This window comes from Acomys russatus, chromosome 22 (genome assembly GCF_903995435.1).
Source record: "Acomys russatus chromosome 22, mAcoRus1.1, whole genome shotgun sequence".
NCBI lineage: Eukaryota > Metazoa > Chordata > Mammalia > Rodentia > Muridae > Acomys > Acomys russatus.
The window spans coordinates 7263159-7325646 of NC_067158.1; the positions used below are offsets into that span (position 1 = coordinate 7263159).

The 62488-nt window shown below is 46.4% G+C and overlaps 2 protein-coding genes and 1 pseudogene across 3 annotated transcripts; 1 reads left to right on the forward strand and 2 right to left on the reverse strand.

Moving 5' to 3' along the window:
• Positions 1 to 15412: 15412 nt before the first annotated feature.
• On the forward strand, positions 15413 to 16036 carry LOC127205708 (proteolipid protein 2-like; annotated as a pseudogene).
• A 5392-nt stretch (positions 16037 to 21428) lies between these two features.
• Fam161a (FAM161 centrosomal protein A) lies at positions 21429 to 39528 on the reverse strand. 2 transcript variants are annotated; one of them, XM_051164975.1, is made up of 7 exons: positions 39298 to 39528; positions 33405 to 33634; positions 30587 to 31720; positions 30108 to 30275; positions 27697 to 27796; positions 22128 to 22282; positions 21429 to 21761 (listed from the first exon to the last, which is right to left on the reverse strand). In XM_051164975.1, exons 1-7 carry the CDS (start codon positions 39484 to 39486, stop codon positions 21638 to 21640), a joined length of 2100 nt encoding a protein of 699 aa, XP_051020932.1. In that variant the 5' UTR covers positions 39487 to 39528; the 3' UTR covers positions 21429 to 21637. The 2 variants fall into 2 exon arrangements, with proteins under 2 accessions (XP_051020932.1, XP_051020933.1); XM_051164976.1 differs by lacking the exon at positions 30108 to 30275.
• A 5903-nt stretch (positions 39529 to 45431) lies between these two features.
• On the reverse strand, positions 45432 to 60561 carry Cct4 (chaperonin containing TCP1 subunit 4). The gene is made up of 14 exons (XM_051164977.1): positions 60291 to 60561; positions 58353 to 58405; positions 57110 to 57199; positions 55075 to 55183; positions 53780 to 53922; positions 52075 to 52196; positions 51525 to 51657; positions 49776 to 49915; positions 48135 to 48231; positions 47674 to 47784; positions 47432 to 47562; positions 46376 to 46610; positions 45782 to 45895; positions 45432 to 45621 (listed from the first exon to the last, which is right to left on the reverse strand). Exons 1-14 carry the CDS (start codon positions 60415 to 60417, stop codon positions 45607 to 45609), a joined length of 1620 nt encoding a protein of 539 aa, XP_051020934.1. The 5' UTR covers positions 60418 to 60561; the 3' UTR covers positions 45432 to 45606.
• Positions 60562 to 62488: the final 1927 nt, after the last annotated feature.

Consider the following 62488-nt stretch of genomic DNA (forward strand, 5'->3'; position numbering starts at 1 on the left):
ATCTGTATTCTTCTAAAGCAGAGGCCATTCTGCAGTTTCCCTTAGCTCAATGTATTAATTTAATAGAATTGGAGATTTACAGGGACTTTAATTTGCCTTTTGATGAAAGCAAAATTAAATTTTAATCATTTAGGTAAATTTATTCAGTCAAAAAAGATTAAGGACTTAGTCTGTTGGGGTGTGGAAAGGAAATACAGAGATGTATGCTCAAATGGGGGGGGGGTAGGGAAGGAGGGAGGGGAGGGAAATCAAGGGGTTGGGGGTTTGAACAAGGCTTGGAAGGTCTTGGCCTCCTGAGAGCAGGCTGCTCAGCAAAGGCTCAGAGGCAGGAAAGCTGAAGTCACGCTTGCAGAATGCTCAGTTCAGGGCTGTGGCGCAGTGAATACTGCATCCACTTGGATGCTTTCTCAACCGCAGCAGTGTTCCATCAGGGCTCTCAGCAGCTGAGTGGTAAGAATGTAAGCAAGGCACTAGACCACTGTTTTGAGAAACACGGTCCTGAAAGCAGAAAGAGCAGAGATGTAGCTTGAAAGATCAGTAGCCTGGAAAAAATGGTTTGAAGCCAGGCGGTGGGGGCGCACGCCTTTAATCCCAGCACTTGGAAGGCAGAAGCAGGCAGATCTCTGTGAGTTTGAGGCCAGCCTCGTCTACAAAGAGAGTCCAGGACAGCGAAGGCTACACAGAGAAACCCTGTCTCCAAAACAAAACAAAAACAAACAAAACAAAACAAAACAAAAAGAAAGAAAAAAAGAAAAAATGGTTTGAGAGATGCAGTAGTTTTAAAATATGTCCACACAAATTTAAGGTTCTTTTTTATTTTATTTTTAAATTTTTTATTCTATGTGCATTGGTTTGAAGATATCAGAATCTCTGGAACTGAAGTTACCCACAGTTGTGAGCTGCCACGTGGTTGCTTAGAATTGAATCCGGCCCCTTTGGAAGAGCAGCCAGTGCTCCTAACCACTGAGCCATCTCTCCAGCCCCGTAAGGTTCTTTTTTAAAAAAGAGATATAAATTAATTGTACTCCTCTCAGTGTGGGTGTCGTCAATTCCTTCTAGAAAATAGAACGAGGCCATGGTGATGGTGAGACCCTCTGAGAGAGGGTCTTAAGAGCGTAGGCTTCCTTCCTGTTTGTGTTCTCAGTGCTCTTCCTCTGGGGACCATCAGCTGCCATCTTGTAAGCACATTCAACTGTGGACACTGGTTCTCCGGCCCTGTTAGACTTCCTGGTCACTACAGTGCTGGTTGTATCGCCACTGCGATCTCTCCAGAGTAGTGAAGTCAGCACCTTCTCCGTCTAAACCATCTCACGCCAGACTGTGAGGAACCCTGAGGCAACGGTGTTTCACACTAACCAGCCTTGTGATGTTTGCTATACAGAGAGATACATACGGAAGACTCTGATCTGGAGAGTCTCTCCCGGAAGCAACCGAATTGCAGGGTGGCATTTCTCAGGGCCTCTCCTTTTTTTGCTTTAAAACAGAGTTAGGTTGGATCTCTCACACAGACGAGGTCAAATAAGAAGGTGCAGGATCCTCCGGGAAAGGGACGGTGGCAAGCAGAGTGTTTCAGAGGAGCGTAGAAATGGAAGTGATCAGATGGCCTCACTTCCTTCTGCGATGGAGGAAAACAGGTAACGGTGACAGTGTACTCCAAAGCTGGTCATGAAGGCTCCACTGAGACCAAAGACTCCAGAAAAGTAGGAAAAGTGGAAGAGCTACTGCGAGCTATTTGTCTGGCAAAGTCAAGTCAGGAAATCGCACCTGTCTCCCCACTTCTTAGCACCTGAGAAGCTGAGAAAGCATCCCCAGAACTTGCCAACCACTAGTAGGAGCTTTCCTATAGGATTCTGAGATGCTAGCGTGGGCGTGGCTGTGGGCGTGGCCGCCCCACCTTCGCCCTAGGGCATGTGACTGGCTGGGAAGAAGGAACAGGGAGGTAGGTGTAGGGGAGATGAACATGTTTTTGCTTTGATCCCAACTGTGGGATGGGGGAGAGAGCAGGATGTTTACCACTGAGATGTGAGAGAGCGGGATGTTTTCTGCTTAGAAGTCGAACTACTTCATGGGGGAGCTTGGTGAAAAACAACCGTGAACAGACTGAGAGTATATATATACAGAAGGCTTGGTATCTTTTGTTGGGACTCTGGCTCTGGCTGAGGCTCCTGGTTCCCGTTGCTCCAGGGTCCAGCAGCAGCTTTGGTGAGATTGCTGGTCTGCTGAAATCCTGCTGACTATGGCCAGGAGAATTGTTCCTAGGAACTGACACCCCACATGTCCACATGCATGTAACACGCACATACGCTCATGCACACGCACGCACAAAATAATAAATAAGGTATTCATCATTTATTTTGAAACATGGAAGACGATGCATGAATGTCTCTTCAATACCTTCACACACACACACACACACATATATAGAAAGCTAGGAGTATTAAGCAAACCTGCATTTTCCATGTATGTGTGGGGAAGAAAATGTTGTAATCAGTTTTAGGAATCAGCTAAACTACAGATGGTGCTATAGACAAAAAACAGAAATCAGTCCAGGTGCAGTGGCTAATGCCTATAGCTTTAGCTACTCAGATTTAGGCAGGATTGCTTGAGCCAGAGGTTCAAGGTCAGCTCAGATAACATAGTAACAATCACTCTAAAACAAAACCAGCACAGTGAAAGTTACGTATGTCTTAACTCTTGGACTAAACCCAATGATACTTAGGTGCTTTAAAGACGTCCCTGAAGAAGATGGACGGAGCTTTTCTTTGTCCACTTGCTACTAAAGGCTGTTTATTTCATCCTGTACAGTTTTCATCTCAAGTGAGATTGCAGTGTACATGGCACCCTAAACCTATTTGTCGTTGGGGCTCAAGCAAATGCCAGTGTCACATGAAGGGTAGACTTTGCTCAAGCACACATAAGCCAAGGGTCCATAAGAGAAGGCCCAGGAGACATGCTGGCTTTGGTGGACACATCGTAAGCGAGCAGAAGATTATCCCTCCAGTGTTTATTAGAAAACAGCACCTCGGACCAAGCCAAAACATCCTTGTCCACCGTGTCCACACACATCACTGTGTCAGGTTGTCTATGCTTAGGTGCCACTTGACTGAGGTGACTTAAGAAAGCAGGCTGCCTGCTTGCATGCCACAGCCTCTCCTGCTGGGAGCGGGAAACCACCTCTGCCATGACAAGCTGCATTAGGGAGCAATAGAAAGCCCTCCAGTGAATCTTGTCCTGGCACCCTAGGGATGTCTGCTGGGATCCTTTGAAGACTATTTGGTCTGCCTCACCATTGGTCAGAATCAATGGCCTCAACTTCCAATAGAGAAACATTATATTAAACACTGTTAAGTTATGGATTTTATTTTTAAAATTAGGATATCTGCTTCTGTTATAATTGTTTGCAGTTTGGGGAGCCTTTTTAGGCATTTCATTTTATGATGATTTAGACAAAACATAAATACTTTTAAAGGTTGGCATTTAATTAAAATTGTTTAATACTCTTTCCCTCTGAAGCCTCTGGTGGTGTCATGTGATCTCCCTGATAATTTTGGTACTTACTTACCGCCACCTGCTGGAGATAAAAGCAAGTGCAGATGAAGAGTCGGGTAGGGAGTCAAACCTGTTCTGCCAGGATGGAAACGCGCACTTTTAGGGGTAAGGCGACCCCTACTCCCTAAGCCTGGTGCGTGATGTGGACTGGAGAGAAGTGGGTTTTTCTGACTCTTAGGTGGCTGTGCTGTATGCTGCAGTCTGCCTTGCAGTTTGTCCTGCAGTCTGCACCTATTATTAACACAGGAAGGTAGGGGAGCCCTGGTGAGAGGGCGTAGGCCAGACCTTTGACAAAGTTATATATACTGTGTGGATGGCTTAGGCTTACGCCTTTAGTTGAGGCGATGTAAGCAAGCAATGTGAAAACTCGTTCTCCCCAGACCACTGCCATGGCTCCAGGGAAGTGCCCATCTGTATTTGGAGAACATTAATGGCGGGATTGATTACCTTGTCAGATTCTGCGCCCCTAAACTCTAGTTCAGGTGAGCGTGCACCAGCACCTCTCTCCTCACCTCAAGGGCCTCCACCGCCAGGTTTGCTAACTTCCTCTCCATTCTAGTGAGTTCACAGCAACAGTGACCTTGCTCAGAAATCCTTCAGTTGCCCTTGTTCTGTTCTGTTTGTTTGTTTTTGTTTGGTTTTTTGAGACAGGGTTTCTCTGTGTAGCCTTGGCTGTCCTGGACTCGCTTTGTAGACCAGGCTGACCTCGAACTCACAGAGATCTGCCTGCCCCTGCCTCCTGAGTGCTGGGATTAAAGGCGTGTGCCACCATGCCTGGCTCCTTCAGTTTTCTTTGAACTCCAAATGTTCACGGAGCTACTCGGAGTTGGCCCAGCATTTTCTTTTAATCTATCTTGGTGGGTGTCATTATAAGGCATCCATCTGTCTCCCTTCTGGGTGGAGACACACACACACACACACACACACACACACACACACACAGTCTTTTTGTTGGAGTTCCTGGCAGACTTTTGGTCATTTTTCAGGCTTCCATCTTACTTCAGAGCAGGCCCCTAGCTTGCCTCAGGCTGCCGAAGCTCTGTTCCTCCTTCATCACAGCCCTGCCAGTGCCACCCTGGGTCCATTTCCCTATCTACAAGGACACGGTGTGTGTTGGTGGGCGGGGCGCGTTGCACTGCAGGCTCCCTGAGGGGAGGACCAGGGTCTTGTTTCTTTCATCACCCCCTGTGACTGGCATATGCTTCGTCTTCAGAGTGAATGTGCCAGGCAGAGTGGCACATGTCTCTCAGCAAAGGTCTAACTTTTCTGTTGCTGCTGTGGATTTGGGACAGGGTCTCCTGTAGCTGTTACAGGCAGGGAGAGCTTCTGATCCCCCTGCTGGGATGACAACTCAGTGTTTAGGACTTGCTGGGCAATCAAATCCAGGTTCTGTAGTGGTACTAAGCTGGGACAAACCCACAGAACTGATCTCAGTGCTAGAGGCAGGACAGGGCTCAGGCTAGCCTGGCCACAGAGCAAGACAATCCCAACACAAAGTTGCAAAAATGAATAAAATACTAGGTTCAAAGTTTTGTTTGTTTGTTTTTGTTTTTCAAGACAGGATTTCTCTGTGTAGCCTTGGCTGTCCTAGACTTGCTTTGTAGACCAGGCTGGCCTGGAACTCACAGCAATCTGCCTACCTCTGCCTCCCAAGTGCTGTGATTAAAGGTGTGCGCCACCACGCCCGGCTTTGTAGGAGTGTTTTAATGGAAGTTAATCAAACATACTTATAAGTCACAAATACCAAAACACTTTGGAATAATAGTCTCTGTGTAGCTTAGGCTGGCCTTAATTCAAGATCCTTCTCCTGAGGCTGGAGGGACGGCTCAGAGGTTAAGAGCACTAACTGCTCTTCCAGAGGTCCTGAGTTCAATTCCCAGCAACCACATGGTGGTTCACAACCATCTACCAATTTGATCTGATGCCCTCTTCTGGCCTGCAGGTGTACATGCAGCTAGAGCACTGTACACATAATAAATAAATCTTTGTTTGTTTGTTTGTTTTTCGAGACAGGGTTTCTCTGTGTAGCCTTGGCTGTCTTGGAGTCACTTTGTAGACCAGGCTGGCCTCGAACTCACAGTGATCTGCCTGTCTCTGCCTCCCGAGTGCTGGGATTAAAGGCGTGCTTAAATAAATCTTTAAAAAAAAAAAAAAAAAAAATCCTTCTCTCCTCGGCCTTGCAAGTTCTGGACTTATAAGCATATGTAATGCTCTTCTTTTTACTGGTGATAAGAATTGAACACAGGGCCGTGTGTGAGCAGATGAGGTGCTCGCTGACAGTCTTCATCCCCAGTCATAGAAAATACAGTTCTTGGGTTGGAGGTATGGCTCCATCAGTTGCTAGCTTGTGTGGTATGCATGGAGCCCTGGGTCTGATTCCCAGCCCTGCATGAGGCACGGGCGGTGCTGCACACCTACAATCCCAGAACGTGACGAGGTGGAGGTATTGGGGTTCAGGAATAGCCGCACGTTAACCCCTCAGACACCAGACTCAGATAGATGGAAGTTTATTGAAGGCTGAGCAAAGTCTGACCAGTCAGGGACACGGTCTGGATTCGGGAGCCAAGGCTGTGACCCTGAGCCGAGCAGGAAGAGTCATTCTATTCCAGGTGCACTGTGCCTAGGAGGTCAGGCGGTGCATTGTGAGCTGGTTGGCTGGGATATAGGGTAAGGGAGCTTGGGGGCTTCCCAGTTCCCTACCTTTTCTGTGAGAAAGGAACATAGCAGGTTATTGTGGTTTAACTCCACAGAATGTACACTTATCTTTAGCTCAAACAGAACATCCAATAAATATTGAATTTTAAGTAAAAGGCTATTCTTTATTCTTACGTTCAGCAGGCAGAGCCTGAGAAGAACTCAGTTTCATTTTATGATCAAAATCGAGGCACAAAGACAAAATGGCTTCAGTTACGCTAAAGACAAAAGCAGGTGTCAACAGAGGCATTATAGCTATGCAAAAAGTTAAAGCAGGCCTCAAAAGAGGCAGGAGTATCCGAAGTTCAAGGCCATCTTTGCCTTGTAGTGAGTTTAAGGACAGCCTGAGATACACGAGTCTCTGTCCCAAAGGAAAAGAAAGAGAGAAGGGAGGAGGGAGGGAACAGTTTTTATTCCATATGAAAATAGTCATTGCCTGCAACACACGAAAGGTTTGTATCACCCACTCCTCCATGTCCTGTGTGGAATTCTATAGCCTCAGATGATGGGACCTGATGGAAGACTCTCAAATTCAGCTCAGAACACACCCAGACACCAAATCCTCAGTTCAAAGGAGATTTCTTTCCCTGGCGGGGTAGTAAAGGGGTATGGGGGGAGGGGGCTGTAAAGATAGACAGCAGGCAGCAAGTGTTTCTGCAGAAGTGGGTTTTTAAGGAGAAAAGGGGGCATGGCTGTGTCAGAGTTGGTAAATCCTGATTAGGCAGGTTAGCCACTGTAACCAAATTTGATTGCTGGACCTGGGTGTTTTGTCTCAGGACTGAGTCAGTGGCCAAATAAGGGAACAGACCTTTAAGGAACATAAGCTAAGGGTTTAGTGAGGGAAAAGGCAAAACCTGTCTGCAGGGCTTGGGCCTGCTAGAGAGCCCTTCAGCTTTGGGACTTTGAGAAGTCACTAGGGTAAATCTATTACAAAGAGGCCCAAGGAGCTTTTAACATTCATGCAAACCTAGCAACCCGAGTTCAGTCCCTGGAACCCACATAAAGGAGGAAGGAGAGTGCTGACTATCCAGGAGCACCACAGCACACACGCGCGTGCGCATATACACACACACTATGCACACACACGTGCGCATATACACACACACTATGCACACATACCATGTACACATGCACCATGCACACACATGTACATACACACGATGCATGCGCACACAACACACATGCATCATGCACCAACACACCATGCACACACATACACACTGTACACACACACCAGGCACACACACACGCACCATGTACACACACACCATGCGCACACACATCATGTATACACACACCCACCATGTACACACACACAAACACCATGCACACAAACACACCATGCACACACACACCATGCGCACACACATCATGTATACACACACCCACCATGTACACACACACAAACACCATGCACACAAACACACCATGCACACACACATACATGCACACATTATGCACCCACACACCATACACACACACACCATGCACACACACACCACACACACACACACACACACACACACCATGCACACAGAGAAACAAGTAGACTACATTCTACGGAACCTCAGTAGTGTTAATAGGAAAGTTAGGAGAGGGACAGGGAAAGGACTCCAGGAATAAAAGACATCTTTATGTTTTAGACTTATTTGTACTTTATTTATATGTGTATGTGTTTCCTGCATGTGTGTACATGCACCACCTATGTGCCTGGTGCCCACAGAGGCCAGGTGAGGACGGCATTGGGTTCCCTGGGACCGGAATGACAGTGAGCCACCACGCGGGTGCTGGGACTCAAACCCAGGTCCTCTGCAAGAGCAGCCGAAGATCTGAACCTCTCCAGGCCCATCTTTACAGTTTAAAACAAGATAACAAACTCATGCCTTTCTCACAATTTTTCATTTTGAAATAAACTAATCCAAAACACATAAAACCTTTCCAGGCATCTGTCTGGCCCCATACGGCCTCTGCCCCAGGGCTGTCGGTCTCCACCACTCTCCCGTTCATCAGAGACAGGTGAGCGCTAGGGTGAGGAAGTGAAGGCTCTAAGTAAACACTAGTGTTGGAAATACTTCTCAACTGTCCCACATCCCAGCATGCTCATCTGCATGTGCTTTCATATTTTGCAGAGTATATTCAGAAGATGGCATCATGTCAAAAGACATAGCAGTGGGGGGAGGGGGCTGGAGAGATGGCTCAGAGGTGAAGAGCACGGGCTGCTCTTCGAAAGGTCCTGAGTTCAATTCCCAGCAACCACATGGTGGCTCACAACCATCTTTAGTGAGATCTGGTGCCCTCTTCTGGCGGGCAGGCACACATACAAGCAGAAAGAACATTGTATACTTAAATAAATAAATCTTTAAAAAAAAAAAAAAAAAAAGGACATAGCAGTGAAGGAGTTCAGGGCCAGCCTGGACTGTGGAGTGAGTTCCAGGTCAGCCTGCTCTTGAGTGAGACCCAGCCAGAGAGAGGGAAGGATGAGAGAAGAGAGGAAAAAACAAACAAACAAACAAACAAAAACAAAAAACAAAAAACAAAAAAAAAAAAAACCCGGAAAGAGCAAGTTTGAAGGATTCGGAACGTTTCTGGTGAACTTTTGGGTTATTGCCATATTTGCAAATTATGGGGACTTTTAAAAAATTAGTTTCAAAAGTAAGGCTCAGCTGAGTGGCAGACACTCTGAATTAGTTGCATTATGAATGCACACGTTTATTGATTGCACGTCATCAGTGAGCCGTGTAGCGGTGCGTGCCTGTGGTGTTGAAGCTACCAGGGATATTGCTGCATCCGTGAAGACTTTGGATGCTTATTGACTCGCCGTGGAAGCAGTTTCTGAGAAGAGCCAGGCCTCCGTCTCACTGTCTTATCACCTGGCTTCATTTCCAAGCCAACACCACTAGTTTCCTTACATTATTATTCACTGTCGCGTCCCTTCCGACCAGCGGAAAATAAGGACACAACCCGAGCGTTCTTCCCCAGGCAGTTTATTCAGGAACCTTTTCAGCAAGCTTCTTTTTCTCCCGCTTGCTCGCTTCTCCTCCCCTAACACCTCCGCGCCCCTTTATATCCTCTGCCTCAACCAATCAGCAGCCCTTACGTCGGCAGCTCCAATTGGTTCCCGACAAGGCGGGATGCATACGTCAGAGCAAAGCACGGCCCACAACCCAAATAAGGGCTTGTTTACCAGGAGCAGAATTGCAAGTCATCCTGCCTGGCAGGTTGCCAGGCGCCATCTTAGCGAGGGCAATAGCTTCAGCTTCCCACAATTCACTAGTCTCATTATCAAACCAGGTTACTCACCAGGGATGGCGATAGCGACGCATGCCTGCAACCTGAGCACCCGGGAGGCAGAAGCAGGGGAATCGAGAACTCACGGCCGGCCTGAGCTTCACCCAAAGCAGACTCAAACGAGGAGAGCAGTGGTGCTCAGGGGACATGGAAGAGATGCATTAGACTGTTTGCAGAGATGGTCTGAGCAGTCTCCCCTTCCTGCATGCCTGCTCCTTGGCAAGGAGATGCTGGCCTTCCCTCTGCTGAGTGGTGTCACCCTTTGGATCTGGTGTGGCACCTGTGGCTTGCTCTGATGAAAAGTGGTTCTGTGGAACTTGTGACTCTAGGCCTCGCCAAACTTCGGAGCTGCTTCTGCTTTGTTAGGAGCCATAGGACCCTGCCTGACCTGACCCAGCTGGCTGAGAGGCCCTGCTGGCTGAAAGCCACAGCTGTCTGCATACTTGAGATAAACATTCTGCCTGGTAACCACAGAAGATCCAGCCTGACCTTGAGAGAGAGAACATTTGGTGTATTGCGACTTCTGAGTAATCGCTCCTTCCCCATCTGCTGCCCTTGGGGCCTGGCCCAAAGGATTCCACTTTCCACTGCATTCCTTCCTGCCCCCGCCCTCCCTGAAGCTTACTTTAAATTTGAATACCCCCTTACAATAAACGGCTCTTGACAAGCAATGTTTCCTTAAGCCCTGTCGTCTCTCTCGCCCGTTCTTTATCCACAGGCCGCGACCCTCCTCACTCGCCCTCCGAATAACTGGACCCACGGGTCGGTAAACTGTTTTTGTCCCCTTGGATTGCCACCCTGATGTACACGCAGAATCCCAGTCTAGGCTACTGGAAGAGGAAGAGGTTGTGGGAGTGGATGAGCCATCCCATCTGAAGTCTCCTAAAGCAGCCTACTGAGATCACATTCTGCATCGGTTATCAGGAGGCACCTTAAACCATCCACCCACAACCTAGTGTCCAGGTTCTTAGAGCCACTGAGTTGGCCCAGGCAAGACTACAGAAAAACCATCCAATTGAGTCCAGCCTAAATTCCTTACCTACTGTGGTGCTTTGGATGAGAATGACCCTAATGGACCATATGTTTGAATACCTGGTCCCCAATTGATGGAACTGTTTGGGAAGGATTAGGAGGTGTGGCTTTGTTGGAGGTGTGTCACTGGGGGTGGATTCCCAGTTAGCTCTCTCTACTTGGAGCCTGTGGATGAAGATGTGAGCTCTCAGCTTCTGCTTTAGTGCCATGCCTGCCTTCTGCCTCCTGCCTGCCTGCTGCCTGTTTGCCTTCCTTCCTTCTGCCTGTCTGCTGCTATGCTGCCTGTCTGCTGCCATCCTGCCTGCTGCCATGCTGCCTGCTGCCTGCCTGCTCCCATGCTGCCTGTTGCCTTCCTGCTGCCATGCTGCCTGCCTTCCTGCTGCCTGCTGCCTACTGGCTGCCTTCCTGCCTTCCTATTGCCTGCTGCTTGTCTGCCTGCCTGCCTGCTGCCTTCCTACCTGCCGCCTTCCTGTTGCTTGCTTGTCTTCCTGCTGCCTGCCTGCTGCCATGCTGCCTGCCTGCTGCCATGCTGCCTGCCTGCTGCTATGCTGCCTGCCTGCCTGCTGCCGTGCTCCTTCCCATGGTGGTTGTGGACTCATCCTCTGGAACCACAGGCCTCCAATACTCTTTTTTTCTACACATTGTCTTGGTCATGGTATATTATCACATCACTAAGATTCAAGAATAACAATGTTTAAGATGCTAAATTTGGGGGTAGTTTGTTATGCAACAAAAGCTGGTTTGGTAACCAGGCTCAGTGACTCAGAGTCACTGACTTAAGTCCTAGCACCTAAGGGGCTGAGGTGGAAAGAATGAGTTCACAGTCAGCTTGAGTTGCTTTGTAAGTTCTAGGACAGCCTGGGCTGTAGAGTCAATCTTAGTCTCAAAAAACAAAACAAGGGGTTGGAGAGCTTCAGTAGAGGTTAAGAGCGTGTGCTGGTCTTCCAGAGGACGCAAGTTCAGTTCTCAGCACTCAGGTCAGGCAGCTCAGGGTTAGGGAACGTGACTACTGCTTCCAGCATCAATGAGCAGTTGCACTCATGTCCACAAACACACTCATACACACACACACACACACCATTTAAAATAAGGCTTCAAACAAACAAACAAAGTACCTCAGCACTTAGGAAGTAGAGACAGGAGGAGGCTCAAAAGTCAAGGCCAGTTCAGTTACATAGCAAGTTTAAGGCTAGTCTAGGTCACAAGAGACCCTGTCCAGTAAATAAATAAATACAAAACAAAGCACCCCCCGCCAGCCTGACTCCTCGGGGAGGCTGGCATGTTTTTCACGCACAGGTGAAGACATAAGGAAATAAAGCGCAAAGGGAGAAAACAGGTCACCCTCTGAGGAATCTTGCAGAAAGCTTCTCAAAATCGCCCCTAAAAGCATTGGCCGCTCACCCCAGTAGCTCCTGCACAATATCTCACATGGGTGGAGGGCTCCCTAGGGGACCTAGATCCCTGTCCAACCCTGCTGAATGAGTCTGTGGCCTACAGAGAAATCCCAGGCAGAGGCTTTAGAGGAAGCAAGCAGGCTTGGCCGTGGTGCCATGGGCGTGTGGGACTGTTCACGTTGGCAGCAAGTCAGCTCAGGAGTAGGCCAAGGCCAGCTTCAGCCTCTGTTGTTCATTCCCCCAGACCCATTGCTTTCCAAATCTTCCCCAGCTTCCAGTTTGTTTACACCACAACGTCTCCTAGGATGCATTCTCAGTCTACGTTTAAAGCCTTTAGTGTTACCTTTGAAATGTACCTAGAATCCAGACATGTCTTGCTCTTTCCCCACTGCAACTCCCAAACCACCATCGCCTCTTACCTGCATAATAATATCTGCCTCTTCCATGGTCTCCTAGGCAACAGCCAGAGTGACCACTAAAATTCCTTCCATCTCTTCAGTTTTCACCTGTGAGGATGCCTGTCCTACTCAGTCACTGAGAATGGCATAGAACAAGTTGAGGGCATGGTTTTACCGGGTAAGCATTTGCTACACAACTCTAGCGGTCTTGAGTTCAAGACTCAAACTCATGGGGAAAAGTCAGATGTGCTGTGTGTCTGTAATCCCAGCTTCAGCACCACCACATGGAGATGGAAACCGAGGCAGGAGAATGGTCCGGAAGCTGGTGTATGCAGCTCAGGCAGAAGTAACAAGAGAAACCGTGCCTCAAAAGCAAGGTTGAAGTGGCAGGTGTGGAGTGCATGCCTTTGGTATCAGCACTGAGGAAGCCGAGGTAAGTGGGTATCGTTGAGTTCAAGGCCAGCCTGCTCTACATAGTGAGTTCTAGGCTAACCTGGGCTACAAAGCGAGATTCTGTCTCTAAATAAATAAGACAAATGATAATAGAAAAATAATATTGGAAATGCTCAAATCCTAATGGGCGGTGGTGGTGTACACCTTTAATCCCAGCACTAGGGAGGCAGAGGCAGGCAGATCACTGTGAGGTCTAGGCCAGCCTGGTCTACAAAGTGAGTCCAGGACAGCCAAGGCTACACAGAGAAACCCTGTCTCGAAACAAAAACAAAACAAAAATCAGATACCGCTGCTCTGAGAAAGGTGACAATGACTACCCTGGGGTGGAGCTGTGGAAAGGGGAAGCAGAAGCCGGTCTTGGATGTATTGTCTAGGGGTTTACAGGAGGACTTGCTGGGACTTGGGTCCAGGAGGGGAGAGAGAAGCAGGAACCAAATCAAGCACTCACAGGCATCCGCCTTGAGCAGCTTGGGAGACAGCGGCACCACTTAGGAGGAGGCAGGAGGCGTGGAGGTTGGTTTGAATGTGTTGCAAGTGAGATGTGTTTGTGCTTAAACAGTGAAGACCTGAGGAAGTCTGAGACTGAGCGCCTCTGAAGAATCGCATCTCCTACAGAGAGAAGAGCAGGGCTAACACTAAGGAATCGGGAGCCACTGGCAAAGGCAGAAAGCCAAGAAGATACCCAAGAAGAGAGAAAACACTGTGGCAAGGTTACTCTGGCTGTATAAAGATCCACCAAAAATGGCAATAAATCCACAAGGATTAGGTACAAGTGGGAAACAGCAGCAGCAACCAAAACCAGTAGCAGCGGTCGCAGGGTTTAAAATGAGAGGTTTGCGGGCAGCAAGATGACTCAGTGAGTAAAGGTGTTTGCGGCCAAGTCTGACGATCCTAGCTTCACCCTCCTGGAAGGAGGAAACCAGCTCTCTGAGGTTTCCTCTGGCCTCCATTAGCACCACAGGTGTGCCCTCGCACAGATGCGTATACAAACAAGCAGGCCAATGTAATGATTTTAATGAGTGAGGGGCTGAAGAGATGACTCTGTGGTTAAAAGCGCTTGATGCTCTTTGCAGAAAACCAGTGTTGGCTTCCCAGCACCATTTAAGCGGCTCGTAGTCACGAGCAAGTCCAGTTCCAGGGATCTGCTGTCCTCTTCTGGGCACCTGCACGCACAGGCACAGAGGCACGCACTTCTGCCGCGCCCCCCTCCCACAGTTTTCAGTGACTTGGGGACTATCCAGCTGTGGTAGAAAGGAAGTATTTAAGGCTGAGGAAGTCAAGGGTCAAAGTCTAGAAGTCGAAGGTTGTCTGAAAAGAGGTAACAGCTCAGAGAACGGAGTAAATGGTGGCAGGCACACATGAACTCCATGGTGCAATCTGTTGGATGTGAGTATAGACCCATAAATTATATAAAATAGGTTTTACACATTTGATGGCGCTGCCTGTGGTACGTATGTAACTGCCTTTCATTCCCGGCAGTGCTGGGACTTGTGTGTACTGGGCAAGCGGTTTACATCTCAATTATTTCTCCCACTGGAGAAGACTACCCACTCACATCCTTAAAAATGCTGGAGCTGCCGAGATGGCTCAGAGGTTAAGAGCACTGGCTGCTCTTCCAGAGGACCAGGGTTCAATTCCCAGTGGCTCACAACCACCTGTAACTCCAGCTCTGGATGATCTGACGCCCTCTTCTGCCTTTTACAGGCAGCAGGCTTGCAAACAGACACTGGCAAAACACCCAACACCCATACATAAAATAAAATAAAATAATATATTAGTTAAGCCTTTCTATATTATTCAGAGTTCTAAACAAGCATATATGATGCTTGTAAAATACGATTTTTTTTTTTTTACTAATCTCTCATGATTGCTTTCATATCAGGGCTGTAGCATTTTTCTTAACTATACATTACGTAGGTCTTTTTTTCTTTTCTTTCAAGACAAAGGTCTGACATAACCCAGTCTGGCCCTGAACTCCCAGTAGAGCTGGTGACCTTGAATGTCTACGTGCCAGGATATGCCACAATGCCCAATCTTATACTGTGCTACAGACCAAGCCCAGAGTATCATGGCCACCTCTATCACACAGGCCACAACCCTGCCCAGATATACTTAGAGGCTTATTAACCTAGGCTGTCTTCAAAATTGCTACATAGCCAAAGCTGGTCTGAACTCCCATCCTCCTGTACTGCCTCCCTTGAACTAAAATTGTAGATGTGAGCTACCATATCCACCAGATCTCATCATAGATGGCTGTGACCCACCATGTGGTTGCTGGGAATTGAACTCAGGACCTCAGGAAGAGCAGACAGTGTCCTTAACCTCTGAGCCATTTCTCCAGCCGTGGGTTTCTTTTTTATTCTGTCTTGTGATGGAGATCAAACGCAGGGCCTTGAGCACGCTAGGCAAGTGTTCTACCCCTGAGCTACGCCTCCAGCACTGGACATTTTAATACGGAGTACTTCTACTCAGGATTATAAACAAAGCCCCGGGGGCTCCCTTCCAGGCCAGACTGCAGGACAGACGACTGGGTGTGCAGCAACCTCGAACTCGTGAGCCAGAAGGCAGAGCTTCTTTTGAGTCCCGGGGACTCCAGCACACACCATGGCCGACTCTGAGCGCCTCTCAGCCCCCCAGCTGCTGGTCAGCCTGCGCCAGCTTTTCGGGCACCGGAAAGGGAATGCCCCAGTTTGCTAAGACTATCCTGTGCCTGGTGATTTTAATGTGCTTCAGTGTGTCTGCTTCAGCTTACTCAACCGTGTCGGTGACTGAGATGATTTTCGCTGCTGTCCTATTTGCCTTCTACGTGTGTGACCGCACTCCAAGATATCGTTCATCAACTGGCCTTGGACTGACTTCTTCCGGTCCCTCATAGCATCCATCCTGTATCTGGTCACCCCCATTGCTGTCCTCGTAGAAGGAAGAGGCGGCTCCAGAATCGTCGCTGGGGTGCTGGGCCTACTTGGTGCAGTGCTCTTTGGCTATGATGCATATTTCACCTTCCCTCTACAGCAGCAAAGACATACAGCGGCCCCCACTGACCCCACAGATGGACCGTGATCCTCTGTCTCTGCTACCTGCCGAAACAGCTTCTCCATCAAAAACTTCCTCCTGCCTGGTGTGGTGGTGCACGCCTTCAATCCAAGCACGCAAGAGGCAGAGGTAGATGGATCTGTGTGAGTTCGAGGCCAGGGCTACACAGTGAGATCCTGTCTCAAAAAACAAAACAAAACAAAACAAAAAACAAAACCAAAATCCCTCTTCCTGTTTCTACAACACTCCCAGCCAATTCTCTGACCCTGTTGAAAGTGCTTAGGGTACAAGAAATTGAACCTAGGCAAGCACTCCCCACTGAGCTATATATTCCTGTAAAAGTGCCTTTTTTGGAAGCGTTATCTTCCAGCCCGCCAATCAACCTTCCTGGGTGTGGTCACCTTTATGGGGGTACTTAGCCCCCCCCTTTGCTCTGCAGTACCAGCAGCTGACATGAGTTCTGCTTGAACCATATTCCCCACATAAGCTACAAAATGAGTGACCCACTACAAATAACCTTTTTCTCTGTGTGGGGTGAGCTGTAAAGGGCTAAGTAAATAATAAAAATATTGTTAAAGTCTAAAAAATAATAAGATTATAAACAAACGTGCACAGCGTAGTACCTGAGGGCTAATGCTGGGCTATCTCCCCGGCCTGTGTCCTTTCTGCCTGGCTGCAGACTGGAAATGAGACCCACGTGACACAATGTGAGCTACTGTAAGCACACACGCACACACACGCACGCACACACGCGCACGCGTGCGCACACACACACACACACACACACACACACACACACACACACACACAGATGGAATAGGTCCTTACCCAGGGATCAAATAAGCTGTTCCTCTCGTGTGCACGGTAAACTCCCACTACAATCCTTTCCTTAAAGCTCACTCCCCTGGTGACTCTGAAAGTAAAGGAGGTTCAACCGTCCCTCCCAGACAATCACACGTCCTCTGTTAGAGATCGGGAACCTGAGGGCTTAGTGACAGGAAAAGCTAGCCCAGGCAGCAACAGAAATACTAGCTTGTAGCATCCTTGTGAGAGGAAATCTGAGGCTCAGTTCATCTCAGATATCCTGACAGTAATCAAGGTGTAAAATCTCACCAAACTATGGAAGAACAAAGCCCCAAACATTTGATATGTAAAGAGTAGTAAAAAAATTAATTTCACAGTATTAAATGTGTCCATAGTGATTTTGTTAATGAACTGTCTTATTTTGAACTTTCTTAAGATCAGGTAGAAACAAGACTAAACTCAACTAAACCCAAGGGTGCCTTGAACTCACAGCAACTCTCCTGTCCTAGTCTCTCTTTGTTTTGTTTCCAGACAGGGTTTCTCTGTGTAGCCCTGGCTGTCCTCGACTCAATTTGTAGATCAGGCTGGACTCGAACTCACAGCGATCTACCTGCCTCTGCCTCCCAAGTGCTGGCATTGAAGGTGTGTGCCACCACCATGCCTGGTCTTGCCCCCGTCTCTTAAGTGCTGGGATTATGAGAGAGCTGAGCCATCATGCCCCGCCCTACTGTTTCCTTTGAGCCACTTCCGTTCCTTGGCCACACGGTTTGGCACACACGGCTTTTGGGACATTGCTTTTAGAGGTGGCAAATGGGCGCCGTAGTTTCTTCCATCCTGTATCACAAAGCGATGGCTCATTTTTGTAGTAATCTATACCACACTCTTTCTCTTCTCTGTTGGGTTGCACACACCTATAGCGTACTGTCTCCCTTTGCCCCTTTACCTTCTGATATGATGGCCCTTCCTTTTCCTCTGGACGATGTCTTCCCAGTCAGCCCCTAGTGGCAACGACACCCCTCCCACAGCCAAACAGTCCCCGAGGAAGAGGCAGGCATGCTCTTTATTAATAATCCAATGTGAACAGAAGTATTTAAATGAGGCTCCAGAGCTGTTTCTCACGTTAGTATCCTCTTTTGTAGTTCCATCCTTTCATAGGCTAGTGCAGACATTTTTCTTCTTGGAAAAGTAAGCGTTCTTCAAAGAAAATAAACGGTCACTCTGACTGTGCACGTTTAACATGGCAGACACACGGGAACTTAGAAATGATGCCTCCATCAGAATGTAAACGGGGAGCTGCCTACATCTCTTGCATTAAGGGTCCTACTCCGCTGCTTAGTGAAAAACTCACTGGCTCAGGAAGGAGAGAGAGAAAGGGCTGCCGTTATCCTTTCGAAGGATTTCCCAAAACCCACTTCTTTCCGGCTAAATCGGTATAATATGCCCACCAAGCTGCAAGGAAAGGAGGAATGAGGAGGCTTTCTTCTTCTTTTTCACTGAGCACATGACAGTATCGGAAGAGGACTCAGCCATTAAGAGCACTGCCTGCTCTTCCAAAGGTCCTGAGTTCAATTCCCAGCAACCACATGGTGGCTCACAACCATCTATAGTGAGATCTGGTGCCCTCTTCTGGTGTACAGGTGTACATGCAGGCAGGATGTTGTATACACAATATATAAATAAATCTTAAAAAAAAAAAAAAAAAGAGTGCCACGCTGATTACTGGCGGGCACCCACCACTCTAGGAGGCAGGTGGATTGCTGTGAGTTTGAGGCCACTCTGGTGTACAAAGTGAGTCCAGAGAAACCCTGTCTGAGGGAGAGGGGGACGTATACTAAAAGGAAAAAGTTACCAACCAAACCATGAGCCATCTACTCTTTTTGCTTATCTTTGAATTACAGTTCCAAACGGGGTGGACTTGGCAAGCTGGCTGCATGGTTAAGAGCATGTACCGCTCTTGCAAAGGGCGCGGGTTCAGTTCCCAGCACCGACACCAGCTGGCTCCCAGACACTTGGAACTCCAGTCCCAGGGAGGCTGACACACTCATCTGGCCTCCATAGGCACCTGAATCCACACGCACATCCCTACACACAGATAGACACAAAGATATGTAAATAAGAATAAAATTGCCAGCCGGGCGTGGTGGCGCACGCCTTTAATCCCAGCACTCGGGAGGCAGAGGCAGGCGGATCGCTGTGAGTTCGAGGCCAGCCTGGTCTACAAAGTGAGTCCAGGATGACCAAGGCTACACAGAGAAACCCTGTCTCGAAAAACCAAAAAAAAAAAAAAAAAAAAAAAAAAAGAATAAAATTGCCCAGTGGCGGTGGAGCACTTGGATCTCTGAGGCAGGTGGATCTCTGCACTTGAGGCCAGCCTGGTCTACAGAGTGAGTCCAGGGCAGCCAGGGCTACACAGAGAGACCCTGTCTCAAAATAAAATAAAATAAAATAAAATAAACAAAATAAAATAAATCTTAATTACTTTTAGGATTTTCATTTGGCAAATTAAGATTATAATTTCAGCATACATAGAACAGGAACCTTTATCTCTTATTTAAGATTACCACTCATAAATGCCATAGTTATTCCATGTGCACACAGGATTTAAAAAGTAGCATAAATTATTTTAATACTTTACCATCAAAAATAATTTGGGGAATTAGAGAGTATAGCTCAATTGTAGAATTCATGTTAAGTATGTGGGAGCCCTGAATTTAATCTCCACCAGAAAAAAGGCAAAAAAGAAATCGTACCCATGGTATGGATAATTTAAGAGTAAGTTTCCAGTGCCAAAATTACTGTAAATTTCCAAGTACTTATTTTTTCTGTAGTGTATTACTTATTTAAAGATGGTTCAGAGACAGTTGGGAGAACTGACTCTTAAGTCACAAGAGCAGATGAGCTGGCCCTGCCCCTCACTGGCTGCAGCACTCAGGAGAGTGGGCCCTGAGCAGCACAGTGAAGCTGGCTTTGGATTCATGGGTGTAGGTAAGCGCCAGTCCTGAGGGCATGAGAGCAGGAGAGCTGGCCCTGCCTCCTGCCCATTGGCAGCGTTGCATGGCCTAGTCAGAGCAGTGCTGGAGAGCTGGCCCCTATGGTGCAGATAAGGGAGGGTCAGTGGGCTGACCAGCTCAGCTACCACCGAGGCCCAGACCCAGGACTCTGAAATGGCCCATCCCCAGATCTCTATCATCTGCAAGTGGTTGGGACTCGAGAAAGGGCCAGTCCTGCTGCTGATCCAAAGCTGCAGAATCTCAGTGACACATCAGGATAACGTGGAGGGGTCCCGGTGAGGATTGACAGCGTCACAGGAATGTAAAAATAATTTTATTCTCCTAGCCCAATCATTATCTGGGAGGCCAACTGCCTCCTTCTGCTAACCTAGGCCTAGTCCTGGAAGCTTCTAGCCCTCCAAACAATCTAACCTAGGCCTAGAATATTTTCAGCCTCTGAAACTTACTACTGAATAAGCTCACCCTTTCTAGTTCTTTCTGAGCTCTGGGCTGGATGGTTCAACTCAGCTGTCCTGGCTCAAACTCTTCTCCCAGCTGACTTATACAGTCTGGCTTCTCTCTTGCCCCAGAATTGCTCTGCTTGGCCTCAGACTAACTCAGCAATCTGCTTTAATCTGGCTTTTTGTTTTCTGGCTCATTCCATCTTTACCCGAGTTCTCTCTCTTCAACCCATCTCTCTATTACTATCCCGGTAAAACTGCCTCTTAAGTAGCTTCCCTTTCCTCTCTCTTTTCATGAGACTTGGGAGTATCCTATTCTGTCAATTCTTCTATGAATTGTTACCTTTTAAAAAAAGATTTATGTATTTATATCTATTATTTTATATAGTGCTCTGCCTGCATGTACACCTGCAGGCCAGAAGAGGGCATCAGATCACTTTATAGATGGTTGTGTGCCACCATGTGGTTGCTGGGAATTGAACTCAGGACCTCTGGAAGAGCTGTCAGTGCTCTTAACCTTTGAGCCATCTCTCCAGCCCGATTTGTCATCCTTTCTGCCACTCAATTAGACATCATTTTCAAACATGGGTGCTTCCCTCTACAAACAAAGGCATGTGCCACCACACCTGGACCTAAGCTTTTCTTTGCCTGATGCTCGTTCTATACCAGGCTGGCTTTGAACTCAGATCTGCTTGCCTCTGTCTCCTGGATTAAAGGCGTGTTTGTATTCCAGTTGGATCACATAGACTTAGAAGGTCTTTGGATGTGGTCTCTTGCCAGAGCAGCCATGTTCTGAATTAACATTCTTCTACACAGAACCCATAGATCTCGAACCAAACCAGTGACTCACTGCAATGAACATTTGCAAGTAAAGATGTGTGGATGGGGGGATAAATTGTGGGATACACTGTGACATACTGCAGCTTCCACGATGAGATATTTTCTATGCTTTATTTGCTGTTATTGTTATTGTTGTGTGTGTGTGTGTGTGTGTGTGTGTGTGTGTGTGTGTGTGTTTTATTGGGGGGACATTGCAAGGGTTCAGGTCAGATATGACAAGACAGGGAGATGTGTAGGACTGGGGTGCATGATGGGAAACTCACAGGAAATTAATAAAAAGTAAAAAAGAAAATGGCTCAGAGGGGGGAAAAAAAAACTGAAAATACCTAGTAAATTTAAAACTAGATCTGCAAAAGCTAACAGTTCTCTCAATATCAACCTTTTCTCCCTACCAGATAAAACGCACATTTCCATAAGTAATTCACTTATGACAGCAGTGGGTCTCCAACCCTCACACGCTTTGAAAATACAAATATAATCATAATCAACAGCATACATAGCCATTTCAAAACTGCAGCAGGCAAAGCTGCAATGTAGCAGTCAAGTCGCGCGTCGGGTAGGCTCAGCCTCTCCAGGCATGGAGTCTTGGTTCAGCATCCCTGCATATGTGAGAGCTGTTCCTACATGTGTGTGCAGCACCCCACGTGCAGGCGCAGAGGTCCCGAGGCTGCACCCAGAAGGGGCCATCTTGGGATTCAGGCTCATCCTTGAGAATTTTCGTCTCCACTTTCCTTAACATCTTCCTTGCTTTCCCTGCAAGAGTCCGGGCTGTTGGTGTCAGTAAGACAGTTTTCTTCCTCGTTCGCGCTTTCTTCTTCAGGAGAGCTAAAGAAAGAAATGTATCAATCTATCAAAGGAAAAATGTGTTGGTTTCAAAGGTAGGCAGCCCTGGGTTTTCATGCCATCACGGTCTATAGGCTCCACACCTAGCCAGGAGAACTACGGCAGGACCAATGCGGAAATCAAATGTCCCTGACAACTGACTATTTTGAAACTTCACTCCTTATATTCCAGCCGAAAGCAGGCCGTTTTTTAATGAAAGTCAAAAAATGTACACTTGCCGTAAGAAAATGCTTTATTGCTGTGTAATATTTATATTGTGTCAAACATGGTAAAATATGAGTGTATTTCACAGCAGTTCACATGCATTCCCTTAAATAAGAGATTTTTAACAGCCGGAAAGCACAATACCTTTCTTTGTCCGCAGTGCAGCTTCTTAGCTCTCGCCTGGTGAGGGTCCCGGACACCTTCCCACTTTGGCCTTTCTCTGAAACAAACTCCTCAGAGAGTCCTAGTGCTCTTAGCGTGTTAGAGTAATGCTGTTCTGCTGCCATCCTTGCGTTCCTCTATAGGAGAGACAAGCCTTTTTAGGTGAGAGCAAAAGGAATAAACTTCTATTAAGATGTATGAATTTAAAAGCACCAGTGGAAAGGAAGAACAGCCCCAGAGACCGAAATATGCTTCTGTGACTGACAGTGACATGCTCAGACACAGACCAAGAGGTACTCATGTGCCCAGAGGACAGGTACACGAATGCCCAAGGCAGCACGCAACCAAAGCCAGCCAACATTCGGGTGGGTAAGTAAGCCATGCTACAGTCGACCAATAGAAAAATAAATAAGCTATAGTTATCTGCCACAACCTGGCCAACCTAACACTGAGCAAAAGGCACGCTCAGGAGAATATGAAAGAATACATCTAGCCAGCTCAGTAACCTCAAGTTCAGAAACAGGAAAAGCTGAAAACAAGGTGATGGTGCATCCCAAGTTGGAAGCGTTGACCTCTAGAGGAGGTGGCTGAGTGCTGAGCTGTAATGATACTTTTAAGACTGCATAAAGAAAAAAAAAAAAAGACTGCATTAAAGAATGCTCCAGAAGAGATCAACAAGGAAACAGAATAATGAGCCACGTGTGAGTCAATCCCAGTCCTCAAAGGGTGGGGCCTAGAGGAGGGTTAACACAATTGCAAGGCTAGCCTGGCCCACATGAGTTCCAGACCAGCCACCAGGGATACCTGGCAAGGTCTGTCTAACAACAAAAGAAACAAAGGAGCAAATAAAAACCAAGACCAAAATCAAAACCAACCAATCAATGAACCAATGAACCAACCAGCCAACCAACCAACTAACCAACCAACCAATCAACCAACCAACTAACTAACTAACCAACCAACCAACAAATCAACTAACCAACCAACCAACCAATCAACTAACCAACCAACCAACTAATCAACTAACCAATCAACCAACTAACCAACCAACCAACCATCCAACCAAAGGTCATGTGTCTAACACTGTGGTTCAGAGGGCTGGACCACATTAGAGTTGCTGGATGGCTCTTTTATGCAACTGATGTAGTTCTCAGTCTTTATATCCTAAGACATCAGCTCATCAAAGGTAAAACCATCAACATTATTTTACCTTACGGAAGAAAAAAAGGGATATTTAGAGCAGAAGTCAAATCTCTTGAATGTCACTCCTTGGGTGGTGCGTGGGAATTTTTCTTTTCTTTTTTTGTTTTTTGTTTGTGTGTTTGGTTTTTTGAGAAAGGGATTTTCTGTGCCCTGGACTCGCTTCATAGATCAAGCTGGCCTTGAACTCACAGAGATCCTCCTGCCTTTGCCTCCTTGAGCACTGTGCTCAAAAGTCTGTGGGACGTTTAGTGATCTTTTCATATCGTAGCTGAGGGCTCCAGATGCAGCTCGTTGGTGGAGCATATACATGGCCATGCTTGGGGCTCTGGTTTGAATCTCTAATGCCACAGTAAAACCAAACCAACGAACAAAAATACCCAAACCTTAAAAAAAAGTTTCAATCCCAGCACTCGGGAGGTGAGGCAGACAGCCTGTTCCTCAAAACCAGGAAGGGGCTGCACAGCAAGATGCAGTTGAGGGGAAAAACAGAGCGCAGTTGCCACAGGTCAGCCCGGAGGCCATGGCTTCGGGCAGCTACATGGTGACAAGGTGCTCAGCTCGCTGTCTTGGCTCTGGCCCACTCTTAGCTCTTCCAGGATATCTGGGGCCAAGAATTCTCTCTGAAACTCCACCTAAAGCAAGGTTCACAGCCCGGTTCTGGTGGGCCAATGGCCACCCCGTATATAGAGTGTGAGCCCAGTCGATGCCCAGTTAATACACAGGAAACCACAGTTGCTGGATCTAGCATTGTGCAGGAGAGGCCAAAACAGCAGAGCTCAACTGTGAGGGCTGTTACCATGCCCTGCTGCAGCTGGGGAGGCTGGAAAAGGCACACAACTTAAAACTTCTCTTAAACTGCTCCACAGTCAATAGCAACGGTTTTTTGGTTGGTTGGTTGGTTGGTTGGCTGGTTTTTCAAGACAGGGTTTCTCTGTGTATCCTTGGCTGTCCTGGACTCGCTTTGTAGACCAGGCTGGCCTCGAACTCACAGCGATCTGTCTGCCTTCTGCCTCCTGAGTGCTGGGATTAAAAGCAAACAGTGCAGGTGAGATAGAGTCTCACCGTGTAGTCCTGACTGTCCTGGTTCTGTGTAGACCAGGCTAGCCTTGAACACAGGAAGATCCACCTGCCACTCCCTCTTGAGGGCTGGGATTAAAGGTGTGGGCTAACCTCCAACTCTAGGTTCATTCACTGCCTCAAAAAGGGTGATTCAGGGTTGGGCGGTGGTGGCACACGCCTTTAATCCCAGCACTCAGGAGGCAGAGGCAGGTGGATCACTGTGAGTTTGAGGCTCAGCCTGGTCTACAAAACCAGTCCAGGACAGCCAAGGCTACACAGAGAAACCCTGTCTCACTGCCTTTCACACGAACTCTGGCGCCCCATATTTGACCATGTCCCCTGGATGGGGAGGCCTGGCGGCACTCAGAGGAAGGACAGCAGGCTACCAAGAAGAGACTTGATACCCTATGAGCATATACAGGGGGAGGAGGTCCCCCTCAGTCACAGTCATAGGGGAGGGGAGTAGGGGAAAGCGGGAGGGAGGGAGGAATGGGAGGATACAAGGGATGGGATAACCATTGAGATGTAATATGAATAAATTAATAAAATAGTTTTAAAAAACAAAAAAAAAAAAACCCCTGTCTCGAAAAACCTAAATAAATAAATAAAATAAAAATAAAATAAATAAATAAACGGGCAGTGAATAAAGCTACAAGAAAAGTTATTAAATAACAGCTAATTAGCAGTAATAGTGACAGCAATTTTTTGAGTGGGGTGCGGGTGTTTAGGGAGAGTGGGGGGCGGGAGTACTAATTTATGATAACAAAGCCAAAATAGTGCCTCCGCCACTGGCTATTGACTTATCTTTAGACCTCTGCAGCAAGCTGAGTAATCTATGATGGTTTCTGATTTGAACAGTATTCATCCTCTGCCTTCATCGTACAGGGACTGGAAAGGTTGGGAAGTGAAAAGAACAGTGAAAGAAAGTCACACTTATTTTTTCATTATCAAAGAAGGCCGCTACTCAAAAGGATTACTTTTTTTCTTTTTAAGATAACACATGGGGGTTGGAGAGATGGCTCAGAGGTTAAGAGCACTGGCTGCTCTTCCAAAGATCCTGAGTTCAATTCCCAGCACCCACAGGGCAGTTCACAGCTATCTATAATGAGATCTGGCGCCCTCTTCTGGCATGCAGGCAGAACACAGTATACATAATAAAAATCTTTTTAAAAAGTCATCTGATCTGCACCTTCGTTCAAGGTAAAACACACTGTCTCACAAAAGTGTGGTCATAGTCTGTCTTTCATTTATTTATCAGTTGCTGAATGCCTGTTTTTAACCAGGCTTAGTGGAGATATGGAAACACTGGGGAGAGGAAATGCTCCGAGGAAACAGGAGGCCCAAGGGCCGAAAATGGGAGGAGATTGTTAGCTATGGTGTCAATTTGCTTCAATGTACTCCTCACTGATCTTGCCACGTTTACTCTGGTGCTTAGGAATGGTGGATTCAGAGCAGGGCAGAGCTGTCTGCTATGCTGGGACACATAGCTAGTATGTTAGGACGTTGCCCTTAGCTGGGGCCAACCCAGAAGAGAAAGTATACAGTCCTGTCTGGCCGATTTCACCACATCCGTTAGGCTCCCTCTCCCACAGCCAGACATTACTGTAGGAGCTAGATGCTGGAGAAACAAAGACTCAGCCATCACCCTTAGAGTCGATTAGCTGGCGGGGAAGAGACGTTGCAGATGATCCCCACACGGCGGTGAGAGGGATAAAGGCAGATATATGCATAAGGCTCATGAAAGAACCCAGGAGCACCACAAAACCACAACTGTGGGCTTCCCAGTGTGTGGGCAGACAGAGGCAGGCGGATCTCTGTGAGTTCGAGGCCAGCCTGGTCTACAAAATGAGTCCAGGACAGCCAAGGCTACACAGAGAAACCCCGTCTTGGAAAAAAAAAATTCTTTTTTTTAAAGGCAAAGATAGACCTAAGTCTGGCAGAGCCTACAAGGGCCAAGTGGAGGGCTAGGAAGATGCAGGGGAGGCAGACTAAAGCAGCTACCCAGAGGGCTGCGGCTGGAGCTTGGTGGGTGCAGTGTCCGGCCAGCTGACGAGAAGCTCTGAATTCGGTCCTTAGCACCAGGAAAATCAGCTGTGGTGGCACACGCCTGTAATCCCAGCTCTCGGAGGAAGAGGCAGCAGTGAGAGGTTTGAGTTCACCCTGGCTGTATGCAGGAGTCACACAGGTTGACAAGAGGCAGAGAGGGCCTTTGCGCACTCCTCTCGGACTTGGAAGTTTGTCTTTCGGGAGGAAGGGCTGAGGGAAGCAGATGGACTTGGGTTCTGATCCTAGTGTCACCGTTTACTAACTAACACACTCCTGCCCTCCTCTGAGCTTGAGTTTCTCATCTACCGTATACCTCCCTTCCTGAGGTAATCCGACTGGGAGGTTAATCGTAAGACCCCCTTGAGACCTGCACTGAAAATGGGAATATGGCTGGACTCTGTGGGAGCGGATGGCGGCACTGGTGACAGGGTGTACTAACTCACACCCACTTGCCAGGGCAATGGTGAAGCAGAAAGATCTGCCCTTTGGTTTTCAGTGCTTTTGAAGGCCTGGAGAGATGGCTCGGTGGTCAAGAGCACTTACTCCTACAGAGGGCCTGGATTCAGGCCCCAGCAGCCACACGGTGGCTCACAACTCCAGTTCCATGGTACCCAACGCTCTCTGATCTCTGCGGGCAATAAATGCATGCAGCGCATAAACATTCAAGTTAAAACAATTTTTCAATACGTAAATAGTCAATTAAAAAATGCTTTTAGTCAGGCGTGGTGGCACACGCCTTTCATCCCAGCACTTGGGAGGCAGAGGCAGGGGGATTGTTGTGAGTTCGAGGCCAGCCTGGTGTACAAAGCAAGTCCAAGACAGCCAAGGCTACATAGAGAGACCCTGTCTCCAAAAACCAAAAAAAATGTATATAAATAAATAAATAATGCTTTTAAGAGACAGGGTCTCAGTACATTGCATACCCTGGCCTCACACCAAAGGGTTCAATCCATACCCGGAAACCTCACCACAATCAGAACCAGGCCGACTGAAAAGACCAGGCACAGGAAGCAGGCTGTGGCAGTCGTGTCGTGAGATGCACCGGCTTAGCGGCATGTTCTTTATTGAGCTTTGAGCCTTATCAGATCTTAAGCAGGATTCCTTCCTTGCTGGACGAGGTGAAGCTGCCCTAGAAAGAGCATGTCTCAGCAATTGCGGGGCAGGTGGGGAAGACAATGCACACACGGGGGGGCTAGAGGCACCGAGGAAGCTGGGGACGGACCTAAATCCCAACAAACACAACCTGGGCAACTCTTTCAAACAGCATCAGCCTGTTTTGTAATTTTTCATCTTGTTCCTCCAGTTCTCGCCGATATTCGTTCATCCTTGCCTTTTCACTCTTTCTAGAATCAGATAAAGAGAACGGGCATTTTAAAAGGTCTGCGCTGAAAGTTATATTATGGACATTTACTTCAGAAGACAAATCAGAAATTGAGAGCACAGTTCAGTTCCATTCCTTTTCTAGGCTGGTAAGATTCTCGTAAGTCCAGAATAAAAATCCCTGATTCTGAAAGCACACATTGCACAGCGCAGGCACATGGTCTGGGCATTTTGATTTCAAAAGTCTTCAAGGCAAAAAGTGTTCAAACTGGCCTGAAAAGTACCTTATTTATAAATGCACAAAACCAAGAAAATCTGGTCCAAATCAGGTGTCTTTTTAAAAAAAAAAATTCTTTCAGCTGGGCATGGTGGCACATGCTTTTAATCCCAGCTACTTGGGAGGCGGAGGCAGGTGGATCGCTGTGAGTTCGAGGCCAGCCTGGTCTACAAAGCGAGTCCAGGACAACCAAGGCTACACAGAGAAACCCTGTCTCAAAAATCAAAAACAAAACGCTCTGAAGCCGGGTGGTGGTAGTGCGTGTGTTTAATCCCAGCAGTAGAAAGGCAGAGGCAGGTGGATCTCTGTGAGTTTGAGGCCAGCTTGGTCTACAAAGTGAGTCCAGGACAGCCAAGGCTACAGTCCTGGTACAAACAAGCAAAGAAGCAAAGTGTGCTTTTTCTTTTCCCCCAAATGAGATCGCATCATTGTACCTATTCCTTTTTTGTTTGTTTGTTTTTTAAGACAGGGCTTCTCTGTGTCGCTTTGGCTGTCCTGGACTCACTTGTAAACCAGGCTGGCCTTGAACTCACAGAGATCCACCTGCCTCTGCCTCTCAAGTGCTGGGATTAAAGGCGTGCACCACCACACCTGGCCACTGTACCTATTCTCTGGACTAGATCCCACAATGAATTAAACTTTGCTGTTTTTCTCTATGTAAGATATACCAAAAGCAACCAAGAGAGGTTCGTGGGTATAGAAAATATTCAGACTTCAAAATAGTCACACTTTCTCATAGGAAGTTGGTACTAACTTACTGTAGGTAAATACTGTATTCCTAAGGAATTTTTTGCTCAAGTTCATCAAACTAGGCTCTATTAGTGGGCTAGTGCTATACAATAAAGGATAGGCAATGAAATTAAAAGCAAATATGTGTATTTGGATCTTATGAATCAGATTAAAAGTTAACAAATCATACTACCTACCCAGCTTTGGAGGAAAGCTTTTCTTGTTTACTTGCGGCCATTTTTATGTGCAAAGTTTGTGACATTGGTTTTCAAACTCTTTTTTTTTTATTTTTTTGTTTTTCGAGACAGGGTCTGTATAGCCTTGGCTGTCCTGGACTCACTTTGTAGCCCAGACTGGCCTCGAACTCAAAGCAGTCCGCCTGCCTAGGGATTAAAGGCATGCATCACCACGCCTGGCTGGTTTTCAAACGCTTGATCTGCAGAATTCAGGTGTTCTGCAAAGGGCCCTAGGTGTTCTGTGGCTGCTGTTAGCTTTCACGGGGCAACAGTCACAAGGGGCAGTATGCACCCGTGATGCATTCACTTGAGCTGTTGTATTTGGTACAAACTTAAAACAGAACTCTGTCACTTATTTGTTAATTGAGAGAAATATTCTGGGCTTGGGATAGAGCTCAGTGCTACAGGCTTTTCTCAGTGGTGTACTGCACAGCCACAAGTGGCACAAATAAGACCAGCTCAGCCAGAGTCTGTGTACAAGGTCCTGATTTTGATTCACACATCCTCCGCACCATATATATAATGTGTGTGTAGACACATATACATATGTGTGTATATGAAATATTTATATAACTTATAAATAAGAATAGACATATATAGACAAGGCTTTGTGCCTGTAATAAAGCAGAGCTGTTAACTATGGCCATAATAGAAAATGTTTCTGTTCCACATAGTCTCTGTTTCTGTTCTTGCTATGGAAATGTGTATATTGATTCTCATCATAGGTGTATATGTGCATATATGTATTGAAAAGTTGAATATAAACAGCTAAAGATTATTTAGCCAGGAAGTGGTGGCACACGCCTTTAATCCCAGCACTTGGGAGGCAGAGGCAGGTGGATCGCTGTGAGTTCGAGGCCAGCCTGGTCTACAAAGTGAGTCCAGGACAGCCAGGGTCACACAGAGAAACTCTGTCTCGGGAAAAAAAAAAAAAAAAAAAAAAAAAAAAAAAAAAAAGATTATTTAAATCCATAAATTAAGATGCCATACCACTTCATATCTAAGTATCCACTGGTTAGGAAGAAAAGAAAGGAAAGGAATGGAATGGAAAGGGAACCGTGTTGGAAGCCACTCCGTGTGCTTCCGTGATACCTGAGACTGGTTACTCTGGATTTAAGCGTCTGCGCTAAGCTCTCGTGTGAGTCATAAGCCTTAACCCGGGTTGCCAGGAGTTTCTGCAGTTCTTTCATTCTTTGCTTCTGTTTAGTTAGGATCCGATTTCGCTCTTCTTCCAAGATTTTCTTTTCCTCAAGTGATTTCCTGAGGGCAACAAACTGAGGCTTAATTCACTTTAAGCCAAGGAGAAAGTTGTCCAGCAAAGATTCAACACAGGACAATTCAAAGGCTGAAAAAAAGGTAACCTTTTGACCAAAATCTGAATTATGAAACTGGAACTCCGAGTAAGGCTGATGGTGTAAGCTTGTGCAAGGAAACAAGTCACACCTGTTACTTAGAAGAACATTTTTAGCAAATAATTCTCTACCATGGATAATTGAGCGATTTCCGATGTACCAAGCTGAACCGCACAGGGTTGCATGTATCAATTCAGCAAGCGCGTGCCAGCGCCTTACCTGATGGCTTGCTCCCGGCCCCGGGAAGACACGGTGGGCATCGGAGGGTTGCTCTGCAAAGGCCTGGGATTGGCACACACACTTCGTGCCGGTGACTCACGTCTCGGCGACGGATAAGGCCAGCGTGTTTCTTTCAGCGTTTCCTCATTGGCTCTTTTGTCGGCCAGGACTTTCTGTCTCTCACTCCGGGGTTTGAGAAGACTACAATGTTTGCAAAACATTGAGCCGCTCAGGAAGCTCGGTGCAGACGAGGGTCCCCGCCCTTTCTCAGAGTCGTCTCCCGTGTAGTCTTCATCCGGGCTCCAGCACCGACACCTGTGTCTGGGCCTTCCAGGACTTCTGGGGACCCTGAATTGTCTGTAAGCTGGCCGATAGGACCTAGACCAACCCTGCGGCTGGTCTCGGGCCTTCGGCTGCATCCTGGTGTTCCTAGAGAGCTCTTCCGCCGACTTGTAATTTGCAACTGGCCTGTAAATGAAATGTGGCACAGGTCTGGCTTTAAACCGCTTGGTTTTCCTTTTAGCCTTAAAAAGGTCTCTCAGCAGCTTTTCGCGGGCAGCTTGCTTCTGCTCCTCCCGATCCATGAACTTAAAGGGCTTCTGGGCGGCCAGGAGTGCCGCTTTGCTCCTCTCCTTGGCGATCCTCCTCCGCTCCTCCTCCTCGCGCAGTAGCTCCTCATACAGGGGAAGGAGGATGCGGGAGGGGACAGGATTGGCTCGGAACTTCTTCTTACACTCTGCCTCATCCTCATCCCTCTTGGGCAGCTTCTGCCTCATTTCCAGATCGGATCTTGCTTTGGAGGCTCCCTCTCTCCTCTTCTGGTCTCTAACCACCATTTGAAAGGGCACAGGCACTGTAATCCTGGGCACCCAGGATTTGGGCTTCTTCCTTGTTTTCTTAGGTGTTTTGAAGTCAGAGTCATTCTGAATATAGTCTCGAACAGAGAAGTCGTTCCACATGTTGTTGATGAGCTCCCTGGCGTAGGCCCGCATCCTGCTTTCCCTGGGAGTCTCTTTCTCTAGGCTGGGCGGCTCCTCGTCAGAAGTCGTGGACAAGGAGGGTGGCCGGCCTAGGTCAGGTTCTGAAAATGTCACCAGCAAGAAAGGAGGTGGGCGGTTCTTTTCCGATGCAGAACTAAGGAAGAATGATAAATAGGGTACAGTTTCAATTTTATGTGGCCAAGGGTTAGAGTTAATGTAACTAGATTTTTCTAAGATGGAAGGCATGGCCAGCTAGCTGTACAAGGTTCGTGACGTGTCACTTTTATTTAGAATAGAGATGACAGCTTTTCAGAGAAGGAACCTGAGACCTCAGCGGCTCCTCCTGTCTCACTTCTAGTCACTTCCGTCTAAGCGTCCCAGAGTCACCATCTTGGACGTGTCTGACCACGCCTCTCCTACCTGAAAGCTTCCTCTTTGCTCACCCTGCAGCCTCACCCCTCCCTAGCCCTGTCCCACCATGCCTGGGTGGGTATACATAGTTGCTGCTGTCCTTGCTTCCTATATCTGCCTCTTATTCCTCCTCCAAGTGTGAACTCAGTTGGGCACGCTTGTGCATGCTGATGGAGGCCAAGGCCGGAAGGAGACGGAGGCCAAGGCCGGAAGGAGATGGAGGCCAAGGCCGGCCTCAGCACGGTAGTGACAGCCTGTCTCTCATGCATTGAGAGTTTGGTTCCCAGCACTGTTTGGGGGAAAACAATTGTTGGTTTGTTTTTGTTTTTCCTGAGACAGGATCTCTCTGTGTAGCCTTGGCTGTCCTGGACTCCCTTTGTAGACCAGGCTGGCCTCAAACTCACAGCAATCCACCTGCCTCTGCCTCCCGAGTGCTGGGATTAAAGGTGTGCGCCGCCGCTGCCGCCGCCACCACCACCACCCAGCTAATTTACAGTTTCAAAATAAGCAAGTTCACAGCAGAAATAAGCCTTGAAACTAGATTGCTTTTAAAAATAAGAAACCAGGCCAAGTGCGGTGGTGCACGCCTGTAATCCCAGCACTCAGGATGGCAGAGGCAGGCAGATCTCTGTGAGTTCGAGGCCCGCCTGGTCTACAAAGTGAGTCCAGGACAGCCAAGGCTACACAGAGAAACCCTGTCTCAAAAAACCAAAGGGGGGGGGGGGGGGAAGAGCACTGGCTGCTCTTCCGGAGAACGCGGGTTCAATTCCCAGCACCCACATGGTGGCTCAGAACTGTCTCTAACTCTTGTTCCAGGGGATCTGATTCCGCCACCCCCCCCCCCCCCCCCCCGACACATGCAGGTAAAACACCGATGTACACAAAAATAAATACACTTTTTAAAAAGAGAAAGAATGGGCATGATGACTCATGCTTGTAACCCCAGCATTTGTGAGGCTGAGGCAGGAGGATTGCTCAGAGTTTGAGGCCAGCCTGGACTATATACAGTATAAGATCATGTCCCAAAAGCAGGCTAGCCTGAATATTTTGATACGTATCTGTAAGCATTAAGTAAAGCAGGAAAACACAGGTGAAGAAGATGCTTCATCAGCTGCGAGCACTGGCCGCTCTCCCAGAGGACCCAGGTTTGATTCCCAGCAATGACATACAAGTCTCTATGGGCACTAGGCACACATATGGCCTGTATATAGATGCGGGCAAAACACATTAAATTAAATGACAATAAAAACAAACAAATAGATGGCCACCAAATGACCCTTAAAAGCAAGGGGGAACCTAGTAGACATTTTGAGTAAAAATCCCACCTTTCTATATCATTAAAAGCAGGAAGGACTATTTAGATGCAAATAGCCTGCGACATTTGTTCTCTCAGTCCAGGCGATGAGTGACACAGAACACACACTTACCTACAGGAGGCGCTAGAGGACTCCTCCCTGGTGGTCGCTGGGTGAAGTTCTCTTATATTTAGCTTGTCCTTGTACATTTTCGCTAGTTTGGCCATGGATTCTGCATGGGCAGCCTTCAGCTTTTTTAGCTTCCTGAAATACTCTTTGTCCGAGTTGTAAATATCAGCCAAGTTCATAATGTCTTCTAGGGCCACACTTTTGTCCTCCCCAGGAACGTTGTTAGAACCTGCCTGATAGGAAGACAGACTTGCTATGCGGTATTCGAAATTAAATAACAAACTAATCGACACTGATCCAAATGCTGATTCTTACAGCGGGCTCACTACGTAGCCTAGGCTGGCCTCAAACTCCCTACGTACACCAAGCTAGCCTCTGCCTCCTGATTTCTGGGGCCAAAGGCACACGCTACCACGCCTGGCTTCAACCCACTTTATATTCCGGCAACTGCCAGAAAATGTTCAAACGCGGACACGTACCACTGCAGAAGACAAGATGGAACTAGGGCTAAAAGGCAGCCTCTTCTGAGTTGTGCATTTTTGCTGAGAAAAGAGCGGCAGCCACTCCTGTGCCCAGAGCCGGCTCCTGAGGGGCCCCTGCCTCAGGGCTCCAAGGGTGTGCAGTGGACAGAGGACAGGGATGGGGCCCAGGGACAAAGTTCTCAGGCGCCCTCCAAGACGCCATGTTGGGATGATCTTGGAGCAGGAAAAGGTCAGGGGGCAGGCAGAAGAGCCTTTCAGAAGGAGGGCTTCTGCAGGCAGCAAGGAGAGTGATGCCCAGGGGTGGCCGACACTTTGGGCATGAGGAGAGCAGGGAGGGACACGGGCTGGAGATGCTACACACACACACACACACACACACACACACACACACACACACACACACAGAGGACTGGAGGCTCTTACTGACCTTTCTCTTAATCTCTGCCCATCTTTCAGGTCTTTTTGTTTGTCTGTTTGTTTTGTTTTTTCAAGACAGGGTCTCTCTGTGTAGCCTTGGCCATCCTGGACTCACTTTGTAGACCAGGCTGGCCTCGAACTCACAGTGATCCGCCTGCCTCTGCCTCCCGAGTGCTGGGATTAAAGGTGTGCACCACCACGCCCGGCTATAAATATAAATTTTAATGTTGTTCTCAGTTGAGAAATTTGAGGTTATATACGATATTATGCATAAAAGGCCCACCAACCATGGTTTAAAATTTAGCCTACAAAAAAAAAAAAAAAAAAAAAAAAATTTAGCCTACCACCTGGAACAGACTAAAATCAAAAGAGTATATTCCCAAGGTAGATTCATAATGATATCATTTCAGAAAACCAGCTTAGGCTTTCCAGAGGGAAAATTCAGAAGAACCCATTATAAATAATAATGTATTTGTTTTTATTTATTCTAGTTTGGGCTGGAGAAGAATCTCAATTGTAAAGTATGTACTTAGCATGTACCAGGTGGTGGGGTCATAAAAACGGGGAGGGAAGGGAAGAACAGAAAGATGGATAGACAGACAGATGTATATTTATTTATTTATTTAGAAACAGGGCTTCTCTGTGTAGCTTTGGCTGTCCTGGACTCACTTTGTAGATCAGGCTGGCCTCGAACTCACAGCAATCCACCTGCCTCTGCCTCCCGAGTGCTGGGATTATAGGCGTGTGCCACCTCGTCCTGCTGGATGTATATTTTTAAAATTATGTGCATGCACGTGTAAATGAGTGAGTTAAGGCGCCCATGGAGTCCAGAAGTGCATGTTCAATCACATGGAGCTGAAATTACAAGAGGTTTTAAGTTGCACAGTGTGGGTGTGGGCCGCCAAATTTCTGTCCTCTGCTCTGAACCACTGACCCGCCTATCTAGCCCACCAAGGTTTTTGCTGCTTCTGTTTGTTTTGTTTAAAAAAAAAAAAAAAAAAAAAAAAAAAAAAAGAGATAGTAGTGTTCAAGAGGCTGGTGGTGTCCCACTTGGGATAACCTCAAGAAAACAAATGAAAGAAAATGATTTTTCTTCAATAGGATGGATATATAGAAACCGCATACATTCACTGGCTTTCCATCCATAACTCCAGTTCCAGAGGATCCAGTGCCCTCTTCTGGCCTCCGTGGGCACTGCACACACATGGCATACACTCACACAGACCTACATAGGCAACCCGCTCCCACACACACATAAAGATAAATAGATCTTGCACGCGGTGGCACACACCTGCGATCCCAGCACTCAGGGAGGCAGAGGCAGGCGGATCTCTGGGAGTTCGAGGCCATTCTGGTCTACAAGCAAGTCCAGGACAGCAAGGGCTCCCCAGAGCAACCTTGTCTCAAGAACACCAAAACCAAAACCAAACGAAACAAACAAAAAATTAAAGGAGAAGGGAGCAGTGTGTGAAGTAGAAGCAGGCCTGGTGGGCTAGACTCACACACTGAGGTTTGTACGGTGGGTGCCCAAGCCACTGCTAACACAGTGAAAATTTTCAAACAGACCTTCCTAGGTTTTTTTTTTTTTTCTTTTAACGTTAACACAGATGAATGGCTAGGAAATGACTCCCAATTCTAGTCTCGTCGTCGCCCTGTGCCCCAGGATCCTCTGGTGTGCCCAACACCATATGCTTGTAATCCTCCTCCTCTCATGGTTAAGCTCTGTGTGTTGTAAGTGCCACTATGTAAGAAGCTCATCTCCCTGAGAGTGGCTTGACCCACTTAGAGAGGAATCCATCTCCAAGCAGCACCTGAGGCTTTACCATGCCAGCCCCGTAGGGAACTGTTTGTTTTATAGTCTACAGAGTTTATCTGAAGTTCTGGAACTTTTACTGATTTGCCTTCTTTTAAATGCTGAACCTGGCAGCCCCTGTTTATAATCCCAGCATGCAGAAAACAGAGACAGAAAGAGCCTGAGTTCAAGGTCAGCCTGAGCTACATAGCAAGTGTGAGGCTGGCTTATGCTGCTTGAGATCCTCTGGGCCAGGCATGATGGCTCACACCTTTAAATCTCAACATTCGGGAGGCAGAGGTAGGCGGATCTCTATGGAGCCAGCCTCATCTATGTGAGTCTGGGAACACAGTGAGACCCTGACTCCAAAATAGAAGAAGAAAAGAAGGGTGAGGAAGAAGAGAAAGAAGGAAGGGAGGGAGGGAGGAGAGGGAAGGAGTTATACAATGTTAAATGAGATATGTGTACCTCAGCCTCCCAAGTACTGAGATAGCTGTGGGCCACTGAGCCTTGCTAATACTTAAGATCTGTTCATTTATTTGGGGACAAGGTCTTGCTATGTTGTCTAGGCTGGTCTGGAACTTTCCATGTAGCTTAGGCTGGCCTCAAATTCACAGTTCTAACATTAGATTTTTGAAAAGGAGACAATGTTCACTGGGTTATCACCATAAATGATGTGTGGCTTTCCAAACAGGCCACATTTTGTCAATATTAATACGAACTTAGACACTGAGCAGTGTCTAGTGCAGACCTGGCCTGCCCGACACCTAGTGTTCCTTTGGAAAATCGCTCCCACTACCCCACAACTACGCTTGCCTGTCCCTTGCTCTCACCGCTGCCCACCAATTGCGCTCATAATCCTTTTATTTCTTTAGGAAAATAGAAACCACCAGAGAAACATTCGCTCATCTTTCCTCCTACAGAACTCCCTCCTGGGGACACTGTTCTCTATTCATTTTTAGAGATCTAATGTAGCATTTGGTATTTTACCTTACTGTTTCTCTCAGTGGGTGTGGGTGCCTCTGGGCCCTTCTCCCAGTCTTCCCACCATAGGGGCTGATAATTAATCGCTTTTGTCTGTTATGTCTCTACCAAATGCTGAAGGGTGTGTGTGTGTGTGTGTGTGTGTCTGTCTGCCTGTCTGTAGACCAGAGGTCAATTATCAGGCAAATTTCCTAGTCACTCTCCACCACACTTTTTGAGACAGCGATTTCAGCGAGTTCCAGGAAGCTACCTGTTTCTTCCTCCCCCAACACTGGGATTACAGACAAACGCCAACACACCAGGTTTTTATGTGGGTGCTGAAAACCCAAACTCAGCTTAAAATATGAGCCTTCAGCTAACAGGGCACTCTGGAACGTCAACCACACAAGGATGGCCATTTCTGTCACAGCAAGCAAAGTAAGAATTAATTTCTAAGTGAATTATTCACACTGGCAGTTGTTATACTTCCTACCAATTTATGTAAATCGCCCTAGAAATGGCATTTATTCTCTCCTTCGGTCCTTCTTAACTACCGAATGAGGTGGAAAATGGAGGCACCTATAGTCTTTTTACAGATAAGGAAACAGAAGTCATGTCCCAAAATCGTCTAGCAAGTCACAGAGAATGGATTCTGGTCCAGGACCCCATACTTCCCACCACACGAATATTTGGCATTTTGTGACCTATTACAGCCTGTGCAGAATGGTAGCTCTGTCAACTAGGAACCGGTTCTAGGATCCTGAGCCGTGATGGTGTTATAACCCTGAGGGTTTTGCTACAAGCCAGGCATGGTGCCTCATACTCTTGGTCCCAGCATTTGGAACATGGAGGCAGGAGGATCAGACGTTTAGGGTCACCCTCTGCCACAAACAGCGAGTTTGAGGCAATCCTGGACCTGTCTGGCTCAGTTGGTACAGCTCTTGCTGAGCAAGCACAAACCCTTCACCCTATCCCATCGCTTCTAAAAAACCAAGTCCAGGGCACATGTCTGTCCTGGTGCCTCACATCTGCAGGGTGCTAGCTTAAACTCAAAGTTCCAGACTTTAAAAGTGAATGAAAACTGGGCATGCCACACAACTTTAGACCCAGCACCCAGGAGGCAGAGGCAGGCAGAGCTCTGTGAGTTTGATCTGGACTACAGAGCAGAGCAAGTTCTAGAATAACCATGGCTAATGGAGAGACTCTGTCTCAAAAACAAAACAAAACAAAACAAAACAAAAAGAAGGATGCTGAGGCAGTTGTGCTGTTAAGAGCACTTGCTGATCTTGCAGAGGACCTGGGCTGGGTTCCCAGCACCCGCCTGTTGGCTCACACTGTCTGTACCTCCCAGGAACTCATGTGGCACACATTCATACACATAAATCTAAAAACAAACAAACAAAATGAGTAGAGCAGATGGAGAAGAGATGCTGATTACCATCAAAATACACTGTATGAAACTCTCAGAGAATAAACATATATTGACGGAAAAGAAGTGGAGAGAACAGACAGCATGCTGAGCCCTCCTGCTGAAAACACGTGCAGGGTATAATGCAGAAAACAGTTTGTGAAAGACCTTGCTGCACACTTATGGCCCATTTAGGAAACTCTGAGGTTTCAGCAATTTGTTTATCTGGGTGTTTCTATCTGCGGTGCATCTGTCGGCTGAACTTCAAACACACTCACCTAATGGACTGTACTAAAATCCACTAACCAAAACATTAAAGTTCTAAAACTGACTTGTGTGCCCAACTTATCATCTGAGGTCTTATGAAAATTGTGGGCACATCAGTTTTCCTTAAGGTAAAACACAAAAATTTTTTAAAAATAAAAATCAAAGAACTAAAGAATTACATGTGGGGGCAGTGGTGACACGTGCCTTTAATCCCAGCACTTGGGAAGCAGAGGCAAGCAGATCTCTACGAGTTCTGAGGCCAGCCTGGTCTACAGAGTGAGTTCCAGGGCAGCCTAGGCTACACAGAGAAAGCCTGTCTCGAAAAACCAAAAAGATTTATTCCTAAAACATGCTGAAGACTAGGACGTAAAAGTCCTATTCTTTGCACACTCTAGAAATAGCTTTTAAAAAGCTCTCCAGGAAAGTTTTTGCAGCAATCTTTAGTTGGGGCAGAGCGGAGAGAGGGTCTGCAGAGGGCGCCGCAGCGTCGCCCCACCCCATCCCCACCCCCACCCGCGCTGGTGAGGACCGGGACCAGCCCTCAGCCCCGCCGGGCTTCCACAGTACCGACGCCTGCGCCGGCCGCTTCCCACTCTTCACTTCCTCCTCCACGGCCGCCGCCAACGCCGCCGCCACCACCGACTCTAAGGAGGAGTCTTCGCGTTCGTACTGGGCGACCCTTTCTCCGGTGGTGGGATTTACCGGCAGGTGGAGACTGGCAGCCGCCTGCTTGGCCGCCCGGTTGGGGGAAGACATCGCCCCGCCTCCGAGCCCGAGCGCCCGCGCCGGCCCGGGGCGGGTGAGCAGGCGCCGCCGGCGACCTGGCAGATCTGGCTTGGGGCTAGCGGTTACTAGGGGCTCGGTTGCTAGGGACGCTACAGGAGGTGCCAGGGACAAAAAGGCAAGCAAGGGCCTTTCTCATTGTCACAAACCCTAGCGCTCAGTCTAACGATGGTTACTGATACAAGCCTGAGGTTTAAGGGAGCATTCTAGAAGCATAGCTATCCGAAGCCACACACAGACTACCACAGCAAGCCAAAGAAAAACGTAATTTTCAAGCGAGTTGCTCAATGGTAGTCTCGGCGCCGGGACAACGACTGATTCACGTGAATCACACCCAGGCTCCTAGCTAGGACTGGTTATTTGCTTTATTTCGGCCTAACTCCCTAAACGAGGACTTATCACGGTATACGAGCTTTGATCAGAAAGAGCGTGTTTTTGCAAACTGGATCAACGTATTAGGGCACGGCGGAACAGGAAAGCACCCGAAGCTGTGTGACGGCCCCAAAAGGGATAAGCTTTGCAGTACACTATCCAATATGGCTGAGAACAAGGTTCATCTCGAATTGACAAGCGGCAGCACGAGTTGCCCAATCAGAAGGAGAATACTTAGTTGTCCCGCCCTCTCTTCTCTGCGATGACCAGTAAAAGTCCAAACATGGCCAGTGGCTGCCGCTGCAACCAGTGAGTGATGGAGGTGGTTTGCCCTGGGTTCTGCAGCTAACCTGCGGCGGCATTAGAGAGGACATTAGAGTCTACTGGGACTACGCCCTCGCAAGTCCCCACCAACCTCCCGATGGGCCTTAGGCTTTTGGCCGCTTCTGATGGTCTCTCAGTGACGTCTAAGCCACCTGCGAGCTAACACTCTACTTAGAAGCCCAGCTGGTGCCCCTGTCCCCGCCATAAGGTTCCAGTAGTTTCCGCATTATGCGGCACACCTTCCACAGAACCTGCCTCTGACGCACTTGCTACTAGGCTTTCCTTGTTCGCCCTTGCGAAATCTCCCATCACCTCACCCTCCTTGGCTCCCCTGGGTTTCAGCTTGCTTTTCCCAAGGTAACTGGTGGGTACTGGTTGGTTCTGAAAAGCTAGAAGGTGGGAGGAATCCATAGCCGTCCCGCTGACAGGATAGTGACTTCCTGTCAGCCACATGCCACTAGTTCTGTGATGGGCTGTGGTGTGAGGCAACTTAAAAACAAAGACGTCTGATCTACAGACTGAAGCCCTGTGAGTGGATGGCTTGAGGAAAAGGAAATAGTAAAAAAAAAAAAAAAAAAAATGGGTTTAAAGGACATTACTGAACAGGAAAGTTTTGGCTCACTGACCATAGCAGAAATGGGAAGATCTGAAAGAAAATGGCATCATCTCCTAAGAACTGATTTTGCACTTTTATGTTGAAATGTAACTATACAGGATATTGAAATGAGTAATTTTGTATGTATAGTTACACGGAAGCTAACGAGAGTGAACACACATGAGATCACAAGGCAGCTACACAGAGAAATCTCGTCTCAAAACCAAAATGTACATGCCAGTTGTTATTTGGGTTTATACTTGAGTAAGAGAGCAAAACACCCAAGATGTTAGACTTTCATTTGCTTGCCAATATTGGGAGAGAATTTTGCTAACATAGATATTTTTCTAAAGCTTTAACTTCCTGTTACAATGTAAAGAATGCAGAGGACACACACTCTCAAATTTACTGTTTATCCATCAGTATTCTCTTATGCTTGAATATCAAATCTTTACCATTTTCATCAGCTAATTTCAGTACTTTTCCATTGTAGCCATTTCAAGGTTTGATTCCTAGTATTGAAAAAGAAGAAGAAGAAGAAGAAGAGGAGGAGGAGGAGGAGGAGGAGGAGGAGGAGGAAAAACTGAACAAGAAAACTTGGCAGCTATGATAAAGGAAAACAAAGAGTTGTGTCATCCAAGACCTTGCACTCCCTTTAGTCTGAATGCTGATGTTCCCATAAGTCCACATGTTGGACCAAAATACCCCGGGTGATGTTGCTAAGAGGCAGGGCCTTCAGGAAGCAGAGCCACGGAGCTCTGCTCTCTAAAAGGGGTCAGTGGCCTTGGTTCCCTTTGGTGATGCAGAGTAGATTTTCCAGGAGCTTACAGACTTTATTTTTTTTTTAAAGATGCATTTATTATTTATACAGTATTCTGCCCACACGTGTGCCTGCCCACAAGAAGACACCAGATCTCATTACAGGTGGTTGTGAGCCACCATGGGGTTGCTGGGGATTGAACTCGGGACCTTTAGAAGAGCAGATGGTGCTCTTAACCTCTGAGCCATTTCTCCAGCCCCGCTTACAGACTTTATTGTGAGTATGTGAAAGAAACTGAGGCCCTGGCATATTTTATTAAATTTATTTTTATTTTCCAAATCAAACAATTTGACAAGTTTTAGTTAATGTATGAAAAATGTTAATTTCCCATCAGTTCCTCAGAATACTGCATGTAGTTCAACAAAACTAAAATACAAATTTCACACTCACGCTAAAAAAAGTTAGATCTAATGAATGTATCAGTGTACATATGGTGCTGCAGAGATCTCTGCAACCTCCATGGCCAGGAGAGCAACCTCTGAGGACAAGAAAGTAGTTCAGTTTAACATGACTCAGTAGCCAGTGTTGGTTCAAACTTTGGGAGTCTGACACCACGTAGTTTATTTTAGGTATATTTAAGCACAACGCAATTTAGTGAAATTTCCCCTAGAGATAATTAACTCAATTCCATGTGCCTAATAAAATTTAAGACATGGCTACGTTGAAACCCTGTAAAGTTCATGTGACATCTTCCATAAAGATCAGTTCTGGGCCAGGCATGGTGGCGCATACCTTTAATCCCAGCACTCGGGAGCAGAGGCAGGTGGATCGTTGTGAGTTCGAGGCCAGCCTGATCTACAAAGCGACTCCAGGACATGGTACACAGAGAAATCCTGTCTCGATAAAAACAAAAGTTAAAAAAAAAGGGGGGGGGGCTGGAGAGGATGGCTCAGAGGTTAAGAGCACTGACAGTTCTTCCAGAGGTCCTGCGTTCAATTCCCAGCAACTACATGGTGGCTCATAGCCATCTATGATATAACCTGATGCCCTCTTCTGGCCTGAGGTGTACATGTAGACCACTGTATAAATAATCAATAAATCTTTAAAAAAAAAAAAAAAGATGAGTTCTGTAGATTGACTGTCTTGGCACAGTCCAGGAAGGCAGGTTCTAAAGGTTGATCCCCTGGGTAAGGATCCAGTGTGGCCCTGGCCACACAGTGCAGAAGTCACCAGGCTATTACCCACATCTGCTCCCAGCCTTCTGGGTAGGAGTTACATCTCTCCTGGGTTACACACCTCTCCCTTTAAAGGGGCAACCCTGAGTTTAACATTCCTGGTTTCCCTAGTGCGTCTCTCTGAGCACAAGGACCCCTCTACTTCCCACATGGATTAGTCTGCCTCTTTCTTTTCCCAAGACAGGGTTTCTCTGTGTTAGCCTTGGCTGTCCTGGACTCCCTTTGTAGACTGGGCTGGCCTCGAACTCACGTTCATCTGCCTGCCTCTGTTTCCCTGAACGTAGGGGATTACAGGCATGCACCAAGGCGCCCGGCTCCGCTCTGCCACTAATAATCCCTCCCTCTTCATAAATCTAACTGCAGCTCTTCCACAGCTTTAGCTGTTTTTTGCACTTAAGTGCCATATTTTACATAGCATTATTTAGCCAATTTAACACCTGCACAACTTTTCAGTTTTGCTCGGTTCCTTGTGTATTGCTGATTCAGCTTTTGCTACGCCTCTCACAACATCTTTTTTTTTTTTTTGCTGGTGACGGGTGATGGGCTTGACACATGCCCTCCTGAGCAACACCATCTGAGATTTCTTTTGCCCAATTTCGATACTGCGGCCACTTCAAATCAAATGTTTCAGAATTGACTGAGTGAAAAAATGCTACATCTATGTGGAGGATTTAGTCTTCACCCCATTCCTTACACTTTCCTCAACACTTGAAAACTTTTATAATAATGTGAGATAAGGAATAGTAAGAACTTACATGTAAGCACAAACTCTTGGCCCCTTTAAAGCTGTTCTAGCCCTTTGCCTTAGTAACTAAGAGCATCCTTCTAAGTTTAACAGGGTAACTTCTTTCAGCAGTAACAGAGCAAACTTCCCTTTGGAGGCGTCAGGGCTACAACCACAGGATAAATTAAACTGAGGCTCCCCCCACCCTTACTATTAAGCTTTAAAATTGTGACAATGGTCTGTCCCCCACCTAAAAACATTAGGGTGCAATGTTTCCCAGGATCACCCCTTTACCGTTAGTCTACTGTGGGATCCCATGGACAATCCGTGGAAGGGTCCTGTCCCCTCTTAACCATGGGGTGAGGGTTTGTATTTGTTTTTCCGGGAGGAACAGGCAAGCCAGTTTGGGCTCCTTGTCGAGCATAAAGCAGTACACCTGCTCTGAGGGACACGATGGAACCGCCCCGACGGCTCTGCAGAATCTATCCCTGAGTGAAGGAGAGAACGGCGGCCACCAGTCCACAGTTCCAGACATGAGTCCATCAGGAGGAACTGTCATCCAACAGTAGTGCCATACGGCTCCAGCGCCAATATACAGAAGGCGCCTGGAACACACCCTTCCTCTCTCTCCTCCATAAGCTCCATCAGGAGATAGTGGCTATAAATACCACCAGAGTGGATGTAGTTATGTGATCTGACCTGGGGCATTTCTTCCAGGAAATGGCTCCCAAACTCACTACTTTATTTTCACCCAGTCATTTGTTCATGCCATGGCAATTATAGTTTTACTTACTGTACTTTCCCTGATAGGGCTTAAAATATAAAATAGCATACGCCTCCAAAATCAGCGCATCAAGGCTCTGCTACTGGAGACTGTTAACCTTGAAATTAAAAGAGGGAACCACCTTGGGGAGAGTCGGGATGAGCCTTTTGGGGGCGCAGAGAACGGTGAGTGATGCGTCAGCGGCTCCTAAGACTGCCTGAAGGTCCTGACCCACTGCACAGTGTGATCTACCAGGGACTCCTAGCATACTAGTGAAGTCTCAAAATGGATCCGAGGCTAGGGCGGTGAGTGCTTCCCCCTTCTCTATGAAGGTCTCGTAAGGCGCCCCCCCCCCCCATTTCCTTAGAGCTACACCAACCTGATTGCTATTGGTGCTGGAGGATAGTCTGACTGACCCTTCAACCTTTTTGTTTGAGACACGGTTGCTGTTGTTACAGACTCTTTGTGGACCAGGCCTGCCTCTGCCTCCTGAGTGCTGAGATTAAAGGTGTGCACCACCATACCCTGTTATTAAAACCAAAATAAAAAATTTACAAGACAGCCTGACAACTTATTAATTTGATCTCTGAAACCCACATGGAGATCTGATTTGGTTTGTTCCTAAGTTGTCTTATTTCCAAGCACCCTTTCATGTACACTCTATATAAACAAAATAAACATAAAAAGGGAGCTATAAGTCCCCCATCTGGCTGAGAACATTGGCTCATACGTGTCATCCCAGCATTCATTTGAGAGGTTGAGGCTGGAGGATGAGGAGTTGATACAATTCTCAGTGACATAGGAGCTCCAGGCCTGGCTGCCTAACACAGTCTCACAAATCAAACCAAGCCAGGGCAGGGGAGACAGCTCAGATGGTAGACTGCGTGCCTAGTATGCACAAAGCCCTGGTTTCTCCCCAGAATTGTACAAACTGGGCACCATAGCGCACACCTGTTAATTCTAGCACTTGGAGGGTAGCGGCATCAAATGTTCAAGGACATCCAGGTTGTTAACACCCTGTCTCAAAACAAACAAAACACAACCACAAATGAACATAAGACCACCAACAGGAAAGGCTCAGATTTGAGGGTATACTTTGACTACAGGGCTTCCCAACTAAGCACCAAACACAATGTAATTTGAGTGGCAATATGCAGTTTGAAACCAAGTATTTAATTTTCATTATATTGTTTCAACACGATTTTAAACAAATGCCAACTGGAAGACAGTGTCCAAAAACTCTGAAGAAGCAAGCTCCAGACAAGAAGGCATGCCAGTACGTCTGTCCACAATGGTGCCAGTTGGCCAGCCATATCCAGATTATCGAGTATTTACCTGATAAGAGAAAAAAAACTTTTTAAAACGTGTTAATGACATAAAATGTTAGATCATATTCAAGGTATTCATCTAAATTTTGCCTCATTTTTACAGGAGAAAGAAGCCATGAGCTAACTTCTGAGCACGCCTTTTTGGCCTTCTAGGACTCTCTACTCACCACATCGTCGATTTTCAGGATGCTCCGCACGGTTTCAGTTGCTAGGGTCAAAGCACTGACTGACACTAACAGAGGCTGGACAACCATTTCCTCCAAAATGTTAGAAATTCCACCCTGCAGAGGACAGATGCCGTCAGTATTTGATACACACCTAACCGTAAGGAGATACCACCCTTTGGGATCCCGTAACTCTCAAGAACTAGGATCTGGGCTTATTATCACTTCCCCGATTATGTACTGTCTCCCCATTAAAATGCATAGTAAGGGGGACACCTAGCCCTTTCCTGTGCTCACCCAGCATGCGAACAGCTGATGCTCACAACGTAACAAGCAGGCTACACTTATACCTGCTTAACTAGTGCCTTCCAAAAGACCCAGGGAATGAGAGACCAAACTAAACTTCCTGGAAGTTAGTAAATAACAGTTAATGAATGCGATTTCCCATGGTATCCTCTTTATTCTGAAGCGTATTTCCAGGTTTAGGTCACTACTTTTAACTACAAAGCCTTTTAACCATTCCACACTGACAAACTGTAAACAATGTTTCCTTCCATCAACCTTTTCTTCAATAACCATAAGCATCAGCTTAGTCACCTTTCGGACATTAATGCCTGTAGTTTTTTCTCCTTGGGCATGCCGGTTTCTTAATTCTGTTACTGTAGAAATGGGATTCAGGCCAGCATTTTCAGCTAGTGTAGATGGAATGACTTCCATAGCATCCGCAAAAGCACGAACACAGTAGGATTCCATACCACTCAGTGTTCGAGAGTACTCAGTCAGTCTCAGCGCCAACTCTATTTCTGGAGCACCACCTCCTGCGATAAGAGCTCTGAAATTCACAATATTTTTTTTTTTTTAGCTTATTTTATCCGAAAGGGAGTTATTTTAAACAATGATTTCCCCATCCTTAATGGCAACAGTTGGATCATGGGAGGGGGAGCAAGGCAGGAACAGCAGGGGATGAAGACCTCAAACAGATGCTTGAGAAACAGACCTCAGACAGCTTCAGTGAGACAGCTCAGTTAACTAGGGGGAACAAAGGCGTGTGCGCGTGTGTGTCAGGGGGCTGAGGAAGCCTCACTACATAAGGAGGAATTCCAGGTGCTGCCGGACATGACCTTGTAAAGGGAAAGGAAGTTTAAGCTAGCTGCCAAACTGCGTGTCCTCCTCAAAAGGGTAAGGGCCAATGCCACATCCATCCCAGGTAAGACTTCTGGGCTGTAGACATGCCTCAGCCCCACTCTTGCTCCAAGCCAGTTTCCACCCGCAGCCCATGGCCCCACAGCTTGGTTGGTTTTGTAAAGGCAGGAGGACCAGAACTTTTGATCCTCCTTCCTTTACCTGCTAAGTGCTAGGTAGGTGCTAGTGTGCCTCACCACATTAGTTTATGCCGTGCTGGGCAGCGGGTGACCTACCCAAGTACTGTGTCAACTGTACTACATCCCAGACCCTCAAACCCAAGTCTTTAGAGTACTGGGGCAGCAAGATGGCTCAGCAGGCAAAATGCCTGATACCAGCCCAAGTTTATGGAAGGAAAAAAAGATTACCCCAGCTTTTTTTTGTTTACTTCCACATACATGGCACGTTGTGTGCGTTATTCACACACACATACACAGAAAATAAATTATTACCCAGTGATGTTCATATTACCTCTTCTTCACTAAGCAGCGGATAACACAGAGAGCATCATGAATGGAACGCTCTGCTTCTTCAATCACCAGTTTGTTAGAACCACGGACAACTATTGTAACTGTTTTGCCTGGGCTTGTACAACCTGTAATCTTTAGGGAACAAATTTCAAATTAAGTAATGAGCTAAAAGGGGGGAAAAAACCCAAAACAAACAACCTCCCAAAGAGTAAGAAAAATGGAGCTAAACTGCAACATTGTTACCTTGAATAGCTTTCCGGAACCATTTAAACTGACTTCCTCTGCTAACTCAGCAGAGCCCAGCATGTCAGGAGTGAACTGGTCAATATGAGCAACTGGTTTGGTTCCAATTGTCTGGGAAAAGATAATTGAGCCCATAAATCAAGATAACTTGTGCCAGAGACAAAACTCAATGGTAGAACAAGAACTTGTCTGGTCTATTAATCAAAGTGCTGGGCCCAATACCCAGCTCTGCAAAACATGAACGCACGGCTCATTAGTTTAACAGAGCAGCTGCTCTTCCAGAGTACCCACATGGCAGTTCACAGTCCCATGTTAACTTCAGTTCTAGTGAACCTGAAGTCCATTTCAGGTTCCCGAGAGGACCATGTAGTGTAGATACATGCAGGCAAACACTTATATGACCCACCAAAATCCAAACCCACAATACACGCCAATACATTTCTGCATACATTAATAGTTACCTTACAGATGAACTCAATGTCTTCTCTTTCAATATCCTTAACCACCATAATCTTCATCTTATTCAGAAAATGCAAAGCAAGGTCACTAAGCGCATCTCTGAAATACAATGTGTTACGATGCTAGGTTAAAAAATTATATGTATTTAGAAGCATGATTAATTCCCACAAAGTATCAGAAGCAATCTCAGCAACAGTAATCCAATGATGCTAGCAAGACAGATATCACTGATTAAAGTTAAGCAAAAACCAAGTTTTGGGGACCATTTACTCAAGGTCAGAGCACCAAATGCCTGAGGTAATTAGAACAGTCAGTCCTTCACTTGCTTACGAAGGCTTCCATATAAAATGAGCACCATGGTGCCTTTGGGTATAGTTTATCAGTGGAGTAAGGGGGAATGTGCCTATTAACACAAAACAAAAAAAACCTGAGATATTAAATTTTAAAAAGACAGAGATGAGGGCTGGAGAGATGGCTCAGAGGTTAAGAACACTGACTGCTCTATCAGAGGACCTGAGTTCAATTCCCAGCAACTACATGGTGGCTCCCAACCATCTATAATGTGATTTAATGCCTTCTTCTGGTGTGCAGGTGTACATTTAGGCAGAGCACTGTATACATAATAATAAATAAATACTTTAAAAAGAGATGAGCTCAAACTTGAGAGCTCTTTATCTATGGACTGCCCAAAGCACTCTAAATAAATACCATTTTTAGTTAATTCAGTGGAGTTCTTCAATGTTTTGTTTTTGAGACAGAATTTCACATATCTCAGGCTAGCCTGGAACTTACCAGGTACCAGCTAAAGCTAACCCTTGAACTCTCCATCCTCCTTACCCCACACCTCAAGGGCTAGGATTAGAGTGAGAGCACACCCCGTTTAAGGCATGCTGGAGGCCTAACACAGAACTTTGTGCATGCACACAGGAGCAATCGTGCTACACCCCAGCCTCAAATATCTAGTTTTAGAATAGCTTTTTAAATGTCATCTTCTTTTTTTCTTTTAAAAAAATTATGTCTTGCTTGTATGCATTTACATACCCCACATGTACACCTGGAGTTATAGATGTTTGTGAGCCAGCAAACCCAGGTCCCAGAGCAACAATGCCCTTTCCTTCCTTCCTACCTACCTATTTTAAAAAGGCCTCACTCTATCGCAGACTGGCCTGACTCACAGCAATCCTTCAGACTCAGCCTTCTGAGTATTGGGGTTATAAGTTGAACAACCATGCTTATCCTTAATTTTCTTAAAACCTTGATTAAAAAAATATTGTCCCATGTTTAAATGAAGAGTAAATAATCGCTACCTGTGGCAGCACATGCCTATAATCCCAACACTCAGGGAAGCAGAGGCAGGCAGATCGAGGCTAGCCTGGTCATCCAGGGATATACAGAAAACCCCTGTCCCGAAAAACAAAACAAACACACACACAACGAGAGAGAGAGAGAACAACAGTCCTGTCTTTATGAAAGTCCAGTTCCAGAGCACCCAACAGCTTCCTCTGACTTCCAAGGACTCCGGTACACATGTGGTGTACACCCCTAAGCACACATATATACATAAATATTGTTTTTTAAAAACTACTAATGGGAACCCTAAATCAATTATAAATTCAGGAATAAGAAAATAAACAGTCCCAGACCTGAGGATAGACTTCTGTATGAGAAGGACATTACATCCCGTCTTCTTAATCTGCTTCACCAGATTTAAAATGTAGGCTCTCTCTTCTCGAAGCACTCGGTCCATCTGTGCATAGTCAGACACTATGATCTGGTTATCCATCTGATTGGAACAACAACACAGCAGTTATTACAGCAAAAGATTGTAATGCAAAGTCAAAGACAAGCCCGTATCAATGAGCCGTATAGATATGCACAGAAAAGGGTCTAAGATGACACATATAAACAGCCGGCTCTATCTGTCTAAGTACGTATGTAAGTGCGTTAAGTGCATGCATGCATGCACGTATGTACGTACGGGGCTTCTCAGTTTAGTTAAAGCTGTCCTGGAACCGCTCTGTAGACCAGGCTGGCCTTAAACTCAAGGGGTCTGCCTACTGCTGCCTATTAAGTGATGAGTAATGGTGTGCACTGCCACTGCCTGCCTAAAGCTGGCTCTTTGTAATTGTGTCTATGATAAGGTTTTTTGTGTTGAAAGGTAAGGCCTCACTGTGTAGTCCAGGCTGGCTTTGAGTTCACCCTCGTGCCACCTTTGAGTGCTAGGTTATAGGTATGCACGACTACACAGGCTCTACCACTGTTTGAAACATTTTCAAGTACATTTTTTGCTAACGGAAAAAATGCAAAATTGGTTACGGTTTGTCCAAAAGAAGTTTTTCAGCATACCAGATCGTATAGAAATTTTTACTCTGTGGCTTGTCAGTATCATATATATTGTAAAAAAAAAAAAAAATTCAATTGTATTCTTTTATTCCATGGCCTGGGACAGAGCTGGGCACGGCAGTGGGAGGAGGCAGAGGCATGTGGGCCTCTATGGGTCTGAGGACAGCACCATCTATGAGCTCCAGAGAGTGAGGGAGACGAGAAAGGAAGAGAAAGGGGAGGGCGAGGAGGAATAGTGGGGGAAGTCAGACAGACTGTCTCAAAACAACTAACCAACAAAAAAACAAAATGACAAATGATGTCAAGAAATTAATCATTAACTCTTGCATGGCTCCATCTTTTTTCTTTTGAGAAACAAAATATGGACCAAGACAGCTAATTGTTGGCAGCATATAGTAAAAACCAATCTGAGGTGCGAACCACTCCTTTTAGAAAATTATACGAGCTGGGCGGTGGTGGCGCACACCTTTAATCCCTGCACTTGGGAAGCAGAGGCAGGCACATCTCTGTGAGTTCGAGGCCAGCCTGGTCTGCAAAGTGAGTCCAGGACAGCCAAGGATACACAGAGAAACCCTGTCTAAAAAAGCAAAACGAAACAAAACAAAAAACCAAAAAACTCCAAAAGACAAAACAAAAAGCCCGAAACCAAATCAAAGCAAACAAGAAGAACAAAAAAGAAAATTATACAAATACAGTATATGTTAAGAATGATGTAATGTTTATAGTTTGGCTATCAAGTTACTGTATGGCTCACTTATACAAATAACAAATTTTCTGTGGGCTCCAGTAGGTGCCATCTCTGCTTTCAGAGAGCTAGACACAATCTGCAGATTCAAGGAATGAATGCATTTAATTTCGTGCACTGCTACGGTCACTGTCTCCACCTGTGACATGCATATAGCTGCAACATTCTCTATTCTTGTCTCCTTTTATTAATCCTTTTGAGATCTACATTTTAAGGACATCACTAGTACCAGCAGTTTCATTTTTTAATCTAAAGAACTTATCAGACAGTTAATAAAGAGGAAACCACCTTGGATTTTACTTACATCTGTTTTAGGAGCAGACAAGCAAAACTGAATCAGGCCAATCTTTGCCTTTTCAACTCTTGTTATGCCAGAGTTTGCCACTTTCTGGGTGAGAACAAGCCCTTCCACCAGCTCGCAGTCGTCTATTGTCCCACTAGGAAGAACAATCACAACAATGAAAAGTGCTCTGGTCTCACATGCATCCTCAGAACCACCCAGCCCCATGGATATACTTCCACCCTAACATAAGGAAATACAAGCAAACCCTCCAGGTTGCCATCCAATAAAGCTCAAGCCAGCAAAGTTTCCTAACGTCCACTTTCAGAGAGTTACCTTTCACTTAGTTACACCCACTGGCCCAGGAAGGTGATCATCCTGAGGGTGTACTTGCTTTTAAGGGGTTTGTGGAGAGAACCTCACTCTAGCTCAGAGTGATGCAGAACTCACGATATAGTCCAGGCTGGCCTGGACCTCACAGTGCTGGGATTGGATGTGTAAGCCACCACACCCAGCCCTTTCTTCAAAGTTATCTGGTTTGAGTAATACTGAAAATGAAATTAGAGATGCTTACCCAAGCTTCTTAACTATTTTAATATCTCTAAGGTCTACACTGGTAGCTGTGGCTGGGTCAATCACTTTCATCACCGCATTAACACTCATTGGAGAGAGAAGACTTGAATACTGAGAGACAACCTAGATTTAAAACAGAAAGTTACTTCCACAGAAGCAGTGATGTAAAAAAATAAACACAATTCTGGATTTACAAGAACTCATTACCACCTATTTGAATATGGTAGAGAACACCCAGAGGAGACACTGCAGTTAAAGCCGCTTTCCGTACCCACTTTGCCAGTTAATTAAAACATGTATACTTAAAAAAAAATTATATTAAATTTGGCACTACTTAGATTGTCAGCAGTTTTATAGAAAACAAAGGCGTCTACTTTTATGTGGAGAGTTCCTACCTAAACTGAACGTGTTATCAAACTCAGATCAGATCATTCATGTACCTAAAGGCAAAGGGCTAACAAAAGAGCAAATGGTCAGTATTCATCAAATTTCCTCATGTCCTTGGTACACTGAAACAGAAAAATCAGGTCATGTGCCTCATCACACAATTTGACTAGTGTTGGAACACTAAAAATTACAGTTTCCAACACTAACTATTTTTGTTTTTGAGACAGGGCCTCACTGTGTAGCCCTGGCTGTCCTGGAACTTGCTGGCCTCAGAAATCTACTCGCCTCTACTGAGATTAAAGGTGTACAGCGCTAACACACCCTACCCTCTACCACTCAGATCTGTAATTAGAGGAGGTAAATGGAAGGGAAAGGAAGTGTACTGGGTGAAACCATGGTAACATGAAACTTGTTTACAAAATGTATGTGTATGGATATTTTGCCTGCATGTACGTCAGTGCATCATGTGTATGCCTGGTGCCTAGGGCGGTCTGAGGAGGGCATTGGGTCTCTTGGAACTGAAGTTACAGATGGTTGTGAGTTGCCATGTAGATGCTGGGAGTTGAACCCAGGTCTTATAAAAAAGCAGCAAACATTCTCCACTGTTAAGACATTTCTTCAGCCCCAACTTTCTTGGAAATAAGAAAAGCAGCACATATACTGAGAGCTGGGCAGCGAATGGGCAATCCACACTGGGTTCTAATGCCACCTCCACCTCTTCCTACTGTGGCACGGCTAAGTCCTTGAACTTTCTATGTTTATTTTCTCACCTGTAAAATGGGAATGACTATATAAAATCTGGAAGAGAGCAAATGTGGAAAACTTAAGACAACACTTACAGAATAACAAATAAAAGCTAACTATTTTATGGCAGCCTTGAATTTTAGAGATGAGGAAATTTCCAATAGTTATCTGAAAGCCAAGACTTAGCTTTACCAAGAAGTGTTAAAATGCAGTAAATGAAAAACTAAAAACTGGGACACTGCACCTATAAGAAACTCCTAATTCTTTGTTTTGTTTTTTTGAGACAGGTTTTCTCTGTGTAGATGCCCTGGAACTCACTCTGTAGACCAGGCTGGCCTCAAACTCAGAGAGCTGCCTGCCTCTGCTTCTGTCTCCCAAGTGCTGGGATTGCAAGTTGGCAACACCGGTCTGGGCACCACCAAGCCTGGCAAAACACTCCCAAGTCTTCTATTAGCTTCCTAGATCCTTGTGCTTCAGTCTTATAGAAATCACCACCACACGGCACAGCAGCCAACAATCCCAGCACACCACACAGCTGTAAGTGTAGCTGATTTGTCCTGGAGTGGTACTCTCACCTTCGAATTTAATGAAGTGGTTGCGCTGTTTAACAGAGTTTCTCTGTCGCTCAGTTTCACAGGGCGAGACATGTCAGTAAGGATTTCAAGGCCCTTTTCCAAAGCCTTTTGGAAGGACTCGGAAATGATGGTTGGATGTATACCTGCCATTTATAAACAAGTTGGTTAAGACAAGCTACTTGTCATATTTTAAAATGTCAAAATAATCTAATACTTTCTTTCTTTCCTTTTTCTGTTGTGGTCCAGAGGTTAACCGCAAGGCTTCCAACATAGTAGGCAAACACGAAGCTACTAAGCTATACTCCAAGATTCCAAATAGTCCTGATAGAAATGTGTAATTCAGTTGTAAATAGAAGGACTTAAATAACTGACTATGGTTAACGATCAACTTCTACTCCATCTGAAGAAGATAAAGTACATTTCCAGCCAATTTTATGCTTTCTAAAACACCTCACATACACTGATTTTAAAGCAGGGCAACTAGAGAGTTGCTACTGTGATAAACACTACTGGAGAGACGGCTCAGCAGTAAAGAGCACTATCTGCTCTTCTAGAGGTCCTGAGTTCAATTCCCACCAACCACATGGTGACTCACAACCATCTATAATGTGATCTGATGCCTTCTTCAGCCCTGCAGGTGTACATGCAGGCAGAATACTGTATACATAGTAATAAAATAACCCTAAACAAAACAAGCCACTACTTATCAAATCAAGAGCTCTTATTTTATCATCTAAAACATCTTCCCAAGCCCAAGATTAGTACTATTACCATCACTTATTTTTGAAAAGTAGAATTTCACTTATTTCTACAAAGAGAAACCTTACAAAAAACAAAACTAAAATATTAATTCTTGGTTAAAAAGTAGTTACTTCAAATTAAATCTCACATTACTTAATAACTTGGCTTAAAATTTTTTTTTTTCTGTGTAGGTTTGGCTGTCCTAGACTCACTTTGTAGACCAGGCTGGCCTCACACTCACATCAATCTGCCTGCCTCTGGCTCCAGAGCGCTGGGACTAAAGATGTGCGCCACCATGCCCAGCAGTAACTTGGCTTTTTATAAGTTTGCCTTAAAAAGCAAAAACAAGCTGGGCATGGTGGCGCAGGCCTTTAATCCCAGCACTCAGGGAGGGAAAAGCAGGTGGATTGTTGTGAGTTTGAGGCCAGCCTGGTCTATAAAGCAAGTTCAGGACAGCCAAGGCTACACAGAGAAACCCTGTCTCGAAAAACCAAAACAAACAAAGGGAAAACAAAACCTGTCACTCTTTAGTAATAATATAAGAAGCACATTACCTTTCTGCAGAAGCTTGGTACACGAATCTAAAAGAGAGCCAGCAATGATGACAACTGATGTGGTCCCATCCCCTGCTTCTATGTCTTGAGCTTTAGACAGCTCCACCAGCTATGAGAACGGAACATGACAAGATGCTAAGAAATGACACCAATGTCACCAACACAGAATAAGAAAATGCAATACTTTCTTGACATCTTCCTTTTAGTTTACTTTGTGTTTCATTTAAAGATGAAAATCAATGTATATGTGGCACACAAAAATATTCTTATAATGAGCCGGGCGTGGTGGCACACGCCTTTAATCCCAGCACTTGGGAGGCAGAGGCGGGTGGATCGCTGTGAGTTCGAGGCCAGCCTGATCTACAAAGTGTAGTCCAAGACAGCCCGGGCTACACAGAGAAACCCTGTCTCAAAAAAAACAAAACAAAACAAAACAAAAAACAACAACAACAAAACAAAACAAAATTCTTATAATGATTTTTAGTTGAGATTGTATATTGTAAAGAGAAGTTCTCAGAAAATTCTCTCTAAATTCCTATCAAAAAGCAACACTCAGGGCTGGGATGAGGCTCAGCTGGAACCCTGCTTGCCTAGCACACAGGAAGCCCTGCCTGGGTCTCAGCCCCAAACAGCATAAAGAGTGTGTGGGGATGCACACTTAACCCCAGTTCCTAGAAGGTGGAGACAGGAGGATCAGAAGTGGTAGGTATCCTTGGCTACCCAGCCAGCTCCAGGCTAACCTAGGCCAAAAAAATGCCTGAGGTCTTACAGGTACCTAACATGGATAGAGAACCTATGACGTCACTCATGAACACCTTTGTTAGGTTTTCCTGAAGTGACCACACAGAAGCATGATCTCATTTATTTATATATCACCTTAAGTGGTGAGAGGACACCGTTTCTGAAGCAGGGTTCTATGTTGTCTGATAGGATCAAATGACCTTCTGGCCTCACAGCCAGAGTACTTAAGATCACAGGAAGTCCTTGCTGTGCCCAACAGTACATCTTAGCAGACTGGACTCGCTTTGAAGACCAGGCTGGCCTCGAACTCACAGCAATCCACCTGCCTCTGCCTGCTGAGTGCTGGGATTAAAGGCCTGCGCCACCACAATGGGCTCCTATACCAGATGTTACTAATACAATTTCTCACTTGGCATAAGACTATTTGTGACTGTTGGATTATTATTTTTAATAAACACCAGTGAAAATCTAACAGGATTTGATATGTGACTGAAATTATTTTGTTTTCTAAGAACTGTGCTTGTAGCTCAGTAGTGCAGTGCTTGTTGAGCATGCAACATTATGGGTTCAATCCACAGCACAAAATAAGCAAATAAAATTATTCTCTTATAGAACACCTTACACTCAAAAAATGTACATTTTAGCTAATGATAAAAAATTCTCATGGCTGGGCATGGTGGCACACACCTTTAATCCCAGCACTTGGGAGGCAGAGGCAGGTCGATCGCTGTGAGTTTGAGGCCAGCCTGGTCTACAAAGTGAGTCCAAGATAGCTAGGGTTACACAGAGAAACCCTGTCTTGATAAACCAAAATAAAAAAATAAATAAAAATAAAATAAAATTTTAAAAAATCTTACCTGGCGAGGAAAGCAGAGGCAGGTGGATCTCTGTGAGTTTGAGGCCAGCTTGGTCTATAAAGTAAGTCCACGACAGCCAAGGCTACACAGAAAACCCTTTCAAAAAAAACAAAACGAAACAAAAAACAAAAAACAAAAAAAGCCTCTATGGCTGAGGGTGGGGTAGCGGATGGTGCTACCTTTAATCCCAGCTCTGCATGAGTTTGGGGCAAGCCTGGTTCACAGAGTGAGTTCCAGGACAGCCAAGGCTACATAGAGAAACTTTAAGAAACAACTGACCATACACACATGCCTATGGCTATAATCCCAGCACTCAGGAGGACGCAGCTGGATTGCTGGCAAGTTCACAGCTAGCCTGGGCTGTACAGTGATTACCGGGAACCTAAAGCTACAGAACAAGGTCCTGTCTCAAAACCAAACCACCCATTTACACTTACCATTCTAGCTGCAGGGTGCAACACTTGCATCTGTTTCAGAATAGTGGCACCATCATTTGTAATGGTCACATCGCCTTTTCCATCTTGAATCTGAAAAATTTGTTTTTAAAAAAATTTGTTTTTAAAAAATTTGTTTTTAAACATTTTAATGCAGTGCTCTATTTACTATTACAGACTACAACTTATATATGCATATTGCTTAAGTTTAAATTCTTCCCTTTCATTACTCTAACAATATAAGAACATTCAGAACTCAACTTTACAAAAGAAATAACTGTCTCTGTCCCAGTTACTTTATTATTACATTTAGGGCGTATGTGTGTTTGTGCATTTGAGCACAGTGCTCAGAGACCAGGGGTGTCAGACCCCCTGGACCTAGTGATGGAAGCAGACTGGGTCCTCTGTAAGAGATACGAATCCTTAACCACTGAGCCATCGCTCCAGCCCCTGCTCAGGGCACTTAAGGTATCGAGAACGAGATCAATCAGTACAGACCTGCTGCTCAGCGTGAGCACATCAGTTCAGACCCCAATTCCTGGGCCATATTGGTTTGTCTCATTTTTGGTTGCTAACTAGCTCTCAATATGAGAACACATCAACCCAAAGTTGACTATATGTTTTATGCTGCCACTTAATTAAGAAAAAAAAGTTTGAACTCAGGAGGCAGAGGCAGGCAGATCATTGAGTTCCAGGCCAGCCTGGTCCACAAAGTGAGTCCAGGGCTGCCAGGGCTACAGAAAAAAACCTGTCTCTAAAACAACAAAAAAGTCTGAAAGGTTGAACTGGGCACAGCAGCTCCTATACTTGTAATCCTAGCACCCCAGAGGCTGAGACAGAAGGAGCGAGTGCAGGCTTCAAAACGAGTAAACGGACAACCACACACGCTGGCACAAGCCTGTGATCTCAGCACGTGAAGCAGAGGCAGGAAGGTGAAGGGACAGTCTCAACTAACTCGACTGACTCAAACAACACACACAACCCAAAAGGCATTTAAAATATATAGTTAAATACTTTCTGAAGTAATCTTTCATTTTGATGAATTGTAAGACTTGTGGAGGGATTCAGGAGGGGAGAGGGCAGTAGACACACAGACCCCCCCCAATTTAGGGCCTGGTCCTCCTAGGCAAGCCTTCTACCACAGAACTCCAAACCAGCCCTCAAACAGCACAACCACTCATTAGACCTTAGAATATAAACAGGAGCTCTCAACAAGTAATTAACTTTAAAAAAAAAAAAAAAATACCATTTTGTCCATTCCCTTAGGTCCAAGGCTTGTTCTAATGGCATCAGCAACCGCTGTCAAAATAGAAGGGGGGGAAAAAAAAAAAAAGGCACACATTAAACCAAGACTTTAGAAGTAACCCTAATAGATGCTGTCATAGCACTGTGCCTATACAGGGCACATTTTGAAGATTCCTGTGAGAGTCAGATTCATACAATCTAGTCTCAAGTCCTTACAATTTTATTTCCTCTATTTCATAAAACAAGACAAGCAGCAATGAGACAGCTAAACATCCTAACAGTACACAGCTCACTCATTTGCCTTTTCTCTCCCCACAAAAACATAATCTCCAAAAACACAGATGTAGGGCCCATAGTCTAATAATTTTTCTGCATTCCATAACTAGTTTGCTTTAGCCCATATCAGGTTAAGAGTAAAGATTTTTATAGGAAATATCTCATATAACATTAATGTACTTCATGACTTTAGTCTAGCAGTTAGTCTCAAAGTTTCAGGTGATTTTAGTGGACCTACTTCAAGATATTCACTATGCAACAAGACACAGTATCTTAGGCTCTGCATTTTTTCGTTAAATGACTCACACTGTATTTGGTGCCTGTGCAATCTTCCTATTAGCAAGTACTATTGTCTTTTTTTTGTTTTGTTTTGTTTTTCAAGACAGGGTTTCTCTGTGTAGCCTTGGCCATCCTGGACTCACTTTGTAGACCAGGCTGGTCTCGAAGTCACAGCGATCCGCCTGCCTCTGCCTCCCGAGTGCTGGGATTAAAGGCGTGCGCCACCACGCCCGGCAAGTACTATTGTCTTATCTGGGGAGAAGAGGATGGATAACTGGGTAACCCATATGAGTTAGTTCCCAGATCTAAACTCAAGCTGTATGTGGCAGAAATCGTTCTCAGTTCCTAGGGTTTAGTCTTGACTTGGAAAAACTAGTTTGCTCTTTGCAATTTGGGTGACCACTCCAATCTATGTACACAGCTCCTTAAGTCCTACTTTAATTTTTTCGTTTTGTTTTTTTGAGACAGGGTTTCTCTGTGTAGCCCTGGCTGTCCTGGACTCACTATGTAGACCAGGCTGGCCTCAAACTCACAGAGACCCACCTGCCTCTGCCTCCCGAGTGCTGGGATTAAAGGCGTGCGCCACCACCGCCTGGTTCTGTTTTAATTTTTTGGGCACACCGCCTTTGAAATGTGACTGCTGAATTGTTTGTCAACCTGACACAAGCTAAAGTCATCTCAGAGGTGGGAAGTGCAGTTAAGAAAATGCCAATTAAGACTGGGCAAGCTGAAGGGCACATTCTTAGTAATTGATGGGAGAGGGGCCAGGCCATCCTGGGTGATGCCACCTGGGCCAGTGGACCTGGGTTCTAGAGAAAGTAGACTAAGCAAGCCAGTGAGCAGCACTCTTCCATGGCTTCTGGACCAGCACCCACCTTCATTCAGGTTCCTGCTGTGTTGAGTTCCCACCCTGACTTCCTTTATACACTTTTACAATGACTCCTGTCAGCAGCCCTGCAAACAGCTGTTTCCCCAATGCCACTTAGGGCTGTAATGAAAATAACGCCAAACGGTTTCCAGGATCTCGGGCCCTTAAAAGATACAGACAAGCCTTCCCAAATTCACGTCTCACATCATGCATTTTCCCCGCTCCAACCCAAATAAATAACTATATTCCAGACACAACCAGGCAAGGATCTCTAAGGCTTTGTTCTTAATATTCATATATATATATATATATGAATATTAAGAACAAAGTAAGGGACCTTTGGTTCAGAGGTTAAAAAATACACGACGGGGCGTGTCCACGGGCCTCCACGCTCGCGTCCCAGAATGCCGAGGAAGAGGCGCTCCCGGGGACGGAACAACAACCGTGAAGGACATGACCCACGCAGGGCCAAAGCCACAGAGCGCCGCCTGGGCCCGCACGCCACGGGGCCGATACCTTTGGCCGCGGAGATGTTGCTGAAGCGGATCTGGGCCGGCTTGTCGCGGTCCTGGTAGGCGCCTTTCCCGCGGCCGCCCGGCCCTGCGGCGGGCGCCCCGCTCCGGGAAGCTACGTTCTCCGGCATGGCGTCCTTGGCGATGTCTGCGCGCGTTCCGGGAGCACCGATGGACTCGGATTCCGGCCTGCCGCGGCGTAACGGTCTCCCGCCGCCTCCTCCGCGAACCTTCCAGAAGGCGACGCCGGCCGAGAAGGCGGAAGCCGGGCAGGGGGCCTGCGGGGGACGCGGCGCGGGTGTGACGTCAGAGGCTGTCCGCCGCGCGCCGGGTGCGGACCTCGCGCGCGCGCGGAGAACCGGCCTGCCCAGTGTCAGCCTGGCCCTGTGTCTCGGCGCTGGGGTGGAGCGTGTGGTTGGGGAGTTGCCGTCCACCCTCCGTGGACCGGAGCCGTTATCTCATGCTAGTTATGTTGAAGAAGCCGAGACGGGGCTTTGTTCCGCAGTGGGTGTGGCGCACCCGGCTTTTTCTCGACTTCTAGATCTAAATTCTGCTCCTGGTTCATTTGCTATGTAAAGGTGTCGGAGGAGAGATTTGCCATGGGTAGATTCTCCCCTTTGCACTCATTTCGGCTGCCTAGGAATTTAAACACACTAGTTAAATGGCACAGATTCTTAATAGTTGTAATGGTGACTGCGTGGGGGATCTGGCCTGCCTTCTAGTTAAGGCCACCTCTTCCGTAAACATAGCCACTGATTTTTAAGTAATGTAAACATCCTAATAGATTAGAAGGTATCAGCCGAACAAAGTGTGAAGTCTTTACATCCCTTAGCTTGTCTAATCCTCATCATGACCGCATGAAATAATTGCCATAGTCTTTACTTGGTAGACGGTGAAGCTGAACTCCAAGGTCAACCAATAAGGTGATAGAAGCCACTGTGCTGCCCAGTCAAGGTGTTGGGCCCACTCTCCCAAATGCTATAGCCTGTGTTAGAGGTTGGGCCAGCTTTTCAACTCTCGCACCCTTGGGGCTGGCTTCATCCATGACTTCACCATCAGGGCCAGCCTCCTGTGCTGCCCAGGAGAGGTACAGGGCCTGCTTTCTGGAGTGCTGCAACTGGCAAGGGACAGGGCCAGCTCTCCTGACTGACACAGGTGGTGATTGGTGGGGCATCAACCCCACACCCAAGCCACCTCACAACAGAGGAGTGGCATGCCGGGCTTAGTGGTGCATGCCTTTAATCCCAGCACTCAGGAGGCAGAGGCAGACGGATCTCAGGGCTGGCTCACCTGCACCTCCCGCCCCTGCCCCACCAAGGTTGGCTCTGCTCTGCTGTCCAGGGGAGTTTCAGGGCCTGCTGCAGCTGGTTAGGGCCAGGGATGGCTCTCCTGAGCTTCCCTGGTTGGTAGAGGCGAGGGAGGTGGAGCATCACCTTTGTGTCGATGATACTCCATGGCAGGAGTGGCCAGGTCACCTCTTGCACACCACACCCACAACCCCCATCATCAGGGGCATCTCCACTGTGCTGCCTGGCAAGGTGCCAGGCCTGCTCTCCCAACTGTTGCCAGCAGTGAGAGATGGTGCCAGCTCTCCAGAGCACTGCATCCAGTGAGGGACGGGGCCTGTTCTGCACAGCCCCTGGACATCCTGGTGGATGCTGCATTCAGGAATACCCCCATGTTTTCTAGTGGTAAAAGCCACAGATAGTTACACCAACCTCCACCGCTGTGAAGCCACATACTCAGGCATGGCCCTTAGTGGCAGCTCAGGTGGGGACCTCCTATGGCTCCTCCAGGTGGCAGGACTAACCATGTAGCAAGTCTCCCTCTCAAAAACAGACAACCATGTGGGTCTGGAGAGATGGCTCAGAGGTTAAGGGCACTGACTACCTCCGGAGGTCCTGAGTTCAATTCCCAGCAGGCACATGGTGGCTCACAACCATCTAGAATGTGATCTGATGCCCTCTTCTGGTGTGCAGTTGTATGTGCAGCCAAGATCACTGTATACATAATAATAAACAAATCTTTAAAAACAACAACAACAAAAAAACAGATAACCAAAACCATAAACCAAACAAAGGGCTTAGCCTATGCAAAAGTTCAGTCCCAAGCAATCAAAAGGAAGAAAGAAAAATAATTTTGATTTTAAGACATACTACAGTACAACAATAAAAAAGATTGATTTATGAGTGTTCATATGTG

Bases quoted from the DNA above. Each gene is read 5' to 3' on its own strand.
- Cct4 (XM_051164977.1), bottom strand. From the start codon at position 60,417: ATGCCGGAGAACGTAGCTTCCCGGAGCGGGGCGCCCGCCGCAGGGCCG. The intron at 55,184-57,109 runs GTAAGTGTAAAT...CCGTTCTCATAG, and splicing joins TGCACCCTGCAGCTAGAATG to CTGGTGGAGCTGTCTAAAGC. The intron at 46,611-47,431 runs GTAATATGAACA...TGTGAATTTCAG, and splicing joins CGCTGCTTAGTGAAGAAGAG to AGCTCTTATCGCAGGAGGTG.
- Fam161a (XM_051164975.1), bottom strand. From the start codon at position 39,486: ATGTCTTCCCCCAACCGGGCGGCCAAGCAGGCGGCTGCCAGTCTCCAC. The intron at 27,797-30,107 runs GTATCACGGAAG...ATCTGATTCTAG, and splicing joins TCCAGAGTAACCAGTCTCAG to AAAGAGTGAAAAGGCAAGGA. The intron at 22,283-27,696 runs GTTGTGTTTGTT...TCTCTCCTATAG, and splicing joins TGTTTGAAAGAGTTGCCCAG to AGGAACGCAAGGATGGCAGC.